This window comes from Hordeum vulgare, chromosome 5H (genome assembly GCF_904849725.1).
Source record: "Hordeum vulgare subsp. vulgare chromosome 5H, MorexV3_pseudomolecules_assembly, whole genome shotgun sequence".
NCBI lineage: Eukaryota > Viridiplantae > Streptophyta > Magnoliopsida > Poales > Poaceae > Hordeum > Hordeum vulgare.
The window spans coordinates 541,081,823-541,153,270 of record NC_058522.1 but is presented as its reverse complement, the minus strand read 5'-3'; the positions used below and the strand labels follow the sequence as shown (position 1 = coordinate 541,153,270).

General features: G+C 45.8%; 4 protein-coding genes across 6 annotated transcripts in view; 3 read left to right on the top strand and 1 right to left on the bottom strand.

Moving 5' to 3' along the window:
• Positions 1-27,195: 27,195 nt before the first annotated feature.
• On the top strand, positions 27,196-33,795 carry LOC123452562 (CCR4-NOT transcription complex subunit 9-like). Of its 3 annotated transcripts, none has more exons than XM_045129229.1 (9): positions 27,196-27,526; positions 30,908-30,979; positions 31,169-31,258; positions 31,398-31,440; positions 31,590-31,696; positions 32,032-32,127; positions 32,579-32,769; positions 32,852-32,921; positions 33,037-33,795. In XM_045129229.1, the coding sequence occupies exons 1-9, from the start codon at positions 27,326-27,328 to the stop codon at positions 33,421-33,423; spliced, it is 1,257 nt and encodes a 418-aa protein (XP_044985164.1). In that variant the 5' UTR covers positions 27,196-27,325; the 3' UTR covers positions 33,424-33,795. The 3 variants fall into 3 exon arrangements, with proteins under 3 accessions (XP_044985164.1, XP_044985165.1, XP_044985166.1); XM_045129230.1 differs by lacking the exon at positions 27,196-27,526 and adding an exon at positions 28,554-29,104; XM_045129231.1 differs by lacking the exon at positions 27,196-27,526 and adding an exon at positions 28,558-28,806.
• Positions 33,796-36,680: 2,885 nt separating this feature from the next.
• On the top strand, positions 36,681-39,800 carry LOC123452561 (ferredoxin--NADP reductase, root isozyme, chloroplastic). Its single transcript, XM_045129228.1, has 6 exons — positions 36,681-36,824; positions 36,905-36,964; positions 37,327-37,653; positions 37,920-38,139; positions 38,907-39,147; positions 39,315-39,800. The coding sequence occupies exons 1-6, from the start codon at positions 36,801-36,803 to the stop codon at positions 39,571-39,573; spliced, it is 1,131 nt and encodes a 376-aa protein (XP_044985163.1). The 5' UTR covers positions 36,681-36,800; the 3' UTR covers positions 39,574-39,800.
• A 13,070-nt stretch (positions 39,801-52,870) lies between these two features.
• Positions 52,871-56,047, bottom strand: LOC123398689 (GDSL esterase/lipase At5g45910-like). The gene is made up of 4 exons (XM_045093140.1): positions 55,662-56,047; positions 55,195-55,571; positions 54,824-55,103; positions 52,871-53,410 (listed from the first exon to the last, which is right to left on the bottom strand). The coding sequence occupies exons 1-4, from the start codon at positions 56,044-56,046 to the stop codon at positions 53,184-53,186; spliced, it is 1,269 nt and encodes a 422-aa protein (XP_044949075.1). The 5' UTR covers position 56,047; the 3' UTR covers positions 52,871-53,183.
• A 14,844-nt stretch (positions 56,048-70,891) lies between these two features.
• LOC123397200 overlaps positions 70,892-71,448 on the top strand; it is a 582-nt gene continuing 25 nt past the window's right edge. Inside the window, exon 1 of the mRNA XM_045091842.1 lies at positions 70,892-71,448. This exon is cut by the window's right edge and continues 25 nt beyond it. Coding sequence (XP_044947777.1) covers positions 70,892-71,448 — 557 coding nt within the window.

Here is a 71,448-nt window from a genome sequence, read left to right as displayed (position 1 = left end):
TTGCATGTATCCGGCCTGACCTGGCGTCACCTCGCAAGCCAGACGGCTCGAGCCATCCCGCAAGCTCATATGAGGTGAACAGGGATCAGCCGGTTACACTATGTGTTCTTTTACAATAAGGAAGGCGTCCGAGCGGCTAGCGAGGCCCCGAGCTTGTTAAAGCCAGCAAGGGGTGTGCGCTGCGTAGCCTCCAAGCTTGATAAAGCTAGCAAGAGGTGTACGCGGTGTAGCCCCCGAGCTTATTGAAGCCAGTCAGGGGGCGTACACTGAGTGAAAACTCTCAATAAAAAGAAACATGAGGCATGCTCTTTTTATTGCATTTGCTGTTGATCCCTGAAAAGGGAGAAAGATACATGTGCATGCTCTTTCCCTTGTTTGATTCTTACCTTCTAGCAATAGAACGGGCGAAGCAGCGCCGCGTTCCATGGACGTTCCGTTTCTTGGCCGGAGTCGTCCCTCTTGCGCTTCCTTGGCTTTTGGGCATCGATCAAGTAGTAAGCGTTGTTGTGCAACGCCCTACTGATGATGAAGGGTCCCTCCCATGGGGATGAGAGCTTGTTATGGCCGGCAGTGCGCTGTATTCTTTTGAGGACCAAGTCTCCCTCCCTGAAAGAGAGAGGCTTGATCTTTTTGATGTGGTAGTATCTCGGCTTCTGTTAATAGATGGCCGTCCGGCTCAAGGCCAAGTCCCTTGCTTCTTCGAGGAGATCCACACCGTCTTCTCTTGCCTCCTTCGCCTTCACTTCTGTGTATAGGGCGACCCGAGGCAAGTCGAACTCGATATCCGTGGGAATAATAGCCTCGGACCCGTATACAAGAAAGAACGGAGTGAAGCCGGTCGATCGGTTGGCCATGGTGCGGAGGCTCCATAACACAGCCGACAGTTCTTCAATCCAGCAGCCGGCTGATCTGACCAGTGGTGCCACCAGTCTTGGCTTGATGCCGGCCAGAATCATGCCATTGGCCCTCTCTGCTTGGCCATTCGACTAGGGGTGTGCCACTGATGCCAAATCAAGCCGGATGCCTACCTTCGAACAGTAGAGCGCTAGAGCGCCCTTGGCGACATTGGTGCCGTTGTCGGTGACGATGCTGTGGGGAACGCCGTATCGGACAGAGATGTTTGTGATGAACTTGACAACGGTCGGGCCGTCGAGCTTCTTGATAGGTCTGGCTTCGATCCACTTGGTGAACTTGTCGACGGCCACCAAGAGATGCGTCATCCCACCGCGAGCCGTCTTGAAGGGCCCTACCATGTCTAGTCCCCAGACGACGAATGGGCATGACAGGGGGATGGTTTTGAGGGCCGAAGGCGGCATATGGCTCTTCACGCTGAAGAATTGGCAACCTTCGCACTTGTCGACCAGATCCACGGCCTCCTCGAGAGCCGTGGGCCAGTAGAATCCGTGGCGGAATGCCTTGGCCACCAGGGTTCTGGAGGCGGTGTGATGCCCACACTCCCCCTGGCGAATGTCTCTAAGGATCTCGTGTCCCTTTTCTGATTCTACGCAGCGTTGGAACACGCCGGTCACGCTGCGCCGTACCAGTTCGCGATTGATAATGGCGTAGGCTGCAGATCTGCGCTAGATCTGCCTCGCCTCCGCCTCGTTTTGAGGATGTTCGCCGTGAAGAAGGAAGGCCAGAATAGTTTGAGCCCATGATGGAGCCGACACAAGGGTCGCCTCCGCCTCGTCCTGACTGTTGGGGGCTTCTGCAGCCCTCGAGCTTGATGGAGCCGTGGTTGTAGACTCGAGACAAGGTGTCTCTGGTGCTGCCGCGGCAGCTTGCTCACCGTCTATCTCCATGACGTCCACCCACCGGGTGTCGCAACGACAGGATTCGAGTCCAGGCAGAGCCGGGGTTGTTGTCGTAGCCGGTGCCGCCATTGGAGTCGGTGGGGCCAATAGAGCCGGCATAGGAACTGCAACTGGCGTAGTTGGTGGAGCCGATGGTGCTTGCACCATGGATTCAGCCGGTGCCGCTATTGGAGTCGGCGTAGTCAGCGCAGCCGGCGTGGGCACCGCAGCTGGCGTAGCTGATGGAGCCGACGGCGCTTGCACCGCAGAGTCAGCCGGCACAAAGATCGATGCCGACTTGGGAGACGGCTTGATAGACGGCTTATGGAGTTGCTCGAGGGAGACGCCGGCTAGAATGGCCTGTCTCGTGGAGCCGATCTTCGCCAGTGTATAGGCCGCCTCATTTTCCGCCCTGGGAATGTGGTGAAACTCACAGCCCTCGAAGGGGCCGCTGAGCTGCTGAATGAGGAAGCGGTAGCTCGCCATGTTGGCGTCCCTGGCGTCCCATTCGCCAGAGACCTGCTACACCACCAAGTCTGAATCGCCGAAGCATATGAGCTGCCGGATGCCGATCTCCTTGGCAAGCCGTAGGCCATGAGCAAGTGCTTCGTACTCGGTGACGTTGTTGGAGGCGGCAAAATGGATCTGGAGAGCATACTTGAGCTGGTCCCCTTTCGAAGACGTTAAGACGATGCCGGATCCTAGTCCTATGCATCTTCGAGACGTCGAAGTGCATCTGCCAATGTGTGGAGTCTGGAGGTGGTGGCTCAAACTGGGTCTCGGCCCAGTCGACTAAGAAATCAGCCACCACCTGAGATTTGATGGCGGTACGGGGCTCGTACCGGATATCGTGATCCGCCATAGCGATGGACCATTTGGCAATCCTGTCCGTGGCATCACGGTTGCCCATGATCTCTGAAAGTGGAGCAGTGCTTACCACGATGATGGCATGCTCTTGGAAGTATTGCTTCAACTTCTTTGCAGCAAGGTAATCACCATAACACATTTTTTGATAATGCGGATAGTTCTGCTTAGAGGCGGACAAGACCTCGCTAAGGTAATAGACAGGGCGCTGCACTGGCAATGCCTTGCCCTCCTCTTTACGCTGAACTACCAACACTACGCTAACCACGCGAGTGGTTGCCGTAATGTATATGAGTATGGGTTCCCTTTCAGACGGCGCTGGCAAGATTGGCACGCTCGAGATTACCCGCTTGAGGTCGCGGAAGGCTTCGTCCGCCTGGTTGTTCCACTCGAACTTCGTTGTCTTCTTCATGAGCTAGTAGAGTGGAAGGGCCTTCTCGCCAAGCCGGCTGACGAACCGGCTAAGGGATGCCAAGCAGCCGGCAAACTTCTCGACGTCGAGGATTTGAGCCGGCCGCACCATCCGCTCGATGGTGCCGATCTTCTCGGGGTTCGCTTCGATACCGCGGGCGGACACGAAGAAGCCCAAGAGTTTGCCGCCTGGAACCCTGATACGTCTCAAACGTATCTATAATTTTTTTATGGTTTCACGTTGTTGTCTTGTCATCTTTGGATGTTTTATGTACCTTTTATATCTTTTTTGGGACTAACTTATTAATTCAGTGCCAAGTGCCAGTTCCTGTTTTTTCTGTGTTTTTGACTCTTTTCAGATCTGATTTTGGAACGGAGTCCAAACGGAATAAAAACCCCAAAATGATTTTTGCCCGAACGGAAGAAGATCAGGGGGCCTGTGGGCCAAGCGAGGTGGGCTCCAGGGAGCCCACAAGCTCCCACTCCGCCACCAGGGGGAGGCGGCGGGGGGAGGGCTTGTGGCCTCCCTGGCCGCCCCTGACCTAGATCCTTGGCATATATATTCCCAAAAATTCAGAAAAAAATCAGGGGAGCCTTGAAAATACTTTTCCGCCGCCGCAAGCTTCCGTTTCCGCGAGATCTCATTTGGAGACCCTTCCCGATGCCCTTCCGGAGGGGACTTTGGAGTTGGAGGGCTTCTTCATCATCATCATCGCCCCTCCAATGACTCGTGAGTAGTTCACTTCAGACCTACGGGTCCGTAGTTAGTAGCTAGATGGCTTCTTCTCTCTCTTGGATCTTCAATACAAAGTTCTCCATGATCTTCATGGAGATCTATCCGATGTAATCTTCTTTGGCGGTGTGTTTGTCAAGATCCGATGAATTGTGGATTTGTGATCATATTATCTATGATATATATTTGAGTCTTTGATGATTTCTTATATGCATGATTTGATATCCTTGCAAGTCTCTCCGAGTCTTGGGTTTTGTTTGGCCAACTAGATCTATAATTATTGCAATGGGAGAAGTGCTTGGTTTTGTGTTCTACCATGTGGTGACCTTTCCCAGTGACAGTAGGGGCAGCAAGGCACACATCAAGTAGTTGGCATCAAGGGTAACAAGATGGGGTTTTCATCATTGGTTTGAGATTATCCCTCTACATCATGTCATATTGCTTAAGGCGTTACTCTGTTCTTATGGACTTAATACACCAGATGCATGATGGATAGCGGTCGACGTGTGGAATAATAGTAGTAGATGCAGAAAGTATCGGTCTACTTCTTTTGGACGTGATGCCTATAGATATAATCATTGCCATAGATATCGTCACGACTTTGCCCGGTTCTATCAATTGCTCGACAGTAATTTGTTCACCCACCGTCTACTTGCTTTCATGAGAGAAGCCACTAGTAAACACTACGGCCCCCGGGTCTATTCACAACCATCGGTTACACCTCCGCTTTTACTTTGCTTTGTTACTTTGTTACTTTCAGTTCTCACTTGGCAAACAATCTATAAGGGATTGACAACCCCTTCACAGCGTTGGGAGCAAGCTCTTTGTGTTTGTGCAGGCACTTGTGATACTCCTCCACTGGTTCGATACCTTGGTTCTCAAACTAAGGGAAGTACTTACCAGCGCTACGCTACATCACCCTTTCCGCTTCGAGGGAACACCAACGCAAGGCTCCAAGGCCACGGGGGTAATCGTTTGCATACTTTCCTAGGAAGTCCCTTAAGGCATAACCGTGGCAGAAGTATTTCCGAGGAGGATCAAATCAAGTATTCTCCCATAAACGTGCCTATTTCTGGCGCCATTGGAAGGTCTTTCGTTGCATTAGCATAGCTGACATCAAACCTCGAAGACGCACTTCTCCGGGTTGAGCCGGATCTTGTACTCGCGCAGGTTGGCGAACATCTCCCACAAGTCGTCGAGGGGGCTGAAGTGCTGCCTCGTCTTGATGACGATGTCATCCACATAGACGTGGATGTTTCTGCCGATCTGTGGCAGTAGGCACTACTGCATGCAATGTTGGAACATCGCACCTGCGTTCTTCAGACCGAACGTCATGGTGGTGTAGCAGTAGGCCCCGAAGGGTGTGATGAAGGAGGTCTTCAGGCGATCAGCTGGATCCAGCTTGATTTGATGGTAGCCCGAATAAGCATCCAGAAATGATAGCAATTCGCAGCCTGCAGTGGAGTCGATCACTTGATCTATCCTAGGCAACGCAAAAGGGTCTTTCGAACAAGCCTTATTCAGGCTAGTGTAGTCAATAAACATTCGCCAGGTGTTGTTCTTCTTCAGCACCAGGACTGGATTGGCCAGCCAGTCCAGGTGGAAAACCTCCATGATGAAGCCGGCTGCAAGGAGCCGGGTGATCTCTTCTCCGATCGTGCGTCGCTTCCCCTCGGCGAAGCGGCGCAAGGGTTGTTTCACCGGCTTTGCATCCGGTCGCACGTGAAGTTTGTGCTCGGCGTACTTCCTCGGAACACCCGGCATGTCCTTGGGGGACCATGTAAAGATGTCCCGATTCTCACGGAGGAAGTCGACGAGCTCGCCTTCCTATTTGGGGCTGAGGCCAGCCCCGATGGTGACGCACTGCTTTGGGTTGGCAGGGTCGAGTGGGACCTGCTTGGTCTCTTTAGTCGGCTTGAAAGAGCCCTCGCCGGCCGAATGGGACGGAGGAGAAGGAATCGCCGGCTGCTTAGTAGCCTGGGCCACGAGCCGGTCGATCTGCCGCTTCTCCTCAGCAATCACCAAGGCGTCGGCGAGGCGGCTGCTATCTTGGGCACACTCGAGCGACTTCTTGTAATCGCCAACAACAGTGATGATGCCCTTGGGACCCGGCATCTTCATCTTCAGGTAGGCATAATGCAGAATAGCCATAACTTGGCCAGAGCCGGTCTTCCCAGCAGCGCATGATACGGGCTGCTGAGATCCACTACCTCGAACCTTACAGACTCTCGGTGGAAGTGGGCTTTGTCGCCGAAGAGGACGTCCAGCTGGATCTTACCAATGGGCGAGCAGGACTGCCCAGGCACGATGCGATGGAAGATAGTACTGGTCGGTAGGACGTCCGTCTCCTTTTGTCCGAGCTTGAGGAGAGTGTCAAGGTAGAGGATGTTGATGCTGCTGCCGCCGTCGACCAACACCCAGGAGAATCGGCAGGTGAGCCTCTTGGAGGCAAAGGTGGGGTCGAGGACGAGTGCGTACGATCCCGGGTTGGGCATCACCGCAGGATGGTCCACCTGGCTCCATGTGCTTGGTTTGTCGGACCAATGCATGTACTAGGGAACCCGGGTGGGACCATGGCGTTCACCTCGCGCCGCCTCTGGCGCAGGCTGTGCTTGTCGTTGCCTTCACTGGTGAAGACGACGAACGCTCCGTCTTGATGAGGGTAGTCGTCTTGGTGGTGGCCGTCGTCGCGAGGCGGCGGCGGCGGGGCCGGAGCATGGATGGGAGCCGGTGCATGAGGTGCCGCCTGCGCACCTAGAGGAGCCGGCAGGCCATCCCCTTGCGACAGCCGGCGTGCAAAGCTACACTGTCGAAGGGTGTGGGAAGATGGCTGCACCCCAGAATGTATCTTGCAGGGGGCATCGAGCAGCTGCTCGAAGGACTGCTTGGGCAGCCAGTTGGTGTTGCTTCTGTCGGGACGCTTTCGCGGAGGGCCGGCTTGAGGAGCCGATGTTTCGCCCTCCACGCTGGCCACCAACTTGCTGTTGGAGCGGGAATCCGTCTGATCTGCCTTGCGCTTGTAGTTGTTCTGGCCGCCTCGGTTGTCCCCAGCCGGCTTGGGAGTAGTCGGCGTAGGTACAGCTTTGTCCAAGGCAGTAACTTTGACGCGCATCGCCAAGTCGGCCGTGGCGTATTTGTCCGCCTTTGCCATGAGCACCGCCAGGGACGTGGGCTTGGAGCACATAAGCTTGTGCTTGAGGAGGGTGCCGTCTCGGCAACCGTCGATGAAGTACTGGATGGCTTGTACTTCATGCACCCCCTCGCAGGAGTTACGGAGCTCCGTCCACCGGGTGACGTAGTCGCGAAGGGTTCGTCGAGCTTCTGGATGCACATGGCCAGCTCGCGGGGCTGGCCCGGGCGCTTGTAGGTGCCAGTGAAATTGCGGACGAACGCCTCCTCGAAGTCCACCTAGGAGTTGACACTGCGGGCCGGGAGACTGTTAAGCCAAGTCCGGGCCGAGCCGGTCAGCATGAGTGGCACGTAGCGGCCTGCTACGCGCTTGTTGCCCCTGGCAATGCCGACAGCCGTGGTGTAGTCAATCAGCCAGTCCTCTGGCTTGGCCATGCCATTGTATTTGGGCGTGTCCCGAGGCAAGGTGAAACCTCGGGGGAACGGCTCCCCTCGGATCCGGGGGCCGAAGCAGGCCAGACCGACGGGACCGTCTTCCTCTAGGAGGGGTGACTGGGCCAGGATGATGAGACGTCGACGAGCATCCCGATCATCCTGGGTGGCGTGAGCGCCAGCCCGAGTGGCGAGAGGGGAGGCGCCTCGCGAACCAGAGACGTGAGTTCTTCACGGAGGAAGAATCTCACACTCCGAATCACCCTCGTCGCCTCCGTGACGCAAGCCCGAAGTGTGCTCGCTCTGGCGATGAGAGCGCCGGTCTTGGCTTCCCTCGCCCCTTCGGCCAGAAGGGCGATGCGAGGAAGATCCTTCTGCATGATGCTAACCGCTAGGGTTGCGGCATGCTGCGGGGTTGGGTCCCGGAGACTCCGACTGATCTTGACTGGGGTCGCATCGAGCGTGTTGCTGGTTGGCGGCGTCCAGGAGGTCCTTGACCCGCTTCTCCCGGAAGCATGCTCATCGCCTTCCAGGCTCGCCATCTCCTCCATGGCTGCCTGAGCCGCTCGCATGTTGGCCGCAGGGGTCTCGTAGGTGGGCAGATCGCCACCTAGGACTTCGGCGATGAACCGGCCGCGGCTGCGGACCGATCCAAGCCGACTAGGGGCCTGGAAATCGGAGTAAGGCCGTATGCGGAGTTATACTTGCACTGCGTAGCCTCCATCCGACGTTTCTCCGAAACTACGGCAATGCCCTCCTCTAGGATATGCTTGCGAGCCTCCTCTAGCGAGGCCCGAGCGTCAGCAGGGTTTGCGGAAGCGGTGATGAGTGTCCTCAGGCCGGCGATGGCGTCCTGAAGAGTATCGGTGGTGGCAGTGGCGGGCTCACCAGCACCTGCTGAGGCCTTGTCGGGAGCCGTGCTGGTGCCGGTGCCGATAACCATCACTTCCACGGTGTTGGAGACGACAGCAACGTGGTATGGGGTAAATAACCCCATCGACGGCGGAGGGCTGTCAAAGACGAGGATGTTGCTGGGATATACGTCGTGGGGAGGCATCTCAGCGATAGAGAGCCTGCTGAAGCTGGCACAGAGCGCCTCAACGTCGAAGTCCTTGCCGAAGTAGCGCGGACCGTCGTTGATACGTAGGTCGCTGAAGAGAACGCTGAGGTTCTCCATAGCAGCGACAACGACGCTAGGGAGCGCCTCCTCATCAGAATCTTTGTCCGAATCCGCATGGCGGACGGGGACGTCGATCATCATGGGTGTTGCCTCGTCGAAAGCGGGCTCCACGGGCATGCAAACTGATCCGGACGCGATGCATCCGGTGGTGTAGGTGCGGGGGCCCGCCCAGCGCGTAAAGCCAGTCGATGCCGCGATCGGCCCCACGGTGGGCGCCAAATGTCGGTGAATACTCACAACATATGCCATAGGTAGGCTAAATTCGGTGAGAACCGAAGGGACAAAGGTGGACGATGGGAACGAGGTTGGTACACGCATGGAACGCACGATGTACCCAGGTTCAGGGCTCTCCGTAGAGATAATACCCCTAGTCCTGCCGGAGTGTTTGATGTGTATGAACAGAGTACAAAGTTGCTCCTAGAGCTGTGTTGGGAGGAGGAAGAGGGGAGCAGTCGGCTCGTCTCTGCCTCTCTCTCTGTGGTTAGTGAGTGTAGGGTGTTGTTCGACTGTGTAATGATCGCCCCCCTGCATGGAGGGCGACCGGGGGGTTTATAGACGAACCCGCCGGCCTACAATATGGATAAAGGGTACAAGTGTGGGACCCGGCTGGCAGCCTCACCGGCTGGCCAGGGGCCCACTAGAGTCTTGTCTTGTCGCTTGAGGGGCCCGCCGGCTGCATGGTCTCGATTGGCAGTGGGACCCGCCGACTGGCCAATGAAGCTCTCGCGTAAGGTTGACGCCGAGCACGCGTTGTATGTCAAGCGTCGTCCATCGAGATTCGTCATGGGCAGGAGGTACGGCCGCCTCCACTGTTCCCACACCGAGTGCAGTAATGGAGTGGGAGTGCGACGGTCCGATACTATGCTAGGTGATGGATCAGAGCCGAGGTAGGTCAGCGGCATGGCCGCCGACGCTCGTACCTGCCGGACGCCCCGATCCAGTACCTTTGCTGACGCGTAGCTACCTTTAATCGTAAGGTCTCATCCTGACCTACGACCTGATGTGACTTGTGATCTTCGGCCGGCTAGCCTGCTTGGCTAGCCGGCTTGGGTGCGGCCGCCTCACTCCTAGTCGGGTTGTCTGGACCAGGCCGGCTCAGAAGAGGTAGCCGCCTCGACTCTAGCTGGTAGGGGTTGCCTGGCCGGCCAGAGGGATGGCCGCTTCGTCCTCTAGCCGGTAGGCGCTGCCTAGCCGGCCGGAAGACTTGGGGCCTTGGGGATCTGTATATGTTCATGTCCTTTGGGTCGGAAATGAAGGAGCAAGCTTGATGAGCCTACCCCGGGGTTATCCCCCCGATAGGAGAACAATAAGATGAAATTGGTATAGGTAGTAGAACCACCTCAAAGTTATACTTTCTGGTCAATCTTTTGAGCTCTTCTTATAAGTGTCACAAACAACGCTAGAGTTCGTACTAGAATAACACCCATGATACATATCAATCAACCCTAATGCCATCTAGATACTCCAATGTCATCTCAAGTATCCATGGGTAAATTATGCGACACACATCAAACAATTTTAGATCTATAATATCAATCCAACACAAAGAACTTCAAGGAGCACCCCAAGATTTGTATAAGAGAACATAGTATGAAAACGTGCAATCAACCCCTATGCATAGATCCCCAAGGTCACTGGAATCCGCAATTTGATGTCATAACATATATCAAGTGAATCACTTGAATACCCCAATGTCACTACGAGTATCCGCATGCAAGACATACATCAAATGTTCTCAACCTGAAAAGTCAATCCAACATAACGAGATCCTAAAGTGAAAGATTCAATTCATCATAACAATAGCAAGGGGACAAACACCATATGATCCAACTATATTAATAAAGCCCATGATACATCAAGACCGTGACATCTCAAGAACACGACAAAGAGAGAGAGAGATTAAACACATAGCTACTGGTACAAAACCTCAGCCCCGAGGGTGAACTACTCCCTCCCCGTCATGGCCTCCGCCGGGATGATGAAGATGGCCATCGGAGATGATTTCCCCTCTCCGACAGGGTACTAGAACATTTCCAAATTGGGTTTTCATCGATACAGAGAGTTTCGGCGGAAGAGCGGAAGTTCTCTCTTTATTTCTGGGGTTTCTGGTATATATAGGATTTTTCAGCATTGGAATCACGCCAAACGGAGCCACATGGGCCTCACAAGCCATCACGGTGCGACCTAGGGGCGCGCCATGTTGGCTTGTGGCCCACAGGTGGCTCGGTGATTCTTCACTCCAATATTGCTTATTTCCCCCAGAAAAATTATAAAAAAATTTGGAGGTTCCGAGAACTTTCATTTTCTCCACAAAAACAACACCATGTTAATTATGCTGAAAACAGCGTCAGTCCAGGTTAGTTCTAAATAAATCATATAAAGTGCATCAAAAACATATAAAAGTATTGTAAACATAGGTGAATATGGCATGAATACTTCATAAATTATCGATACGTTGGAGATGTATCGGTATCCCCAAGCTTAATTCCTACTCGTCCTCGAGTAGGTAAATGATCAACAAAAATAATTTATGAAGTATGAATGCTAGCATGGTATATAAGTTTGATCAATGATAACTCCAATCACTTTTTCTAGCATCATAACCACCAAGTTTTTCATAAAAATCATCATGGTTGAGTAGCAGTTAATTCACATGTCATGGTTCAAACAATGCATTCTCTTGAAACTCAACATCATATGTTCTTAGTCATCAAACAATTTCAATGCATCATCAAGTCTAAGTAAGAGCTCCACATACTCAATTATCATATAGTCTTCTATGATTGTTAATACCCAAAGCATATTTTTAGAACAAATAACATCCATCTAACGCAAATAAAGATAGGGGCTTAATGTTTTGCCTCCCAACAAATTTATCATAAAGATAATTGTCAACAATAATGAATCATGATCAAATATATTTGAGTGGATACATATGTTTGGATCTTTCCCCATCACATGGTGCTTGCCAACTAATAGATTGAGGTTGCAATAGGGTGTTGACCCGACATGAAAATAAATAACATGGAAGTACATAGATTGTCCCTTCGCAGAGGGAAGCAGGGATTTGCACAGGTGCGAGAGCTCATTGTTTTAAAACAGAGATGAATATGTAACTTCGGGTGGTGTGCATTTCTTGTCAACGTCGCAACATAATTTTCAATATCATCCATATTGTTTACATTATTGGTGGTTCCCAAATAGAATTGAAATTTTACTCTCCCTCAACCATTCAAACATATTCCATGGCTAGCCATATCCATGGGTGCCCTCCAAACAACCAACTTTCTAGGGGGGGTTCTTGTTCATTTATTTTTGTATTATGCAAGAGTGGGCATCCTTTTTACCAGCCTCTCTCGTGCAACGACAAGTGAATAAACACTCATCTCGAGAATAACTCGCTTAGCATGGAAGATAATGACCACCCCGTCGCTCCATGAGCGGTACGGGCACACAAAACGAATGTTTATTTGAATGTTTAGAATTGGCACATGCAAATTTACTTGGAATGGCAGTGAAATACCATATATAGGTAGGTATGGTGGACTCTCATGGAAGAAACTTGCTTCAAGGATTTGGATGCACAAGTAATATTTCTACTTAGTACGAAGTTTTGGCTAGCAAAAGGTTCTAAACAAGCACCACATGTTGGAGGATCCATAACAATAAAACTTCTATGCAAATATACCCAATCATAACCATTACGTTGTCTTCCTTGTCCAACTTCAATTATTTGATCAAGGTTGGAAATAATTGATGGGTACTCACAATCATAAAAGATGTCCCGGGTAATATATTTGTATGTGAAAGTTCTCTTTCTTATACTAATCATTCATGAATTGCTCATATAACCAATAGAGCGATTGTCAAACTTCAATAGATTTTACTTTCTAAACCAAATGTGAAACTACTACAAGGCATAAAGCACATTGGTAATTTCAGATTTATGATATTTCATTCATTCACAATTTACTCTTAGGTTATAAGTGAAGCACAAGAGTAAACATCATACTACTCTCAAAAGATATAAGTGAAGATCAATGAGTAGTCAAACATTCAAGTAGCTATGTGAGGACTCTCTCTCTCTCTCAATAAAGATTTCCAGATCTAATATTTTATTTCAAACAGAAAACAAAACAAAAATGAACTTCCAATAATAGCACATATCATGTGGACAAATAAAAATTTAGGCTCAACATAGGCTAACCGATATATGTTGACGAAGAGAGGTGGGATGCGTAGCATCCCCAAGCTTAGATGCTTGAGACTTCTTGAAATATTTACTTGTGGTGCCTTGGGAATCCCCAAGCTTGAGCTTTTGTATCTTATTCAATCCTCTTATATCCCGATTTCACCTAAGTCTCAAAAACTTCATCCACACAAAACTTGAAAAGAACTCGTGAGATAGGTTAGTACACATAAGAATAAATCAACACTTCATGTACTGCCAAGACAAATTGCATAATAATTTTCAAACAATAGTTACTATATACCATCATTTACCAAATTTATTTCTATTAATATAAGCCATGAAAACTCTAGGATAAGTAGATAACAAAACTATGACAGTAATTTGTCCAAACAGAACAATCTATAGCAATCTATTAAAACAGTGTACATGTGTAACTTCAAAATTTCTGAAAAATTAGGAAGTGGTAAAAAATTTGCATTACAATACTGTGTAAGAATTTTAAAAACTTTCCAGGTTCGAATAAAATCTGATAATTCAAATAATACAGCAAAAGTTTCTGTTTTGTACAACACACATCACACATGCAATTCAAGCATTCTAAAGGCAATTCTTGGAACTTTTTATTGAAAAAGAATATTATAAATAACATGTGATAGAGAAAAAAAACGATGCTCCAAGCAAAACACATATCATGTGAAGAATAAAAATATAGCTCCAAGTAAGATATATCGATAATGATGGAGAGGAAAGAGGGGATTCCTTCTCGGGCATCCACAAGCTTAGATGCTTGAGTCTTCCTTGGGTTAGTACCTTGGGGGTGTCTTGGGCATATGCAATCTTAGATTCTTGCTGCTCCTTATTCACCTCATATCAGTATCTCACCCAAAACTTTAAAAGTTCAATCACACAAAACTTACGAAACTTCATGAAATGGGTTAGTGTAATAAAGATAGATAATTCACTTAGGTACTGCCATGACAAGATTCATAATTGTTCTCAAATGATAACTATTGTATTCTATCATTTCCATAATTTATATCACTCAATATAAACTATAGAAACACTTAAAACAAGCAAACTATGCATGCAAAACAGATTCTATCGAAAACAGAACAATCTTCGAAGATCTGAGTGAACAACATACTTCCGTGACTCTAAAAATTCTGAAACATTAGAAAAACAAAGAGAATTTGTATACCAAAACTGTGTCAATATTTCATATTTTTTTAACGCTCGGGTAAAATCATAGAAATCCTGCACTAGACGTAAAAGTTCATGTTCTTGCACAGAATCAAACTAGCATGTATCCACAGTATCCCAAAGGCTTTACTTGGCACTGATACGTCTCCGTCGTATCTACTATTCCGAACTCTTTTGCCCTTGTTTTGGACTCTAATTTGCATGATTTGAATGGAACTAACCCGGACTGACGCTGTTTTCAGCAGAATTGCCATGGTGTTGTTTTTGTGCAGAAATAAAAGTTCTCGGAATGTCCTGAAAATTTACGAAGATTTTTTCTGGAATAAAAGAAAAATACCTACGCAAAGATCCACCGGAGGGGGCGTGCCAGTGGGCCACAAGCCCCTGGCCCGCGGCCACCCCCCTACACTGCGCCGTGAGGGCTTGTGGGGCCCACGTGGCACCACCGCCCCCAAACTCGGCTCCATATCTTCCGTCTCGCCCGGAAAAAAATCAGAGAGAAGGTTTCATCACGTTTTATGATACGGAGGCGCCGCCACCTCCTGTTGTTCATCTGGAGGGCAGATCTGGAGTCCGTTCGGGGCTCCGGAAAGGGTAAATCGTCGCCATCGTCATCATCAACCTTCCTCCATCGACAATTCCATGATGCTCTTCATCGTTCGTGAGTAATCTCATCGTAGGCTTGCTGGACGGTGATGAGTTGGATGAGATCTATCATGTAATCGAGTTAGTTTTGACGGGGATTGATCCCTAGTATCCACTATGTTCTAGATTGATGTTGCTACTACTTGGCTATGCTTAATGCTTGTCACTAGGGCCCGAGTGCCATGATTTTAGATCTGAACCTCTTATGTTGTCGCCAATATATGTGTGTTTTAGATCCTATCTTGCAAGTTGTAGTTACCTACTATGTGTTATGACCCGGCAACCCCGGAGTGACAATAGCCGAAACCACTCCCGGAGATGACCATAGTATGAGGAGTTCATGTATTCACCAAGTGTTAATGTGTTGGTCCAGTTCTTTATTAAAAGGAGAACCTTAATATCTCGTAGTTTCCATTAGGACCCCGCTGCCACGGGAGGGATGGACAATAGATGGCATGCAAGTTCTTTTCCCTAAGCACGTATGACTACATACGGAATACATGCCTACATTAGATTGACGAACGGGAGTTAGTTACTTATCTCTCCGTGTTATAGGTGTTACATGATGAATCACATCTGTCATACTCATCCATCACCGATCCACTTCCTACGAGTCTTTTACTATTGGTCCTTGCTATGTTACTTTGTCCTCGCTTGTCCCTTGCTACGAAAGGGATTGGGCCACTTTGCTGCTACTCCTGTCACTTTGCTACTACTGTTGCTACTGCTGTTACTCTGCTGCTGCTGCTGTTGCTGCTACTGCTGTTCCTTGCTACTTCGTTGTTACTTGTTGCAACATCCTTTTTCGACACTGTTGTCGGGGAAGAATAGTTACTCGCTCACGTGCAACCTACTGGCGCCATTGATACAAGAGTTAGGAATCGTCTGCCGTCAACACATAGTTTATGACACCGTTGCTATCATACTACTTTGCTACTGATACTTTGCTTGCAGACACTAATCTTTCAGGTGTGGTTGAATCTAACAAACTCAGCTGCTAATACTTGAGAATATTCTTTCGCTTCCCCTTTGGCGAACCAACAAATTTGGGTTGAATACTCTACCCTCGAAAACTGTTGCGATCCCCTACACTTGTGGGTTATCAAGACCTTTTTCTGGCGCTGTTGTCGGGGAGGCACAACTATATTCTCTGAGTCACTTGGGATTGACGTCTCCTGGTCACTACGAGGAATCTGATAGATCCAAGAACTAAAGTCTTGCCTTCCACTACGAGGACAGGTAAGGAACTGCCATCTAGCTCTGCACTTGATTCACCTTCCGTTATGAGTAAGTTTGCGATATCGCCTCTTGCTAGAAATCTTGATATGTCGCATGTGCTTGATGATGCTACTTCTGCTGCCCATGATGCTTATGATGATGTTATGCTTGATACTATGCCTGATGATGCTATGCTTGATACTATGCGTGATGATGCTATGCTTGATACTATGCCTGATGATGCTATGCTTGATACTATGCCTGATGATGCTATGCTTGATACTATGCCTGATGATGCTATGCCTGATACTGCTTTGCCACTAGGTGCCCTTGATGCACATATTGCTAGAGTTGCTGCTAGATGTGATGATACTTCTGAAACTGATGATACTATTGAAGTAGAACCTGCTACTATGCCTGTTATGTCTGATACACACTATGTTATGGAGGGAGAGATAGTTGAGGACTTTCTTGCGTGTAAGGATAGCTATGATGTTGAGAAACTATTGCACAAGTGGAAAGAAAAATCTCTGAACGCTAGGATGAAATACGACCCGAAGTTTGCCACTTCGCCTATCTTTGTGACCGATAAGGATTATGAATTCTCTGTCGACCCTGAGTTAATCACTCTGGTCGAATCTGATCCTTTTCACGGTTATGAGTCTGAAACGGTTGTAGCCCATCTTACCAAGCTGCACGATATAGCCACCCTATTCACTAGTGAGGAAAAGATCCGCCACTACTATATGCTCAAGCTGTTTCCTTTCTCGCTAAAGGATGATGCTAAGACCTGGTTCACTTCTCTTGCTCCTGGTTGTGTGCGTAGCCCCCAGGATATGGTCTACTACTTCTCTGAAAAATATTTGCCTGCCCATAAGAAGCAAGTTGCCTTGCAGGAAATATACAACTATGCTCAAGCTGAAGAAGAGAGTCTCCCACAAGCTTGGGGGAGGCTCATCCAGCTACTGAATGCTTTGCCTGATCACCCTCTTGAGAAGAATGAAATACTTGATATCTTCTATAATGGACTTACTGGTGCTTCTAAAGACCACCTAGATAGTTGTGCCAGTTGTGTTTTTAGGGAACAAACTATAGAACAAGCTGAGATCATATTGAATAATATCTTGTGCAATGAGAATGCTTGGACTATTCCCGAACCACCTCCTAAGCCAACTCTGAAGAAAAGAGGTATTATATTCCTCAGTCCTGAAGATATGCAAGAAACCAAGAAATCTATGCGAGAGAAAGGCATTAAATCTGAAGATGTCAAAAATCTACCACCTATCAAAGAGATCCATGGTCTCGATAACCCGATACAGGTAGTAGAAGTAAATTCTCTGCGTAGGTTTGATGAGAGTGATATTCCTTTTGATAAACCTGCTAGCCTATGCATGGATGAATTTGATAACTTTGTTGCCAAACAACAGAGTTTCAATGATTATGTTAGCAGACAATTGGAACAGAATGCTCGTATGCTTAGTCATTTAAGTGCTTGTGTAGACAGAAACGTCAATGATCTTAAGCTTCTAAGTAAACATGCCTCTATGGTTACTACTCAGGTAGAACAAGTACTTAAAGCTCAAAATGACTTGCTCAATGAGTTGAATGACAATTCTGTCAGAGTCGTCACTAGAGGCGGTAGAATGACCCAGGAACCTCTGTATCCTGTCATCCGAAGAGAATTGAACAAGATTCTCGAGAAGTTAGCACTGATGCACCTAGTCATCCTAGAAAGAAGAAGAAAGATGATAGGAACGTGCACGCTAGCAACCCTGTTGCTGCTACACCTGAGAGTCCAAACGATGTCTCTGTCTCTGATGTTGAAACACAATCTGGTGATGAACATAAGCCTAATGATAATATCAATAGTGATGTTCATGAAGATGCTCAACCTAGCAACGAAAAGGATGTGGGGATTGAACCTAATCTTGATAACCCACAGCCTAAGACTAAGAGATACGATAAGAATGACTTCACTGCTAGGAAGCATGGTAAAGAAAGGGAACCATGGGTTCAGAAACCTATGCCCTTTCCTCCCAAACCATCCAAGAAAAAGGATGATGAGGATTTTGAGCGCTTCGTTGAAATGATCAGACATGTCTTTCTGCAGATGCGTTTGACGGATATGCTCAAGATATCTCCGTATGCTAAGTACATTAAAGATATTGTGCCTAATAAGAGGAGGATACCTGATCTTGAGATCTCCGCCATGCTTGCCAATTACACTTTCAAGGGTGGAACTCCTAAGAAACTAGGTGATCCCGGTGTGCCCACTATACCTTGCTCCATTAAAGGCAACTACGTTAGAACTGCGTTATGCGACCTTGGAGCCAGTGTTATGCCTCTCTCTCTTTATCATAGACTTCAATTGGATAAGTTGACACCCACTTAAATCTCTCTGCAAATGGCCGACAAATCAACTGCTTTCCCTATCGGCATTTGCGAGGATGTGCCTGTTGTGGTTGCTAACACCACTATCTTAACAGACTTTGTTATCTTGGATATTCCCGAGGACGATGCCATGGCTGTCATCCTCGGAAGACCCTTTTTAAACACTGCAGGGGCTGTTATAGATTGCAACAAAGGAAATGTCACTTCCCATGTCAACGGTAATGGGCATACGGTGCACTTTCCGAAGAAACAATATCGAGTACATTGCATCAATGTTATCGAAAAAACTTCATCGATTCTTATTGGGAGCTTTGAATGCCCTATTCCTCGTGTCAAGATGAAGTATGATTTGCTTGTTGGCGAGATACACATCCCCATTGAGGTGGCCTAGTGACTATTCAAAAATTCTCCGTCTTCTTTTGCGATTCGAAAAGGTTTGTCGAGGAGACTTGATCAACCTCATTGGCGGATTTTCTTTCGATGACCATGAGATGGATAAATCAAGGAGTCACAAACCTGTGTTCCAAGCTTTCACTTTAGGTTGCTTAGAAGAAAAATGATAGATTTAGTTTAGTTTTCCCTATTTTCTGTTTTAGTGTCCGGTAGAAAAGTACTCCAAAAATAAAAGTTCTCCGAACGTCCCGAAAATCAAGTATGATTTTTTCTGGAATTTTTGAAAAATTCTGAGACAAAGAGCTTGTCTGGGGGCTGTAGCAGTGGGCCACAAGCCCTGACGGTGCGGGCACCCCCTGGCCGTGCCACTCAGGCTTGTGGGGCACACAGGCACCCCCTCCACTCATTCTTGCTCTCATCTGGTTATCCTACCTCCAGAAAAATCGTTTCGTAGCTCAAACCCGTGTTCTTGCTCCTCTTGCTGGGATTTTCGATCTCTTTGCTCAAATCACCGTTCTCCGAACTGTTTGGGGGAAATTACTCCTTGGTAAGTGACTCCTCCATTGGTCCAATTAGTTTTTGCTCTAGTGCCTTATACTCCGCGTATTTTTCCTGCCTTGGTGACCATGTTCTTGAGCTTTGCATGCTAATTCTAGCTGGTCCCAAGTAGTTTTGATGCATAATATGGTCTCTAGGCACTTGTGGGAGTAGTTGCTACTAGTTTAGTTGAGCCTTGTTCACTTTTCCTTAGGGTCACTAAAAATTTCAGAAATTTTCAGAGATAGAAAAAGGAAAAGATGAGGAGGTTCTTAAGAGGCTCTTCAAGCCGTGACCCCAAGGATGATGGGAGTGAGAAGAAGCCCAAGTATCTGGTCCCTCGAGTCGCAGAAGTTCGAGCGTGCGAGTGGCCAAGCGACGTGTTCTTACGCGCCGCTGTAATTTATGAGGACTTTTATCACTTGGTTGATAACGCAGGCCTTACCGCCTTCATTGAAGATAAGTGTCTGTAATACCTCCTCCTCACTAATATCTTCGTACAAAGCTTTAACTTCTATCCGAGGAAGAATCCTCCTATGGTTGAGTTCAAACTTTATGATATCCCCCAGCGCATGTCACTCCATGATTTTTGCAATGTTTACAAATTACCTTTTGTTGGGGATATTCATGAACCTCGTCCACGGGACTTGGAAGCTTTCATCGATACTATTGCCGTAGGAGAGGAGAGAGGAGTGTCTTGCGCTAGAGCTGCTAGCATTCATTTTCCCGTGCTTCGGTACTTCTCATTATTTGTGGGAAAATGTTTGATTGGTCATGGGAAAGTTGGGTCACTTAGTTCCCCAGATATTGCGGTCTTGCGCGAAGCCCTTTATAACGATAAAACTTATAACTTAGGCGCTATAGTAGCTCAATGGTTGAACCTGAACTGTTCTAAAGCCATTGTCTATGGAGGTATCTATGCTACTCGTCTTGCTAGACACTTTGAGATACCTATTTGACTAGACGAGGAAGAAGAGATTCTTCTTCCCGAGAAATATCTAGATTATGATAGCATGGTTCGCCATGACTTTCTTGATAGAGATGTAAACAGAAGGATGATTTATAACCTGGTATTCAGTGAGGGTACTCGTGAGACTATTACTTTGCCTGCTCCTTTTTTGTTCAATCTTCATGCAGGCAGGTACATTATTATGCCCTCGGGCATCTACGCATATTGGGGCTTAGCCCAACCACAGGTTCCCGTGCCCGAGCCACCAGTCGAGTACCAGACGCAGGTTTATTAGTGGGAGCTAGAGGAGCTCACACAGCAGTGGCATCCTCAGTCCACTCCGGAGTACCCCGGAGCTGGTTATTTCCCTCCTTGGGAGTAGACCAACTTAGGCCAAAAGGCTAAGCTTGGGGGAGTACGTGTTCTCACCGACTTTACATTCTTGCTTATGCTTTCACTTTGTTCGTCGGTGTTCACACTTTGCCACTGTATCATCCATGCTAGTTTATTTTCTTTTTCTCGTTTTCTTTTCGTGTGTCTGTCTAGTTTGAGAAAAACCCAAAAAGATTTTCTTTTTCTTCTTTTGCTTGTTGGGAGCTTTCCTGTGTAGATAGTTTTCTTTTTCTTTGGGTCAAGGTAGAAGATATTGGTTACAATGTTTAGTGGCTCTTGCACGCATACATGTTTAGCTATCAAGAGCCATATTACTTTGTCTTCTCCTTTGTGTTTGCCTGCAGATTCCAGCTTTAGTCCAATGCACGAGCACTCTTATTATTGTTCACATTGTTCGTTTGTGCAAGTGAAAGGCAATAATGACGATATATGATGAAGTGACTGAGCCTGGAAAAGCTGGTATGAACTCGATCTATTTTGTTTTTGTAAATATGACTAGCTCACTGTTCCTAGTTCAGCTTTGTTGTGAGAGAAACATGTTTGCAATGACAACTTAGAGATCATAGTTGCTTATGCCATGCTTACTTAGCTAGGAGCTTATAATGGTTTGCCTTGGTTGCCAACATGAATGTTGAGATGACTATGATGTAGTATGATAGGATGGTATCCTCCTTTGAATGTTTCAAGTGGCTTGACTTGGCGCATGTTCACGCATGTAGTTGAAACAAAATCAACATAGCCTCTATGATGTTCATGTTCATGGTGATTTATGTCCTACTCATGCTTGCACTCAATGTTAGTTACTCTCAATGCATTTTGATGACTGTTGTCGCTCTCTAGTTGGTCGCTTCCCAGTCTTTTGCTAGCCTTCACTTGTACTAAGCGGGAATACTGCTTGTGCATCCACCTCCATAAACCCAAAGTTGTTCCATATGAGTCCACCATACCTACCTATGTGCGGTATCTACCTGCCGTTCCAAGTAAATTTGCATGTGCCACTCTCTAAATCTTCAAGAAATAATCTGTTTTGCATGCCCGAACCGCTCATGTGGTGATAGGGGGCTATTGGTATCTTCCATGCTAGGCATGTTATCCTCGATATGTGTTTATTCACTATCATTCACGAGAAAGGGGTCGGTAATTGGAATTCCCAGTTCCATGCTCAAATCGAAAAGATAATTGCAAACAAAACTCCCCCAGGATTGATGTTGGTATGGACGGTACCCGAGGATTCGGCTAGCCATGGAGTGTGATTGATTGGTGGTGGGGGAGTCACAACTTTACTTTTCTGTTTGGGAACTGCATATAGCATGTTTAGCGTGGAAGATGTTGAGAACTCTTAGTCATTGCGTTGACAATGAAATCATGCCACCCAAAATTATTATCTCTGTTTTCAAAGCTTGAGCTCTGGCACCTCTGCAAATCAATGCTTCCCTCTGCGAAGGGCCTGTTTATTTATGTTCCTGTTGAGTCATCCTCCTCTTACAAAAGCACCAATTAGAGAGCACCTCTGTCATTTTTATGCTTTGCTTTTAACTGTGTTGAGTATGACTATGACTGGATCTTCATTGCCATGAATTACAATGTTTAGTCAGCCCTTGGTCTTTTAAGGTGCTCTGCATTTATGTTTTGCGGTCTCAGAAAGAGTTAGCGAGATACCATCTATTCGTACTGCTTCATGTTGTTTTGATTGAAGTGTTGACATTTGAGACTTACTATTATTTGCTCGCTAGTTGATTATGCCATTGATATGAGTTTACCGTGAGACCTAGATGTCATTTGCTTATGTGGTTTGCTTGTGATGTTGCTGAAATTCTGGTTATGAGTTAGACATAGTTGCAACAACAAGATCAAACAGAGTTCGTCAAAGTTTTTCTTTTTGTCTCTCTCAGTTTGTCAACTGAGTTGCTTGAGGACAAGCAAGGCTTTAAGCTTGGGGAGTTGATACGTCTCCGTCGTATCTACTTTTCCGAACTCTTTTGCCCTTGTTTTGGACTCTAATTTGCATGATTTGAATGGAACTAACCCGGACTGACGTTGTTTTCAGCAGAATTGCCATGGTGTTGTTTTTGTGCAGAAATAAAAGTTCTCGAAATGTCCTAAAAATTTACGGAGATTTTTTCTGGAATAAAAGAAAAATATCTGCACAAAGATCCACCGGAGGGGGCGTGCCAGTGGGCCACAAGCCCACAGGCCACGGCCACCCCCTAGGTCGCGCCGTGCAGGCTTGTGGGGCCCACGTGGCACCACCACCCCCAATCTCAACTCTATATCTTCTGTTTCGCCTGGAAAAAATCACAGAGAAGGTTTCATCACATTTTGCGATACGGAGGCGCCGCCATATCCTGTTCTTCATCTGGAGGGCAGATCTGGAGTCCGTTTCGGGCTCCGGAGAGGGGAAATCGTCGCCATCGTCATCATCAACCTTTCTCCATCGAAAATTCCATGATGCTCTTCATCGTTCGTGAGTAATCTCATGTAGGCTTGCTGGACGGTGATGAGTTGGATGAGATATATCATGTAATCGAGTTAGTTCTTGACGGGTATTGATCCCTAGTATCCACTATGTTCTAGATTGATGTTGCTACTACTTGGTTATGCGTAATGCTTGTCACTAGGGCCCGAGTGTCATGATTTCAGATCTGAACCTATTATGTTGTCGCCAATATATGTGTGTTTTAGATCCTATCTTGCAAGTTGTAGTCACCTACTATGTGTTATGACCCGGCAACCCCGGAGTGACAATAGCCGGAACCACTCCCGGAGATGACCATAGCATGAGGAGTTCATGTATTCACCGCGTGTTAATGCATTGGTTCGATTCTTTATTAAAAGGAGAACCTTAATATCCCGTAGTTTCCATTAGGACCCCGCTGCCATGGGAGGGATGGACAATAGATGTCATGCAAGTTCTTTTCCCTAAGCACGTATGACTACATACGGAATACATGCCTACATTAGATTGATGAACGGGAACTAGTTACATATCTCTCCGTGTTATAGCTGTTACATGATGACTCACATCTGTCACACTCACCCATCACGGATCCACTGCCTACGAGTCTTTTACTACTGGTCCTCGCTACGTTACTTTGCCTAGGCTTGTCCCTTGCTACAAAAGGGATTGGGCCACTTTGCTGTTGCTGTCACTACTGTTGTTACTTGTTACTTTGCTGCTGCTGCTACTGCTGTTCCTTACTACTCCGCTGTTACTTGCTGCAAGACTTTGTTGGCACCATTGCCGGTCTAGGTAAGCGGCACTTACATCCTGTCAGCAAGGCTTTTACTGGCGCCATTGATACAACAGTTAGGAATAGTCTGCCTTGTCAACAGATCATTTCTGGCACCGTTGTTATCATACTACCTTGCTACTGATACTTTGCTTGCAGACACTAATCTTTCAGGTGTGGTTGAATCTGACACGTTCATCTGCTAATACTTGATAATATTCTTTCGCTTCCCCTCGTGCGAACCAACAAATTTGGGTTGAATACTCTACCCTCGAAAACTGTTGCGATCCCATACGCTTGTGGGACATCAATATCTTAATGGTAGAATTCGCAAGATGCAAATTAAGGGAACAATCTTTACGTATAGTTGAAACACTAGCACCAAGGTCACGCAAAGAATTACATTCATATTATTTAAGCTTAATTTTAATAGTAGGTTCACATTCATCATGCAATTTTCTAAGTATAGGAACTTCTAGTTAATGTTTCACCTCATGAGCTTTTATCATCGTTTCTATGATATGTTTGGTAAAACCTTTATTTTGTTCATAAGCATTGGGTGAGATTATTATTGATCGCAACAAGGAAATACATTCTACTAAAGAACAACTCTCATAATTAAAGTCCTTGTAATCCAAAATAGTGGGCACATCACTAGTTAAAGTTTTGACCTGTCCAAACCAACCTTTTCCATTTTTATCATCAAGATCATCACTCTCCAAACAAATGGGACACCTTCTAGCTAAATTTGACTCATCTCCAGTCCCTTTATCATGAATTTAAAGATTAGTAAATAAAGATTCAATAGGATAAACACCAATAATTTTAATATCTTCATCATGATTACGTTAAAAACCGGATGGAAGAGCTTTTACTACGAATTCTCGTTTAGCTATCAACCTAGCATTTCTCTCATTGCTTTCATTAATATAGACTTTGATACATTTAATGGACTCATTAATATCATGCTAGGGTGGATTTTTTATTTATTTTTAAGAGTTTCCACATCATGAGCAATCCTATCCATATTTCTAGCCATATCGTCAACTGTATGTAGTTTTTATTTTTAAGAGCTGCCACATCATGAGCAATCATATCCATGCTTGGGTGGAAAACCTAGCTAAGGTATACCTTTGCCTCACACATTCCACTTGAGCTTGTTGATGACGTTAATGGTTGCCTCAAGTTGGAATCCTTTTCTTAACCACAATCACTTGGTGAAGATATTTGAATTGCTTCTCATATTGCAAAATGAGAAGCTTTCTCTTAAGCACATCTTCACATGTACATAACCACGGTGTGGACCGCAAGCTTCAAAGCATATAACCTCCGGCTTCTCATCTTGCACTTAGACTCCCCAAACTCGATAACCATCACCACTTGATGTCATCCTCACATAGGCCACTCGAAATCTTTATGTGGATACAAGCCCATGAGAAACACCTAACCCACATAGGCATAGCAAACACATAGCAGGGGTTAGTGCATAAAACACAATTCACAGTTACTTACCATACAACTAGATCACTTCATCCCACGTGGTACATTGTTTGCCCTTGTGTGTTGACTATCTAGCTAGATACAATCTTTGAGCTTCATCTTGGTCAACCGACATCTTTACTTCAAGCTCTATATTGGTTTCTTAGAAGCCATAATGACCTCTTCATTTTATTTCATTTCTTCAAGACTAGATCACCAAAGACTCTTTCATGACCATATCAAATTTCACCATGAACATCATATTGGTCATCGATTCCTCTTCTAAATGCCCCATCACAAACTCTTGAGAAGCACAATAAATTCTTCACTCTAGTTGCTTACTTCAAGACATGATCAACTAAAACCCAATACATGAGCTCATCATGATCTTCTCTTGATACCATAGCTTGAATTCTTCTCTTTAGTTATACTCTCAAGAACTTAATCCCTATAAGCCCAAATGTGTCAACCTTTGAGTTCCTCCAATCAACTCCACCTTGAACATATTTATTTAGACATTGAAATCAAACTTGATGGATTCATTAGAAACATCCAAAGACCAACTACTATCCTCACTAGGCAAGATACCACGAGAGTTAAACCATAGGCCCCGTCGGCACGAGGTCAGATAAACCGTGCGCACGGGGTATCCAGAGAGTTTAACGCTCGACCTCGTGTGCACATGGGTCAAGAATCCCGTGCTCATGAGGTGTCTAGAGATATTTAACTAGACCCCGTAGGCACGACCCCTCGACCCCGTGTGCATCGGGTAAGCAGAGAGGATACCACGAGGACTTCTTTGAGAGGCTTCTAATGGAACTCTTCACACAGAAATCGAACATGCTTCATGCATCACTATGGAACATTTGTTCATATAATATACAATTCCATTGATGCTCCATAGGAATTGTCATTCAATACCAAAGCTTAAGAGCAAATCTTCATCTTTAAGGCAATCATCCTTAAGGCACCACCTATGTACTATACCTTCAAATATATCTCACTGGAAGCAATAGATCATATAGATTGTCATTACTTACCAAAGTCACACTTAGAGACTATATGCCACTACTACATATCCGTAGGGGGGAGGTGGCACGATGGTGTCCACTTAGCACTAGCGCAGGGCCATTGTTCCCATGCTACTACTACGCCTTACTTGTAGCGCATGATTTGAACCTACACTACTACTAAGTAGCGGTAGCGCTAGTCAGATAGGCAGCGCCACTACTAAGTGGTTACCTATAGGGGTTTTCCTAGTAGTGCAAGTGCTCACAACCCCAACCACTTAAGCCAAATTGTACGCCTCCATTTTATCGCGACCATCAGATCTTGATCCAACGCCCAACCTTGCGCTCGAGCTCTTTCTCTCTCCTATCTATCTATGTCAATGACAACGAGACCCGCATGTCAGCTTTGTCTTTGTCCCTGAACGCTTGCACGACACACGCGCACTCACTCGACGTGCATGACATAGATCTGCACAAAACGAAGGCATACAACGACCTCCACAAAGAAGGTACATTTCTCAGGAAATGTTAGATCAATGAAGATCGGAAAAAACAACAGGAAAAGCGTTCAGTGGGGAGATGGTGGGCGAGAAGGAATGGAAAAAGTGTCCATCGTAAAGTCCATCTGGATGGTGGGCGAGAAGGAATGGAAAAAGTGTCCATCGTAAAGTCCATCTGGATCCATGCCCTGGTTGCCGTGCCGACTTCTAGGATGCGTGTGATAGCATAACAAGGCATTATAAAGGACGACTAGAGAAATGGATCACGAGTCCAGTCGGATTCATGCCTTGGCTCCCATGACGGCTTTCTAGGATGCGTGTGATACCATTGCAAGGCATTAGAAAGGACGGCTAGTAAAATAGATCCACCGGCTAGTCCAACCGAACATGTCGTGACTGCTATGTCAGCTTTTAGGATGTGTGTGATACCATAGCAAGGCATTAAAAAGATGGTTGAAAAAATATTTCATCCATTTAAGGACAAAGTAGCAAAGTTGGGAAACAACTGTCGATCCCATGTGTCGCCCCTCCTCGTAGCATACTGTTGCTAATATAACCTGGCCCTTTAGGGGCAGAGCCGCTTCTCCTCCTCGTGACCACCTTATCGGTTTTTTCTCCCTCACACCACTACACCCTCCTCTCCTCAATGGCGAATCTGTCGCCGTCCCTCGCCACCACCCCCTCCTTTGATGCACCCTCCCCGCCCCCGTTCCTGCCTCCACCCGGGTGGTCGACCGCGGTGCCGGCCGTCGACGGGAGGGACTGGAATATGGTGTCTGCAGAGCAGCTCGCGATCGACATCTGCGACCCAGAACTGCGTGAGAAAGCCCTCTTCGAGCTCTTCAAGGTCTCTTCCCCCCCCCCCCCCCGGCCTCCTCCCTCCCACCGAATTTTTTTGCACTTCTATGCACTTCTCTCTAGCCCTCCCCGTCGAGGAATTTTTTGCATTTATAGCTCTGTGGTGGGTATTTAAGGATCGGATTTACGGTGAGGGAATCAGGGGTCTTGTATGAGTTGTGTGGTGGTTGGTAAAGATGCGATCTTGGTGATGCAATGTTGTGTTTAGGCAAAATTAGATTGGGGACCTTGGTGATCTATCTGATGCGAGCTGTTGTGCGGTTATGTAGGTAAATCTGCTCACCCGGTGATCTAGGTTTTAGGGTATAGATCAATGCATGCCCGTCTTCCCCTCCTACTCCTTGTTTCATGTTTGGTATGGAAATTGTGTTTTCTGATCCCCCCTCCCCGATGGCGATTCAATGACTAGCTGGCGGTATGTTGGGTAATTCAATGCAATTCTGTCTGCTCATATCTGGAGCATGACGAGAATGAAGTCCATGCATGCACACACATAAAAAACGTGCATCGTTTCTCTCCCTTTTTATATCGCTTCACACCTTTGCATGCCTGGTGACAGGTGGAACAATCAATCATCCTTTATCCGTCAACCCTAAATACTCAACCATCTTATACACGTCAACTCCGAATACCTTGCTTGCCATGTACTCCCTCCGTCCCAATTTAATACAAAATTGAGTTATTTTCAAGTCATTAATTTTGGAATGGGGAAGTATGTACTTGGTGAGAAGGACGTTTTGACGGGGCATATTCTTTTGCATATTGGCATTTCTTCTATCTCAAGTACTCTTTCTGTTCACTTCTGTAAGACCTTTTAGACAGGGACGTACGTTAGTTCTTGTTCGTAGTTGGATGCATATGCCCCACACATATGTAGGTTCAAGAGATACAGCTCAACACACCACAATGAACAAGGCACGCATGAACAAGCACGAATCCATCGATGCGGACAATGTTTGTTTCGTGTGAGACAATAAGCTTCACGAAGCGTGAGGTCGACGGAGCCCCGCAAAACAACAGAGATAGCGTTAGGTGGCTGAGCTGGTGCGCCGAGGAAGGAAGGAGTGGGACAAGCGCCCACCGGCGAGTCCGGCCGGATTCAGGCGTGGCCGCCATGGCGGCTTCCGGGGCGCGTGTGACGCCATGGCAGCAAGGCGCCGAGGAGGACGGCCATGGAAAATGTGTCATCCCCGTTTGAAGACAAGCAGCAAAGTTGGGAAACCGCCGCCGATTCCCTGTCCTGCCCCTCCTCGTAGCATACCGCTTCTGGTATAACCTCTGCCCCCTCTCCTCCTCCTCCTCCCGACCGCCTCCTCAGTTTTTGCTCCCTCCCTCACGCCACTGCCCCCTCCGCTCCCCGTCCTCAATGGCGAATCTGCCGCCGTCCCTCGCCGCCGGGCCCTCCTTCGGGGCGCCCTCGCCGCCCCCGCTCCCGCCCTCGTCCGGCTCGTCGGCCGCGCCGCCGCCCGCCGGGGGCAGGGACCGGAAGATGGTGTCCGCGGAGCAGCTCGTGCTCGACCTCTGCGACCCGGAGCTGCGCGAGAACGCCCTCCTCGAGCTCTCCAAGGTCGCCTCCTCCTCCCGCCCCCCACCCTCCCCGCCGCGGAGGACCCAACCCCCTCTAGCTCTCCCCGTTTAGGAAAAATTCGCGCTTGTAGCTGTCTGGTGGATGTTTAAGGGTTGGATTTGTGGTGGCGAATCGGGGGATCTGTGTGTGCCGTGTGGTGGCTGGTAAAGCTGCGACCTTGGTGATGCAATGTTGTGCCTAGGCGGAAGTAGATTGGGGACCCTGATGATCTATCTGATGTCAGCTTCAGGGCAGTTCTCCATGGGTAAATCGGCTCACGTGGTGATCTAGGTTCTAGGGTACAGATCAGTGCGCGCCCGTCTTTCCCTGTTATCGTTGGTCCATGCTTGTTATGGAAATGTTGCTCTCCTATCTCCCCAGGGCGATTCCATGACTAGCTTGTGGTGTTGGGTAATTCAGTCCAACTCTGCCTGCTCATGTCTGCAGTATGACGAGAATTGGGTGATTTTGTGCAGTCCCTTAGTTTGTTGTAGACTTGTAGATGTGTAGCGAAAGCAAGTAGGGTTTGGTACGTGATCTTTGTAGCTTTTATTATGATATACTCCCTCCGTAAACTGATATAAGAGCGTTTATAGATCACTAAAATAGTGATATAAATGCTCTTATATTAGTTTACAGAGGGAGCACTCTTTAAACATGTGATATGCTGTACTTGTTATTAGCATCCGTAGCGGGAACGGTTGCCGGTCTCTGTTGGACACACTCGGATGGCAGTTTCGCTGTGTGCATCGGATAGCTGTATTCATTTTTGTTCTGCTTGCTCTGATTAAAATGGAAAGTACTGCTGTTTTCTTATAATATGTTGTTCTGTTAGGATCGAATACGACAAGACACGTGCCCATTTCTGTTATAGTACCCCTGAATAAAATGGAAAATACTGCGGTTATTATATACAATATCCTGTGGAAACCAGGGAGCCTTTGGTTACTGGGTGTGTCCGATGGGAGATGGTAGCTCAGGTTATCTTCAACCAATATGGATGGCGGCATGCTAATAGGATTGAACCTTAGTCGTGTATATCCGAGGGATATAGTCGGTATTGGCGTTATGATCGCCGTGTAACTCCTTTTTTTGTTTTTTCATTTGGATTCTCGGACTACTTTGTATTTGGTTCAGACTATTTCTTTCTTAATAAAATGGCTGTATGCATCACTCGATGCAGAGGCCGGGGCGACGCCTCCTTTTCGAAAAAAAGGAGTGAATACCACAAGAAGAAGTGCATTTTTGTTAATAGCCCCTGCTTCCTGATGTATCTGTTTCTTGGTAAAAGTGAACTTTCAATGAATATTTTTGAGCTGGAGCAGACTGCAAGGTCTGTATTCGGCTGTGCACATTTAATTATAGTATCTGGTGGAGATACCCTGTTCAAGGACAGGGGGTTGTGTAAACTTTGCGAAATCCTGTCCTGTTGATGAGTTTGCAAACTTATCAGGGTTGTTAAGAAATCTAAACAGTTTATGAACTATATAGGAAGACATTTATATGTTAGGAACAGCATGTTCTACTTCTGCAGATTATCTAGATAAGTGATGAAGTTTAGTAGGTATTTCTTTTCTGTCACTTCTTTATCTACCAAAAGTGCGAACCCATGGTATGAGCCACTAATGCAAGCATCATCATTCTTTTCTTACTAAAACATCAACTTTCCAAAGACAATATCCCAAACTGAACAGTTGATATATTGAACTACTTCTACTTTAACATTTGAAGTATGGCTACAAATTTGGGATGCAGGAGGTGAAAATTCATTGTCTAATCTGTTTCTCAGTTTTCTTCTTTCAGAAGCGAGAGATTTTTCAAGATCTTGCTCCACTCCTGTGGCACTCCTTTGGCACCATTGCTGCACTGCTCCAGGTAGGTTACAGTTATTGCACAGTTCTAAATTCAGTCACAATGGCAAGAGTAAATATGCACTTGGTGGAATTCTTGTTATTTAAGTTAGGGTGGTTGTGCATGTTATTGATTCTTTCAATATGAAATTTATTGATGGTTCTGTGCATTTTCCTTATTCAGTCTATCTTGCTATTTTGAAAATCTATGCAGGAGATTGTGTCAATCTACCCTTCACTTTCACCTCCTACTTTATCGCCAGTTGCATCAAACCGTGTCTGCAATGCACTTGCACTTCTTCAGGTATGCTTTTATTTTTGAAAGAAAGGAAACCCTCACTCTTGGTGGGCCTTGTGGCGAATTGAGAATACTACTGCTTTCGTATCATACTTGCTTGTCATCTGCCCCTCAGTTTCATCTTACTTTTGTTTTTCAATTGCAGTGTGTTGCTTCACACCCTGAGACCAGGATCCCATTCTTGAATGGTATTGAGCGCGACTGTTTCTATGCCAAGTCTTAAATATTTTCATTGTTTATTGTTGAAAATCTTTCCTCATCTGTTCTGACTTTACCAAATAAGTAAATCTTAATTAGCAGTGGTTAACAAATGAGTCTTCTTCCTTTTCCTTTGCAGCTCACATCCCACTGTACCTGTACCCGTTCCTGAATACTACCAGCAAGACAAGACCTTTTGAGTACTTGAGGCTTACCAGCTTGGGTGTTATTGGTGCTCTTGTGAAGGTAATTTAAAACTTGATATTTGTGCAAACTAGGAATGGATGGTACATATAGATTTTTGCTTTAAATGGAGAGAGGGTTGAACCAAAGGGGAAAACAGTGATGGGCAGTGGCTGTATTTTTTTTAGACTATATCTGGTTCTTTTGGTATTCTCATTCCAGTAATCCAGTCATTTTAATCAAATGGACTGGTTGGGATTTGGACCCCAGGAATCCCAACAAGAATTGATATTTTTGAACCGAACGGGCTAATGATTTGTTAGAAATTTTTCTAGTGTTTCGTATTTTGGATATCCGATTTGCATATCAGAAGAATATTTTCATCGCTTTGTTTGCAGGTTGATGATTCTGAAGTTATTGGATTTCTGCTTCAAACTGAAATAATCCCTCTATGTCTCCGTACTATGGAGATGGGCAGTGAACTTTCCAAAACAGTATGAACTCAACCCCTTTTACAAATCTAAATCTAATGATCATCTAGTTCTGGATCTATGTTTTGTACCCTTTGGCAATGCACTGGCATGGTTAATTAATCTTATGTGAAATTTGCATGGTGCAACACTGAAATCATGCTGCAATCTAGGGTATGAATTGCTATGATTATATGTGGTAGCTGCCTTCTGTAGTTTGCATCATCCTTTATCTTATCTTACTGGAATATTTTATCTTTAACATTTTTATTAGTATTTAGTTTACCTTAGTGGTAACTAATAAATAAGGATGTGGATGTCAAGAAACTCAGGAAACTCAAACTGGTTGTTAAGCCATGATGTACTTAAAGCTTCCATAGATAGCTTTTCACTGGACTGTTAGATCTCTTTACTCTGAGATCTGTAGCAAGTGCACCAGTCTCACTAACTCCGCCGAGGTTACTGTTACTTGCAGGTGGCCACCTTTATTGTTCAAAAGATTCTGCTTGATGACATTGGGCTGCGCTACATCTGCGCGACTGCTGAGCGTTTCTTTGCTGTGGCCACTGTTTTAGCGCAGATGGTCCAGGCGCTTGCTGAGCAGCCATCTGCAAGGTTACTGAAGCACATAATCCGCTGCTACCTCAGGCTGACAGAGAACCAGAGGTTGGTGCCGCCATCTGTCGAAAAAGCACAGCTCGTAGGTAGAACTGCCAGTTCCTAAACATCTCTACGTGATGTTATGCAGGGCTTGCGCCGCGCTCAACAGCTGCCTCCCCACCGTGCTGAAGGACGGGACATTCAACAGCTTCCTTCATGTGCGTTCCCTGACTCATGTTTTTTCCCTAGCTAGCTAGACAATCTTGGAATCGATATCTGCACTGGCACAGTTGGGATCGTTTACTGACGCTTGCTTCTTTCCCATGGACATAGGATGATAACGTGACGAGGCGGTGGCTCCAGCAGCTGCTGAGCAACATGTCGATCGCCGGCATGGGCGGGGGAAGCTCTCACGCTGGCATGGGCGGAGGAGGCTCTCTCGGAGGCATGGGCGGAGGAGGCTCTCTCGGAGGCATGGGCGGGGGAGGTTCCCTTGGTGGCATGGGCGGAGGAGGCTCTCTCGGAGGCATGGGCGGCGGGGGCTCTCTTGGAGGCATGGGCGGAGGAGGCTCTCTTGGCGGCATGGGCGGGGGAGGCTCTCTCGGCGGTGGCATGGGCGGCGGGGGCTCTCTCGGCGGTGGCATGGGCGGCGGGGGCTCTCTCGGCGGCATGGGTGGAGGAGGCCCTCACGGGGGCCTCGACCACCTCATGGGGCTATGAGCAAGCGAGCGAAGCTGTGTCTGCAGGCTGTGTGAGAGCCTGAACCATGTGTCTGTCTGTCTGTTGTAGATGTAGTAGCGGAAAGAAACTCCCGTGCTGTTTGTAGTTGTTTGTGTTGTCGAAAAAGGAAGAACAGAGTCGTCTGTCTGTCGGTCCGTGTGCCCTTTGTGGGAAGAAGAAAGAAGAAGAAGAAGAAGATAGTAGTGGCCTGGTGTCTAGATGTTTTGGTGGTGCTTTGGGTTTTGCTGGACTGCATGTAAAAAGACAAATAAACCGGCGCAGAAGCTCTCCCTGCTCTGCTCTTTGGCAAGTGTTCCAAAGGATGAAGAGGGACAGCAAGTTATAAAACTGAAACATGGCAGTTTTACAGTATGAGCCTGTGCTTGTGCTTGGAGCGTAGTTTTTCTTTTGCAGGTGACGCTGAACCTGTATGGTGTGATGGTGTCATATGCCAATGCCAGGAGAGATGACTTGGGCGGATCCCTGTGCAAGCTGTGCTCCGGCTGGGAAGTAGTAGTACCCAGGTATGTTGAGTTGGTGAAAATGGATTGGCAGAGTGGGCGGATGCCCAGGACCGAAAGTGATGTTCTCGGAGCATCTTCAACAGATGATGTAAAACTGATGACCTAAGACTTCCAAGCTTTAAACACGGTCATTGCATATTTCCATATTTCAGACTATGAAATGTTCAAACTTGGAAATGAATTCAAACTTAAAAAAGATAAATTGACTGCGAACGATTCGTCCTCACTATCGAACTCAGCATCAGAGTCATCAACCTCGGAGTCGACGTTCTTCCAAACATTCCTGGAACGAGTCGTCCTCACTATCAAACTCAGCACAAAAATTTACAGACACGTCATCTGTTGGAGCATTGTTTTTAGGCAAAAGTATGCCTTAAAAGGTACTCCCTCCATTCAAAAATACTTATCGGGTAAATGGATACAAATAGATGTATTTAGAATTAAAATACATCTAGATATATTAATTCTTATGACAAGTATTTTTGGACGAAGGGAGTAGTATTTTTGGCACGATGCCCGTTATGCATAATGTGTTGGGATGGATGCTCTTATCACGAGCCCGCATGCAGCCTGATGAACAGTGAAATATGAAAAATGGCATTCCCTCATTTTCAAATAAATTGACGCATCCTTTACATTGTATGAAGGTTACGTCAATTAATTTAGATTGGAGGGAGTAAGAAGGATTTTATATTTTTCTTTGAATTGTAGGCAAAAACTTTGTGGGTGTTTTACCAGGGTGTAAATTACTTTTTTGTGATGGAATGACAGTGTTAAAGTCCTCGATAAAAAAGGAAACCAAACAGATCAGAGGCGGAGGGCAATATTTTATGAAGTCTTAAGGAAAGATTTTTTTATGCAAATCGAAAGATTCAATACACATTACAAACAAAAAACCAAATACATTGAAAATGTAGGCATGTTTCAATAGGACAACAACCTAAAACATACCGTTAATGAAGTTTTCAATGACGTCTAGAAGACCCAGGCAATGGCAATGCCCACCATCATTCTGAAATCTTCCTTAATTTTACCAAGATCAATACTTTTGAAGATCTCTTGCTCAATATAAGAAACCATCAAGTCCTTAAGCCAACCATCTGTCATCTTGTTGCGCAACTCAGTATTGATGATTTTCATTGATGAGAAGGCCCTTTCAACTGTTGTTGTCGCTACCGGTAGTAGCAATGCCAACTCAATGAGGCGATAAACAATAGGAAACACGACCTGCCTTTCAAGTTCAGCCTTCATTTTAGTTAGGCTTGCAATATCATGACAAGATGTACAATCTTCAATTCTTTTCGTATGGATAATGAATAGATCAAGATTATCTTTTATATGTTCACGTTCATAATTAGAGAAGTCATCATGATAAATCTCTATGAGCTTAGCAAGCTTATTCAGGTTGAACCTAGAAAAGGAGTTTTTTTGGGTTAAGACAATATCAAAGAAATCATTACATTATAATAATCACAGCTTTGTAAGGAGTTTCTTGGATTTGCTGGTCCCTTCCCCTTCTTTTCCATCTTAGAGCCCGAACAACCGCTGGAGCTTGATGCCGCCTTCGCTGGAGCCACCGCTCGAGCAATGTGTGACGTGCGTGCGTGTGCCAGCGGCCTTTTTGCACGTTTTCTCGCTGCACTCGACGTGCATGCATGTGCCAATGGCCTCTTTGCATGTTTTCTTGCTGCACTCGACATGCTTGCGTGTGCCAACGACCTCTTTTCATTTTTGTCTGGAATCAAGGTATGGCGGCTGCCATACCTTGCTCACCGGGGGTCGCCTCAAACGAAACAGATACTCCAATATATATATTTTTCAAGCATCAATGTTTTTTTTGTCTCGTTCTCCACGAATGTCATTCCACCATGAACTCTTACACGCAAGCGGCGATGTTCATTCAAAAATAATAATCATTTCCGGATATTGTTTACTTTTATAATACTTTTTATTGTTCAATCGATTGAATACGAACATTCTCGTGCGGTTCTGCCCCGTGACTCCCCTGTCCCCCATTCCCCTACGGACTAGTTTTTGAGGGCGGCCAAAAGTATACCTGGCATTACTCAGGCCGGACCGGGTCAAAAAAAGCCCGACGCTAAAAACCCAGGCCCAAGCCCGGGCCGGCCCGGCCGTCAAGCCTAAATTTTAGGCCCAAGCCCGACCGAATCAGAAAAAGCCCGACTAGGCCCGGTCCGACGGGGGCGTAATTTTATTTTTCATAGACCCAAGCCCGACCGGAATTAACCATCAGACTCAAACTTTCCAACCTGAACCCGACCCGATGAGACAAATAGGCCCGACCCGGTCCGGGATTTTCGGGCCGGCCCTGGTACGCAGGAGGTACGCAGGCAGTCACACGAGCACAGCTGTGCGGATTCATGCGTGCACCTGACCTGACCCGAGCGCTGAGGCAGGTTGCACGTCTGACTTTGGCAAGTGAGATAGAGGCAAGATGGCCCTTGGACGCCGCCACCAGGCCATTTCAAGCGGCGCTCCAAGTCGAAGCAGCCAGCCAAAGCCAAGTAGCCACGCAACACCCTCTGCGAGACCTGCCTAATCTAATCACACCTCCATCGATTTTATAATAATCTAAATAACAAATCAACGATCCAGAAAAAGCTAAGCGAGTTTAGCGGCCGATGATTTGATCTGAGTAGCCGTCGCCGTCACCAACCCCCAGCAGCAGCAGCGGACGTCGCCGTCCCTTCCGTCGCCTCAAGGGCTCAGGAGCTCGCTCCTCCGGCTCCGATCCAACCCCTATAAACCCGCCGCCCCACTCCCCCCACCTTCCCCCAGATCAAAACCCCTCCTCCCCCCCCTCCCCTTCCTCGAACCATCCGTCCGTCGGCCATGGCCACCGCCGCTGCGTCCCAGGTACGTCCGCGCCGCATCCATATCCCGTCAGGCTCCTGCTCGGCGGCTGCTGACTTTTTCTTTTTTACCCCTCTCTGCAGGTGGCTTTCTCCGCGCCCGTCGCCGGCTCGGACCGCGCCGTCAGGAGCTCCGGAATCAAGGTGATGGTGATTGAATCGTGTGTTACTGCGCTCTTAGATGGTACTAGTACAATTGGCAGATTGGTTCGAGCAGGGAGCAGTTTTAGGCAGATTCGATAGCGCTAGCTGCAACAGTGGCTTACTTCTTACTACTAATACTATACATCTGGATTGCAGAGATATATATGTCTTACCAACAGACGCGCATAGTAGTAGCATTACATTCAGTCATACTAGTACTTCAGGATTGCTTTGCTATCCTGTGCATCCTCAGCTCACAGCCTTGTCAGACTGTGCTCACAGCACACTATGCTAATTTCCACCTTTGGTCATGCTTCAGGGCACCAACACTATGCTAATTTCCACCTTTGGTTACGCTTCAGGGCACCAACAGTCTCAGCTTCGGCAACAAGTCATGGATCGGCACCGCATTGGCGTGCGACGGCAAGGCCGCGCTGCAACAGAGGCATGTCTGCAGGGCCGTCCAGCAGTCGAGCAAGAGCAAGGTCTCCGTCGCGCCCCTCGACCTGGAGAGCGCCAAGGAGCCGCCGCTCAACACCTACAAGCCCAAGGGCCCTTACACGGCCACCATCGTCTCGGTTGAGCGGGCGGTAGGGCCAAACGCTCCGGGGGAGACATGCCACGTCGTCATCGACCATGGTGGTAATGTGCCGTACTGGGAGGGGCAGAGCTATGGGATCATTCCTCCGGTGAGCGTCTAGTCCTTTCCAGCATTCTCTGTTTCTTCCTCCGTCTGTCTTACTGAATGCTGAACAAGGGAGTCTTGGCAAGTTATGCTGTACTTTAATTATGTCCATATTTATAGACATCGATTTGAGTATGCTGCTTGACGCTTTTTATAGGAGAATTGCTTTAGATTAACTCAAGTATCAAATATATGTTCACTACATTTGCTTTCGTCCATATTTTCACCATCCATAATCATCGCTCACTTAACCTTGTGTGTGTCTGCCAGGGAGAGAACCCAAAGAAGCCTGGAAACCCACAGAATGTCCGTCTGTATTCAATTGCATCTACTAGGTATGGGGATTCGTTTGATGGAAAGACGGCTAGTTTATGTGTTCGCCGTGCAGTTTATTATGATCCTGAAACTGGCAAGGAGGACCCCTCGAAGAATGGTGTCTGCAGTAATTTCTTATGCAACTCAAAGCCTGGGGACAAGATTCAGCTGACAGGTCAGTTAATTTCTTTTAGTTGATGGATGTAAAGGCTTTCCTGTGTGTTAGCAGTGTTATATGACTGCCTCTAACTCTAAAAGGACTAAGTTTTCTCGGTTAAATTTTCCTAAAGTTCATTTGCGTGAAACCATCTATTTCTGAATCCTTAGGCAAAAAGGGCGTTAGTACATAGGAGTAGTATATACACATCGCGTAGGATGTCAATTAAGAAGTAGCAGGGAGTAACCATTCTTCCAAAACATTAAGAAAGAGGGGAGTTTTTCACAGTGCCACTGGTTTTACAGTGTACATTCTGACTAAGATCTACTCCCTCCGTTCCTAAATATAAGTCTTTTTAGAGATTCCACTACGGACTACATACGGAGCAAAATAAGTCAATCTCCGTATGTACTCCGTAGTGGAATCTTTAAAAAGAGTTATATTTAGGAATGGACGGAGTACTTCTTATGCACTAGCCAGACAAATAACAAATTCTATGTATCCAAGAGCCTCTTACAGTATGGCTACCGCTGACACTAATATGGCTATCTTCTTTCTGTCCTGCTGCCAACTAGATCTATTCTACCAGTTTTGTTGTACTTGTTACTTTTTTGGATAAAAATCTAATTTTGCGTATAAGAAATGTCCTTTCAACAATGTTCTGCTTCCTGTACCGTGATACAAACCCAACATGTATGCACATACTATTTCCTGTAGAATTCTGTATACTCATAGTAGTTCTTCTAAAGTCTATCCATCTCACTCTCATTTCTTTCTGACCCCAGGACCCTCTGGCAAAATAATGCTTCTACCTGAGAGCGATCCAAATGCAACCCATATCATGATTGCCACTGGCACTGGTGTTGCTCCCTACCGCGGGTACCTGCGCCGCATGTTCATGGAAGATGTCCCAAATTACAGATTTGGTGGCCTGGCTTGGCTCTTCCTTGGTGTGGCTAATTCGGACAGCCTTCTCTATGACGAAGAGTTCACAAGCTACCTTAAGCAGTATCCAGACAATTTCAGGTTACTGACCTCTTCCATCTGCATACCCTGCTTCTGTTATTATCCCAAACGGCATTTTGTTATTGACCTACATGCTTCTGTCATTGTAGAATATTATTTATATTGGGCATGCCACCACTTTAATAAACTACTTAAGTAGAATATAATTGTGTCTGTTGAATCTGTAGGTTTGACAAAGCACTAAGTAGGGAGCAGAAGAACAAGAGTGGTGGCAAGATGTACGTTCAGGACAAGATTGAAGAGTACAGCGACGAGATTTTCAAGCTTTTGGATGGAGGCGCACACATCTACTTCTGTGGTTTGAAAGGAATGATGCCAGGGATTCAGGATACGCTCAAGAAGGTGGCAGAGCAGAGAGGGGAGAGCTGGGATCAGAAACTATCGCAGCTCAAGAAGAACAAGCAATGGCACGTTGAGGTTTACTAGGATGGCAATTGTTCAGCTATCTATAATTCGCTCTGCTATGAGACAATGTCAGGAAAAGGCAGAACACACACATGGGATGATTCTTGTGATGGTGTAAAATTACCAAACATTATTTTTGAGAGGATCATAAGACTTTCCATGTAATTCATAAGCTTCTGCATCTCATGATGCGTGAAATGAAGCATGTAACCTTTGTTCTTATAATTCCTTGGGGTGTTTTGTCTGAAGCCGAATTTAAGCACCTGCCCTGGCTGTTCATGGATGAAGTGCAATACTATATTGTAGATTGTTATTCATTCAGATCTTTAGAGGGCATATACATGTTCTGTGCGTACTTCATGATATTTTGTATGGAAATTCTTGCTAATTTCAAGGAAAAGGCAGCACATTCATGAACAATGTTACCAAAGGAATCCAACACTAACTCTTGAATAGAGGCTGTGAAATACTCCCTCCGTCCAATAATATATGGGACGGAGGGAGTAGCACATATTAGTACCTAATAATGAGGCTGATAAACTCTTAACGCAAGAGGGCTACAGATATAATTCAGCAAATTTTACTCATAAGGGAAGTGAGAACGGCCAAGAACCAGTTTCTAGATAAAACACAAAAAGCTTCTTGTCCTGATACATAGAATTCATAGAATGTAAGAGACACCCAACACGCGATTGCAAGAGAAAGTCGAGCCTCCGGGAGGGAAACAGACACCCTGATTATTGTAGGCTTGGCCCAACTGCACATACCACATATGCTTAACAACTTCAGGTACAAATGTCAAAAGGAGTACACCTCAACTTGTCGCTAAATATCCAGGATATACTCTCAAAGTACGACACATTGTGTAGATGCTTGAATAGTACTTGCTCCGTCACTTGTCGGAGAAATTGGTATATCTAGATGTATTTAAGTTCTAGATACATCTATTTCTATTCATTTTTACGATAAGTAATTTCAGACGAAGGAAATATAAACACTCTTATACCAGTTTACAGAGGGAGTATCTCCTTTTCAGTTTATAAGACTTGTGCATATCCCTAGATCTATATTTTGATTAATATAAGATGAGTTGTATTGTCTAAAAATTATACCATTAAAAAATACTCCATCTATAAACTAATATAGGAGTGTTTAGATCATTAAAGTAATGATCTGAACGCTCTTATATTAGTTTACGGAGGGAATATATGATTTGAAGTTTTTAATGATATTTTTTGTGTTACATAACTTGAATTACATTGGTTTATTTATTAACCTAGAGATACGTACAAGGCTTATTAAACCGAAAAGGAGGTAGCATAACATAAGCACACTTACCGCACAAATCATCACAAAGGGTGAACTCATTTCTTTTTATTTTTCTTAAAACACAGCACAAATGCAGATTCTCACATATCCTATCCTTGTGAACACGTTCGAGAGACCAAGCTAGCAAATCTTGAGATTGATAACGTCATAATAGACGCCTCATAGTCGATGGAAACATACTCTTCCACTGAAAAAACATCGTCAGAAAGTCTAGAATAAATTCAGAAAAATGCACACATCCGTGCAAGTCTTGGATTTAAACTTGGCGGGCTGGTTCCACCACAAAAACCCTAACCATTTAAGCTATGATGCGCTGTCGGGAACCTGACCTTGGACAGTGCTAGTGACTTTAGTCCCATCTCGAATATAAAAGAGGCTAGAAGCTCTTTATAAGGGAGGGTGCCACACTCCCTTCAGACCGGTCTTTTGAAATGTTGTGGGCTCTTCACTTGTAGTGAAGTGTTCGATGCACATTAAAAATGTCCGAATATATGTCGATGGACTGGGAGCTGGACCTAGGCTGCTAACAGAGAGGTCCGCCCAGTCCCTCCTGCGGGGATCAGGCGTGAAGCGCGCTCATGTGTATCAAAATTGCATCCCTCCGCTGAAGCTTCGCCTTGTGATGCCCCCTTTTGGGCCGACCCACTGTTGCTTCGCTGCTTCTTCACTCTCTGTTTCTTTTCTGTCCTTTCTTTTTTCGTTTTCGTTTTCTTTTTTTATGTTCCTATTTATTTTCTTCTATTTCCCCCTATATTATACAAAGTATTCTGTGTTATATAAATGTTCACGGTATGTTAAGTAAATGTTCACAGTATTTAACAAAATTTCTCATGCATTATAAAAATCTTCATCGTATAATAGAAATTGTTTGATGAATATCTATTCACTGTGTTTTTAAATTTGTTAAATGCATGTTACAAAAAGTTTCTATGTGTATTCGAAATTTTTCAACGCATATTACAAAATGTTCAGTGTGTATTAAAAAAATATTCAATGCATATATTCATATTTTTTTCAAAACTGTTCATCAAATATTACTAAAATGTTCAATACGTATACGAATTTGTTCAACGCGTATTAAAAAATGTTCACTGTATATTAATAAATGTTCAATACATATATTCATATTGTTTTCAAACATGTTCATCATGTATTAAAAGAATGTTCAATACATTTTAAATTTTGTTCAGTCTATATCACACAAATGTTTATTGTGTAGTTCCAAATTGTTCATCATATATCTCAAAAGTGTTCAATGTATATTTAAAATCGTTTGTCATATATATGAAATCAATACATTTTTGTTCATGTTTCAATAATTATTCACCTTTTAACAGTTTATTTGTGTTTCGAAATTTGTTCATGAAAACATTATTCAATTTTATGAATGAAGATTAAAAAGTGGTTCTGCCTTCCTGCATAGTACTAGAGGCTTGCGATGTATTTAGAGCCGGTTCGGACTCCCTCCGCTCTGCAGCTCCGGATCGGAGCGGAGCGACGTGGAGTTGTAGGGCTTGTTTGGGACTGTTCTACTCCAGAAAATTTAGCTTCGCTCTAGAAAACATAAGCCAAACGGGATATCTTTATGATATACAACTTCACAAAAAAACTAGAAATTTGGGTTCCAACTTTTTGTTTTTTATGAAGCTTTCTAGGAGGTGCTCCATAAAATTATAGAAGTTGGAGTTGGAGTGAAATTACCCACCACTGCCACCAGTAAGTGGATACCCCTTCGTTTCTCCCCCCTCATCCAATCAAATAGATCATTTCTATCAAAATTTCCATTCGTGAAGATGGAGCTGGATAAAAGCCAAACATTCTTTTTGGAAGAGCTACAACTTTCGTATAAAACTGCTTCAAAGTGAATTTGGTGGAGCGGAACTGTTTATAATGAAGCAAAGCGGTCCCAAACAGGACCGTAATTTAGGAAGTAACTAAGGCTGGTCATAGTGGGGAGTAACATATAGTAGTATCATGCATATGATACTATTGTATGATACTACTTTCATATTGCATAGTATCATAAACTAATATCATAGATGACCTTATTTATTGGCATGCATGACACATAGTAGCATAACATTTAACATGTTACGGTATCTACCTATGTTACTCTAACCCCCTCTCTCTCTTCTTTAATCGCCTGCCACATCAACATGTTTGTTATTTTCGAGTACATGATACTACCTTAGTTACTCCCACTATGGCCAGCCTAATACGGTGCTCTGTGCTCTGCTCCCTGATGGAGGAGTGCCGACACAACCTTAATATCAAGTCCAATTACTGGCGTATCCAGCGGAAGGTCGCTGGTTCGATTCCAACTAGCTTCATTTTTTTGAGGGGTGAAAACTGCTTTATTGATCACTATTATGAATTACAGGAATAATAGTAGTATCAAAGGGTCCGAGTAGCCACACATGGCGTCCCTCCCCTAAATGCAAAGCATATCTAGCTAAGTGGTGAGCTTCCATGTTGGATAATCTTCCTTCATGGGTAAACAAAATATTTTGAAAGTCACTAATGCCATCAGATATTTCCTTGATAATAGGGCCGGTTATTCCTTCAGATCCCGAGTTGATATCTTGGATAGCATTCAGACAATCAGAAGCCACTGCAACCTTCTGCAATAATAAGTTGTCGGGGAACGTCGCATGGGAAACAAAAATTTTCCTACGCGCACGAAGACCTATCATGGTGATGTCCATCTACGAGAGGGGATGAGTGATCTACGTACCCTTGTAGATCGTACAGCAGAAGCGTTAGAGAACGCGGTTGATGTAGTGGAACGTCCTCACGTCCCTCGATCCGCCCCGCGAACAATCCCGCGATCAGTCCCACGATCTAGTACCGAACAGACGGCACCTCCGCGTTCAGCACACGTACAGCTCGACGATGATCTCGGCCTTCTTGATCCAGCAAGAGAGACGGAGAGGTAGAAGAGTTCTCCGGCAGCGTGACGGCGCTCCGGAGGTTGGTGATGATCTTGTCTCAGCAGGGCTCCGCCCGAGCTCCGCAGAAACGCGATCTAGAGGAAAAACTATGGAGGTATGTGGTCGGGCAGCCGTGAGAAAAGTCGTCTCAAATCAGCCCTAAAACCTCCGTATATATAGGTGGGAGGGGGAGGGAAGAGGCAGCCTCAAACCCTCAAGGTTTGGCCGAAATTGGAGGTGGAGGAGTCCTACTCCAATCCTACTTGGAGTAGGATTCCACCTTCCCACTTGGAAACTCTTTCCACCTTGTGTTTTTTCCTTCTCAAACCTTATGGGCCTTAGTGGGAACTTATTCCAGCCCACTAGGGGCTGGTTTATCTCTTCCCATAGCCCATGAGACCCCTTGGGGCGTGACACCCCTCCCGATGGTCCCCGGCACCCCTCCCGGCACTCCCGGTACACTACCGATGAGCCCGAAACTTTTCCGGTAATGCACGAAAACCTTCCGGTAACCAAATGAGGTCATCCTATATATCAATCTTCGTTTCCGGACTATTCCGGAAACCCTCGTGACGTCCGTGATCTCATCCGGGACTCCGAACAACATTCGGTAACCAACCATATAACTCAAATACGCATAAAACAACGTCGAACCTTAAGTGTGCAGACCCTGCGGGTTCGAGAACTATGTAGACATGACCCGAGAGACTCCTCGGTCAATATCCAACAGCGGGACCTGGATGCCCATATTGGATCCTACATATTCTACGAAGATCTTTATCGTTTGAACCTCAGTGCCAAGGATTCGTATAATCCCGTATGTCATTCCCTTTGTCCTTCGGTATGTTACTTGCCCGAGATTCGATCGTCAGTATCCGCATACCTATTTCAATCTCGTTTACCGGCAAGTCTCTTTACTCGTTCCGTAATACAAGATCCCGTAACTTACACTAAGTTACATTGCTTGCAAGGCTTGTGTGTGATGTTGTATTACCGAGTGGGCCCCGAGATACCTCTCCGTCACACGGAGTGACAAATCCCAGTCTTGATCCATACTAACTCAACTAACACCTTCGGAGATACCTGTAGAGCATCTTTATAGTCACCCAGTTACGTTGCGACGTTTGATACACACAAAGCATTCCTCCGGTGTTAGTGAGTTATATGATCTCATGGTCATAGGAATAAATACTTGACACGCAGAAAACAGTAGCAACAAAATGACACGATCAACATGCTACGTCTATTAGTTTGGGTCTAGTCCATCACATGATTCTCCTAATGATGTGATCCCGTTATCAAGTGACAACACTTGCCTATGGCCAGGAAACCTTGACCATCTTTGATCAACGAGCTAGTCAACTAGAGGCTTACTAGGGACAGTGTTTTGTCTATGTATCCACACAAGTATTGTGTTTCCAATCAATACAATTATAGCATGGATAATAAACGATTATCATGAACAAAGAAATATAATAATAACTAATTTATTATTGCCTCTAGGGCATGTTTCCAACATAAGTCTCGTCCCAAAGCTTGAGCTTCGCGGCATGCAAGGGTTTCCAGAATTAGAGGACCAGTTAAACCATGGAAGACAACGGCTGATGAGCCCAGATAAGCTCCCTGCTCGTTCCTGCATACTGCACTAATCGCTCCTATGGGAGGAGCTTTGCAAACTGCACCGTCGACATTGATCTTTGTCCAACCCGCAGGGGGCTTGATCCATCGCCGAGTATTGGAGTGAACTGGTGTAAGGGTTGATCTTGATGCTGGCTTGTTCAGTTCCAACTCTGTTATATAGCGGTTGACGAAGGCTAGTGTAGCTCCTGGGCTTTGATGCTCTCCTTCATGAATTAGCTTGCGTCGGGCGAACCAGATCGCCCAGAGTGTTACCGTGATCTTGGTCATCTCGGTCTCAGAAACTGATGAACGCATGGAGAATAGCCAAGACTTCGCGTCTGGTTCCGCAGTCGCCAACATGTGCTCCACTAGCTCTGGATTATGTAGTACCCAGACACAGCGAGCCATGGTGCATGTGAGCAGGGAGTGGATCCAAGAATCCTCTGCCCCGCATACCGCGCATGCCCGGGTAGGTGCCATATTGCGGTGGTGTCGAACATCTGTTGTCGGTAGAGAAGTCTGGGCCAATCTCCATAAGAAGATCTTGATTTTGGAAGGGACCTGGATCCGCCACAACTCATCCCAGCATTTCCTCTCTCTGGTGACATCCGCCGGGCCGCCATTGCCTTCGAGCCAGGCTTCCCTTCGGAGCTTAGTAGTAATGAGCATGCGATAACAAGACTTGACAGAAAACAATCCTTTCTTCTCCTGTGACCATGACCAGTAATCTTCATAGTGTCGGGTGCTTAGAGGGATGTTGAGAATCACGTCCGCATCAATCGGTAGAAAAGTTGAGGTGATCAACTCCCGGTTCCACCTGGCTGATGTGTGATCAATAAGCTCGGCAACCATGGTGGGATGTTGGGCCGTGAGACATGCAATAGGTCGCATGGAAGCAACTTTAGGGAGCCAGTTGTGGTTCCATATCTCTGTGGTTGAGCCATCTCCGATCCGTTTGATCAGTCCTAATCTGAGAATGTCCTTCCCCTCGATGATTGCTCGCCATATTTGTGATGGGTTAGTCCCAAGCTGAGAATCCAAGAAGCAAGTAGAGGGGTAGTATCGTGCCTTTAGGATCCTGCCACTTAAGGATTCCAGAGCCTTGAGCAGGCGCCAAGCTTGTCGAGCAAGTAAGGCGAGGTTAAATAGTTCAATGTCTTTAAAACCCAATCCACCTTCATACTTAGGCCGTGTCATCACCTCCCACGATACCCAGCTGGTCTTCCTTTCACCGTTCTTACTACCCCACCAGAACTTCCTTATGAGGGAGTTGATGTGGAGGCACAAACCGCGGGGCAGTTTAAAGCACGCCATAGAGAAGACCGGGACTGCTTGCGCAATGGACTTTATAAGAACTTCCTTCCCTCCTAAGGATAATATATTTTCCATCCATCCTTTCACTTTATCCCAAACCCTATCTTTCAGATATTTAAACGCCCCATTTTTGCTGCTACCAACATCTGTGGGCATGCCCAAATATTTGTCATTCATACTCTCATTGTGCACATTGAGAATGTTCTTGATACTCTCCTTCTCTACATCTGAACACCCTTTATTGAAGAAAATGGAGGACTTAGATTGGTTAATTCTCTGTCCCGAAGCGTTGCAATAGGTTTCCAACAAAGAAGATACCATAGTAGCTCCCTGACAACTCGACTTGAAAAACAGCAGGCTATCATCAGCAAACAGTAAGTGACTTACCGGCGGAGCCGTTGGTGCCACTTTAATTCCGTGAATAGGTGATGACTCATTGTGGTTTTTGAGGAGGCACTAAAGGCCCTCTGCTGCCAACAAAAAGAGATAGGGTGATAGTGGATCTCCCTGTCGAATCCCTCTCGTAGGAGTGAATTGTTCCAGTTTCTTCCCGTTAAATAAGACCGAGAACGTAACTGAGCTAACCATCCGCATGATAAGATCAACCCAGGCTGGTGCAAAACCTAGTTTGGTCATCATAGCGCTCAGATATGTCCATTCCAACCGGTCATATGCTTTCATCATGTCTAGTTTCAAGGCACATAATCCATTCCTCTTCGATTTGCTTCGTTTCATAAAGTGCAGACATTCATAAGCAGATATTATGTTGTCTGTAATAATTCTTCCTCCAACAAAAGTTGATTGTTCTTCGGATATGACCTCAGGGAGGATGGATTTCAATCTATTTGCTATGACCTTGGATGCTATTTTATAAAGAACATTACAAAGACTGATAGGACGAAATTGTGTGAGGAGTGTGGGGCTTGTTACCTTTGGTATCAACACCAGAATAGTATCGTTCAAGATGGCCACATCATCTTCTCCCTTCAGAATTTTTAAGGTGACTGCAGTCATTTCAGTGCCACATACATCCCAGTGGCGTTGGAAAAAATGGGCTGGAAATCCATCAGACCCTGGCGCTTTGGTGGGTGCCATTTGAAATAAAGCTTCCTTCACCTCTTCTTGAGTAAACTCCGATGTAAGAAGGTTATTCATCTCAGTAGTAACTTTACGTGGAACCCTGTTAAGTACTTCCTCCATTGGATGTACCTTCGGATGTGTAGAGATGTTTGTAGAAATCGGTGACCATATGTTCTAGCTCAACAGCATTATCAACTGTAGTACCATCCTCACGTACCAGAGACTGGATTCTGTTTTTGCGTCGACGCTTGCATGCCCGTAGATGAAAGAACTTTGTATTTCTGTCGCCCTCTTTGAACCATGTTACCCGGGACCTTTGACGCCACATCACCTCCTCTCTGAAATAGAGCTCAGACAGTCTATCCCTGATTTTTATTTCAACCCTAGAAGGTTGGGTACGTGTTTGATCTGCCCGTAGGTTTGCTAGATCTCCGTTCAGCTGTTTGATCTCCTTCCGCACGTTACCGAAGGTATTTTTATCCCAGCGCCCGAGCCCTTTTGCCAGAGCATCTATCTTCCCTTTCAAATCTGCTACTGTATCCACTCCAGGGCCCTGCCAATTTTGTTGCACCTCCTCTTGGAAACCATCATGCGATTCCCACATCATCTCATACTTAAACGGTTGTTTCATGAGGCTGCCCAGTTGGCCTTCAGTTTCAAGAAAGATGGGGCTATGATCAGATGTGGCAGCCACTTTGTGCACTAATCTTGCATTTGGGAATATAGACAGGCACTCCGCAGTAGCTAATGCTCTGTCTAATCGGACGCGGGTATAGGTTCCTCCTGCGACCCTTCTTTCGAAGGTCCATCTCGGTCCAGTGAATCCTAGATCAGAGAAGCCGCACACATCAACGGCATCACGAAAACCATTGACCTATGTCAAGCTGCGGTGGCTTGATCCCTCGTACTCGTACAAACGCAAGACCTCGTTGAAGTCCCCCCAACACAACCAAGGACGATCCGTTGCCGAAGCTAATGATCGAAGTAGATCCCAGGTTATACCTCTTTCCTCCACCCTTGCTTCCCCATAAACCACCGTCATTCTCCATTGTACCATCCCCGGAATGGTGATGAGTGCATCAATGTGATATTCCGAGTAACCAAAAATATCAAGATTTATTGAATCATTCCAAAAGATCCCTAAACCTCCACTCCTACCAGAACTACTAACAACAAATGAAAGATCGAACCCTAATGAACTTGCCAAGCTTTCTACTCTTCCTCCAGGGAGTTGAGTTTCCACAATGCATGCCACCATTGGAGTATATTGCCTCACAAGATTGCGAAGATCACGAACTGTCTCGGGTCTACCAGCCCCTCGACAGTTCCAGCAAAGAAGACTCATTGAGCCCGGCGGCGCTCCTCGCAGGAGCCCGCCAAATCGCTCATCATATTTGTTATTGTATGTGGTGGAGAACCTGCCTTATACTTCTTTCGATCCCTTGGTGCAACATACGCCTGCGGAGGTGGTGGAGTATTCTCCGGGAGTTCAGGTGCCTCCCTCATACTGGTCGTGGACTGGTGATCACCCTTTTGATCCTTCGGCCCGGCTGTAGTAGCATTAGACATGTCCAACCTCTTTTTTGCAGAAGATTCTGTCTGGGGTGGTTCCCTCTCGTCCTGCTCCATCTGCATTGGTTTCATTGGGCTCTCAGCCGTGTCCTTAACGTTCTCGTCCTCGCTCATCCCTGCCTCCTGCGAAGAGCGTTTCTTTGCTGCATTCTCTGTTCGACTATTGGAAGTAGCCTGCCCGTACGGTCCTCCACCCCTACCGCGACGGCCCCGGGTACGTGGGGGGTTTGAGCTACGCTGGGGGTATAGATTTGCCGCTACTGGCCGTCTGGTAGCTACCATCCATTGGCCATAATGTATCTCATCGGGGCCGTGGACGCCATCGCCACACTCCTCCAGAACATGTCCCATGACACCACAAACCTCGCAGAAAAATCCAACTTTCTCATATTCACCGGTAGTAGGAGGGCTTCCTCTCCTCTGATCTTCAGCGGAGTAAAACGAACAAGGGGTTCGTCTATTTTGATTTTGACTCGAACCCTTACAAAATTCCCTTCAAAGAATCTGTTAGGGTTCATCTTCACACTCTTCACCTGCCCAATGCGCCGAGTAAGTTGGTCTAATATCCCTTTCCTCCGATACAATTCAGGAGTGTCATGTATTTGTGCCCAAACTTGCACCCGATTCAGAGCAACCGTATGCGGTTTGCCCTTGCCATCGTATTCCTCTATCACCACCATTAAACCCCTGAAGATCCAGGGTTCTTGGTGCATCACCCTGTTCCAATCCCCAACACAGAGCATTTGAATAATGAAGAGATTATCGTCCGCTTCTCGTATCCCCGGATCATATGCCAAACGCCACACGAACTTCATCGTGGTTTTGAAAGACTCGGCGCTGAAAGGTTTGGTAGTATGCACTTTTGCCACAGCGAGCCATCGTGTTTCCTCCGAACATTTTTTCTTACGTCCTCACGGCCTGGCAATGGGCCGACCCGTTTGCGCGAGCCCTGCATGGAAGCTCTCTTGTTTGACGCTAACGAGCGGCAAATAGGAGCTCTCGCGAACGATCGCCGCCGCAGCCTCGCGGGAGCCACATGAAATTGCATTTATTTATGAATTTGTAAACATTTTTTTAATCTTCAACACTGTTTGAATTATCGAAGATGCTTTACACATTGTGCACATTTTTCAAATGCGCGAACAACGTTTTTAATTGAATATCTTTTAAATTCATTAACATGGGTTTTTAAAAATTATGAACATTGTTTTTGAATCGATGAACTTCCTTTTACCTTAGAAAACAATCTTTTGAAATTCATGTATATTTCTTTTGAAATGCGTGATTTTTTTTCCTGGATGATGGTGGCTGCTGCGGTGTTGGCCGCCGCCTCGTTGATCTCCGTGAAGTCGGCTTCTTTCTTCGCCGGCAGGGCGCGGTTTTGCTTACATTTACAATGGATGGCGCGATCACACATGTGGGAGGTGCGGGTCTCGTCCAGGGCATCAACTCGCCAGTCCTTCATGAGCCAACTTGGATCGACGAGTTGCTGCTGGACACGTCGGAATGATGATGTGTGAGTAGTTCATCACAGACCTACGAGTCCATAGCCAGTACCTAGATGATGTGTGAGTAGTTCATTCGTCTCATGATGATGTGTGAGTAGTTCACCACAGACCTACGAATCTATATCCAGTACCTAGATGGCAATCTCTCTCTTTGATCTTCAATACAATGATAATCGCATCTTCGCTTTGATTCATATGATGTACCTCTTTTGTACGGAGCATTTATTGGGATCCAGTAAATTTTGGGTTTATGGTCAGATTATTCATGATAATATTTGAGTCTCCACTAATATATAATATGATTCTTATGCGCATGATTATGATATCTTCGTAATTCTATCTGATCTATTGAAATAGTTTGTCCAACTAGATTGATATTTCTTCAGTGAGAGAGGTGTGTTCTAGTAGGTTCAACCCGACGAGTTTCTATATCCGAGTGGCAGAAGGGGACAAGTTGCGTCTTTGTGTTGCTGCAACTAAGGGTAAAACGATGTGGTTTATTCATATTGGTTGAGTTTACTTTGTCTACATCATGTCATCTTACTCCTAACATTACTTCGTTCGTCATGAACTTAATATGTAGAGAGGCAAGCATAGAAGTGCTCTTGAAGTGAAGTAATAGTAATAGGTGCACGCATGAGTCGGTCTATTTGTTTATGGACGTGATGCCTGTATTTACATGATCATTACCGTGAAAATCGCATAACTATCCGCTCTTCTATCAATTGCCCAATAGTAATTTGTTTATCCACCATGTGCTATTTTTATGAGAGATGTCATTAGGAAAAACTATGGCCTGGGGTCTATTCACAACATATTGATAAAACCTCCAATATCTTGCTGCCATTTATTTATTTTTATTTTATTTTGTATTTTACAATTATCTACTCCCTTGGTTTCTAAATATAAGTCTTTTTAAGAGATTTCACTAGAGGACTACATACGAAGCAAAATGAGTGAATCTATACTCTAAAGTATGTCTATATACATCCGTATGTAGTCCCTCCTAGTGGAACCTCTTAAAAGACTTATATTTAGGAACAGATGGAGTACACACCACATTCGTTTGCAAATAACGAGACCAAGGGGATTGACAGCCCTCTTGCCCACGTTAGGTGCAAGCTGTTTGTTCTTTTGTATGTAGACGTTGAAGACGGTTGTGGTTGATATTTCTATTTGTTCGATAAACCTTGACTTCATAATTGTGGCAAATACTTAGCCACTTTGTGCTACGATAACTCATTCCTCTTCACGAAAAAACCCAAGGCAGATCGCGAGTATCAAAGAGTCATGAAAATATTTAGCCTAAGGGACTAGGTACAACTGAGAAGAGGGGGATTTAGCAGTTCTCCAAATAGTTGCAAGAACAATACTTTCATCAATTGCCCTTAGATTCCTAATACCCAAGCCACATTCTTCTTTAGAATTGCAGATATCTTTCCATCCTCTAAGACAAAGACTACTGGTAGAATCATTCTCCCTCACACGTGCCCACCAAAAATCCTAATGAAATGAGTGTGCTTAGAAGAAACTTCTTAGTGAACAAAATGTTAGCCATACAGTAAACATAGATAGTCAAGAAACAAAGCAAATCGATTCCAACCTGGCAGCATGAGAAAGCATATTGGCTTTATAAACTTGTCAACCACAAACCTATAAGCAACAGTTCTATTCTTGGCAGGAAGAATAAGCAGATGACCAAGATGAGTGAAATTGCTATCCAAGGTAGAAACTGGAAAAACTTGCTTGATCTCTTGAATAGTATCTTGACTAACATGAGCACTACAAAGAATGGCAGAGACTTGGCTCGCTTTGAAGTTTTACCAGAGATATAACAAAAATGATGGATGAGTTGAGCCATAGAGTCAGCTTCCTGTATAGTGGCCTGACGACAAACTAAGCGGTCATCTACAAACAACAGACACACACACATTGACCTCCCTATACGATCTGAAATGCTCATAATTTAGATGAAACATAAAATATTGAATAAAATTGACTTAATCATACGCAAGTGAGGGTAAAACAAATCAACACATGGACACTTAACGATTTCTTGGATCAAAAGGCATCATAGAAAAAAAAACCCTGAACTACAATAATAGTGCTATGAAAGCCGTACGAAATTCCTGCAGCCCCCCACAAAAGAGAGGCAAATTGCGGTGCTAGCTCAAAAACGCAAACTACCTAATTTGCTCATCTGAAAATATGAAAATGCTAAAATACATTGACCATTTTGAAGCTGCACACTAGTAGTACAAGCTACGATACCGTGTATCTATTGCGGCAAGCTGAGAATGGCGGGATGGGCGTAGAGTCCGGTGAGCCAGCCGTGGGCGATGTACTTGTTGGCAGCCTCGGTGTAGTGGATGCCGTCCCAGAAGAGGTGGGTGGATGGGTCGCTGCAGGTGGTTGCACCGGGTAAGCCGCACGCTGATCCCTCCGTGTTGTAGTTGTACCGCCCACCCCCGCCGCAACACGCTCTCAGGGGCTCCGCTGTGAACCCTGCAGTGTACATCATGCATGGCTATTTACCTTTTTTTTTTTGTAAAGGATGAATCTTATTAACTTATAAAGTAGCATTAAGGGGATACAAACACGATAAGCACACACTCTACCTATACATAATTAAGATGAAGATGCATACAGACAACATCAACAAACACAAACAAACATATCAACAATGAGCAAAGTCATCAAAGACCGAACCTATGCCCAGGCGGGGAAAAACCCTGAAATGTTCAACACAACAACCGGCGAACCATAAAGACGTCCGTCCGCACCAATCATTCTTCATATCACAAGGACACAAGTGCCATCATCGCTGCACCTAATTAACCATCGGAGACCGGATCATAGGTTCTCACCCCTACAGACAAGTCGGAGCAAACTCCAAGCCACACCTCCAAAAAGATAACGACGTCAAAACATCGTCATTGTCAGGTATAACCAACTAGGATCAGATCTAAGGTTTTCACCCCAGAGCTCGATACCAGATGCTCAATAAGCACCAGAAATGACAAATTTCACAAATGGCCTCCAGTGGTAAATGCATGGTTATTTACTATACTACTGTCAGTGAGGGGTCAATTAAGGCCCTGTTTCTTTAAAAAGTCCTAGGACTTTTTTTAGTCCCAACTAAAAAGTCTCTAGTCCCTACCTGTTTCTTTCCAAGGACTAAACATAGACTAGAAGTCATTAAATGACATGTAAAAAGACCATGCTACCCCTAGTAATATACTACAAGTTATTAAATAACATGCTAAAAGTAGGGGCATTGTTGGGAAAAGAGCCAAAAAAGTCCCAAAAAGTCCCTCCCATAGGGACTTCTTCCTTTAGTCCCAACTACCCCACTTTAGTCCCTAAAAGTCCCTCCTATTTCTTTCACATGGGACTAAAAGGAACTTTTTGTAGTCCCTACATCAAAAAGTCCCTGGAAAGAAACACCCCCTAACCTATGTTTACAGAGTTGGCCTATGTATCTTGGAAATCCATTTTTCACATGGCACCCCACATACACCCAACCCAACAAAATTTAAGTGATGCGCGCTCTGCCATGGTTGTAGCTTCTCGATCGAGATGCCAAACGAATCTCTTGTTGGACCGAGTATCGTTTAATTAGTACCGCCAGCTTTCATTACCACCCCCACATTCATGCATGCCCGGGTTAACGCAGCAGTTGATCCTAGCTATACATTTGATTTTGATCTGATCAACAAGTTTGACTTTGTTGTTAATTAAAGGCCACTGCTGGTACTATAGTACTAGTACTACCTACTCGATGGTACATGTACAGCTAGCGGCTATCCTGATCTCGATTGATCTACACTACATTCGATAAATGAAACTAGAATTGTTTCTAACAAATGAATTAGTAAGGCCGAAAGAATGGAGGAGTCCAAGAGAAAACTCAGTTACCGAGCTTTCCCGGGCGCCGGATGAGCCGCGCCACGGGCTTGTGGTAGTCGGCATACACCAGCGTCGTCCCGGGGTACTTCACACGCATGCGCCTCACGCTCTCCTGCAGCATCCAGTTGTGGTACTGCGAGAGGCCGTTGAGCCGCCGCAGGCATCCCGTCCGGCGGTCGTACTCCGTCGCGTTCGCCGCCACCGCGTATTTCGTCAGCGCCATCGGCGTGCACCCCATCAGCGGCGTCCCTGACACCACCACGTACCTCGCTCCCTCCTCCACCAGCCTCTGCATTCATGCATGCATGCATAATTAAGAAGGAATGGGTGAAGTACTGAAGTGACGAGTAATTTTTGGCACGGAGTGAAGCGTCCGTCACCTCGACGCCCCTGATGATGGCTTGCACAACGTCCGGCACGAAGGACTTGGCCTCCTGCAGGCTCTTCCCGCCGGAGAGGATGTAGCTGTAGTCGGTCAGGCCCAGCTCGCCCACCACGAACAGAGATCTCGCGAGGCGCTCCCTGCATTGCGCGGTGGTGTTGCAGCCGAGCGACTGCTTCGCCACCTTCCGGAACCACGCTATCTGCGCGCGCAGGGAGCTCCGGAACGGCGGCACGCTCCCTGAGTTGTGCCGCAGGAAGAACCCGACGTCGAGCGCCGTGCCGCCGACGATGGCGAAGTTGGCTCCTTGGGTGAAGTTCTGCGCCTTGGACTTGGACAGGAAGGGCGGCACCAACGGGAGCTCCAGCGCCTCCGCTGCATGCGCATGTCATGTGCAAACAATAGATCAACACGAAGGCATCATTGCATGTATTCAGCGACATTCTACTTTGAGCATATATGTACCGATGAAGTCGATGATGAGGCGGCCGTCGGAAGGCCGGCCGGTGGGGCGACGGAAGAAGGTTTCCCCGTAGGGGGAGTTGTTGAAGGGGCTGAAGGGGAAGCCGGCGGACAGGAGGACGAAGTTGCCCGTGTCCGAGTAGGAGCTGCCGAAGCTGAAGATGGAATGGAACCGTGGTGCGTGGAGCTCGGCCTCGGGGACGCCGGAGGCGCCCGTGTCATACATGAGGAACGAGATGAGGACGACGACGAGTGACAACACCGGCGGCTTCATGAGCGGGTCGCGTGGAGGCGAGGTACTCCTGTGTGGAGCAAAAGGGTCCTCGCGGCCGCGGCGTGGCGTAAGGTCTAGGACGAGTTGGTCGATCCAAGGTGTGCACGGTGCCATAGTACAGTAGCACCTCGGAACTTGGAACTGTTCATTGACTTTATGTACTAGTTGTATGAACACTTGGCTCCATCTCTGAAGCTGACCGTAATGGGACTATCAGGCTGACCGTAGTATCATAGATAGTATCATGCATGTCAACTAAGCACTTTTGATGAGGTGACATAAAATTAAATGAAGAAAGAAATGATTGGGTATCATATTATGATATCGTATCATATTAAATGTTGTGTTATTATGTGTCTTGTATGATAATAAATGAACTACACTATGATACTAACATATGATACTCCCTCCATCACGGTCTACTGGACGCGTTTCCAAGTCCATGCAGTTTCAGATGCGAGATGATTTAGGCGCCGAACGATTTAATGTCCGATTGATTAGGGCTGGTGAGCGCCGGGTCTAATCCCCGATTAATTATGGCTGCATGCAAGTGTGTTGGAAAGAAGAAAGGAAGGAGTGCGCTTCGTCCGCTGCATAGGCGTACTACTCGGAGTACTACTGCCTTATTAAATGTCCGCTGCATGGGCTACCAAACGTTCATTGGACGTGGGGTTAACTAAGAGTTAATCTCTCCGATAATTAGGCGCAGGGAGTAACAAGAGATCCTATTTTTCTGCCCAATCCGCGAGTACCTTGGTCGCAGAGAAATCTCAACCGCGCCGAGTAAACCGTGATGGAGGGAGTACTATGCATTACGGATGTGATATCATACACTAGTATCATATGCATGATACTAGTATATGATACTATCCATTACAACCAGCATCATAGGTAGTATCGTGTATGCCAACTAGGCAATTTTGATGATGTGACATAGAATTAAATGTTGAGTATCATATTAAATGATGTGCTACTATGTGTCTTGCATGACAATAAATGAACTATCCTATGATACTAACATATGATACTATGCATTACAAATGTGGTATCATAGACTAGTATCATACAACCAGCCGATGGATAAGGCTGCTCATAGTGGAGAGTAACATATAGTAATATCATGCATATGCTATTATTGTATGATACTACCTTCATAATGCATAGTATCATAAACTAGTATCATATGTGATCTCATTTATTAACATGCATGACACATAGTAGTATATTATTTAACATGATACACTATCTACCTATGTTACTCTAACCGTGTTTCTCTTCTTTAATTACTTGCCACATCAGCATGTTTTCTCATTCCAAAACTATGATACCAGCTATGATACCCCCACTATGGCCAGCCTAACTGAACCCTCCAAGAGCATCTCTAACAAACTCGTTAAAATCCAGTACTGTAAAAATCGTTTTAGGCTCCCTCGAAAACGATTCTGCGAGATCGTGAAGGCCCCGCCGAAGCATATCCCGTAAGTCTCATACTACATATTTAAAAACATTTTGGTGCTCCCCCTCACTCCATTGACCTAGTTTGAGAGACTACTACGCCGGTCGGTTTTGACATCAACATTTGACCCAGGGTGGCCCTCATCATTCTCTAGAAACTATGGAACTCTAGAAATGCTCATTTATTTTGTAACGAACGACACTCGCCCTTTGATACTCTTCTCAACATTATCTTGGAATTTACGCTTTGGTCTTAACCCCGTAAGTAAGAAGGTTGCCATGTCATGTCGCATGTACCTTTTCTTTCGATGTAACCCTTGATGTAACTTGTCCTTTGGGCCTTTGAGTAATATAATATATACATGTGGGGAAACTCTCCTCCCCTCCCCCCAATGATTGTTCAAAATGGTGAGTAATATACACAGGTGTGCGCGGCAACATGGTGGCTGGGTGGGGGCACGTCGGTGGGGACGCGACAGAGGAAGCAGCGAGGAAGCGACAGAGTGCGCGTGGCAGTACTGAGGGCGATGGACAACTGTGTGGCGAGCGCCGCAATTTATAGACACCCCGGAAGCGGTGCGCCAAATCTAGCACGCGGCCGCCCGCTTTTTCCCCGCGCGCAATCATTTGCAGTGCGCTAATTTTCCCCGTCCGCTCGAGCGCACGTTTCCGCCCCGCGCGCTAAAAACCCAGCTTATCCCGCGCGCGTTTTGTAGCGTCGTTGTTGGAAATGCTCTGATAGAGAATCAGGTGTGACAATGAAGGAGCCCCACACCAATATTGTTGGAATTATGCCCTAGAGGCAATAATAAATGTATAGTTATTATTATAATTCCTGTATCAAGATAATAGTTTATTATCCATAGACAATACACCGTCCCTAGCATGCCTCTAGTTGGCTAGCCAGTTGATCGATGATAGTCAGTGTCTTCTGATTATGAACAAGGTGTTGTTACTTGATAGCTGGATCACGTCATTGGGAGAATCACGTGATGGACTAGACCCAAACTAATAGACGTAGCATGTTGATCGTGTCATTTTGTTGCTACTGTTTTCTGCGTGTCAAGTATTTATTCCTATGACCATGAGATCATATAACTCACTGACACCGGAGGAATGCTTTTTGTGTATCAAACGTCGCAACGTAACTGGGTGACTATAAATATGCTCTACAGGTATCTCCGAAGGTGTTAGTTGAGTTAGTATGGATCAAGACTGGGATTTGTCACTCCGTGTGACGGAGAGGTATCTCGGGGCCCACTCGGTAATACAACATCACACACAAGCCTTGCAAGCAATGTAACTTAGTGTAAGTTGCGGGATCTTGTATTACGGAACGAGTAAAGAGACTTGCCGGTAAACGAGATTGAAATAGGTATGCGGATACTGACGATCGAATCTCGGGCAAGTAACATACGAAGGACAAAGGGAATGACATACGGGATTATACGAATCCTTGGCACTGAGGTTCAAACGATAAGATCTTCGTTGAATATGTAGGATCCAATATGGGCATCCAGGTCCCGCTATTGGATATTGACCGAGGAGTCTCTCGGGTCATGTCTACATAGTTCTCGAACCCGCAGGGTCTGCACACTTAAGGTTCGACGTTGTTTTATGCGTATTTGAGTTATATGGTTGGTTACCGAATGTTGTTCGGAGTCCCGGATGAGATCACGGACGTCACGAGGGTTTCCGGAATGGTCCGTAAACGAAGATTGATATATAGGATGACCTCATTTGATTACCGGAAGGTTTTCGGAGTTACCGGGAATGTACCGGGAATGACGAATGGGTTCCGGGAGTTCACCGGGGGGGGGGGGGGCAACCCACCCCGGGGAAGCCCATAGGCTTTGGGGAGACACACCAGCCCTTAGTGGGCTGGTGGGACAGCCCCAAGGGGGCCTATGCGCCAAGAAAAAGAAATCAAAGGAAAAGAAAAAAATAGAGGGAGGAAGTGGGAAGGGAGGGGGACTCCTCCCACCAAACCAAGTCCAACTCGGTTTGGGGGGGGAGTCCTCCCCCCTTGGCTCGGCCGACTCCTTGGGGGTCCTTGGACCCCAAGGCAAGGCCCCCCCTCCCTCCTCCTATATATATGGAGCAATTAGGGCTGATTTGAGACGACTTTCTCACGGCTGCCCGACCACATACCTCCATAGTTTTTCCTCTAGATCGCGTTTCTGCGGAGCTCGGGCGGAGCCCTGCTGAGACAAGGTCATCACCAACCTCCGGAGCGTCGTCACGCTGCCGGAGAACTCTTCTACCTCTCTGTCTCTCTTGCTGGATCAAGAAGGCCGAGATCATCGTCGAGCTGTACGTGTGCTGAACGCGGAGGTGCCGTCCGTTCGGTACTAGATCGTGGGAGTGATCGCGGGATTGTTCGCGGGGCGGATCGAGGGACGTGAGGACGTTCCACTACATCAACCGTGTTCACTAACGCTTCTGCTGTACAATCTACAAGGGTACGTAGATCACTCATCCCCTCTCGTAGATGGACATCACCATGATAGGTCTTCGTGCGCGTAGGAAAATTTTTGTTTCCCATGCGACGTTCCCCAACAAATATATCATCCAAAGGGTCGTGGATATAGTTTCGAGGCTTCAACATGGTCACCGGTGGGAGCTCTATGAGGTGGCACGTGATCGGGTTCAGCAGTCGAATGTGGATGCGCTCATGTGTCAGGATGAGGTGGCCGTCAGTGGTGGATGTGAGCATCACGTGGCCGCCGAGCTCCGGGAGATCCAACTGTACGATCTCGCCGGTGGAGAGGTTAAGAAAGCGACGATGGTGGACGAGAGTGAGTTTCTCCCGGAGCATGATCTAGTGACGGGGATGGAGACGGTTGTCGAGGCCGCCGAGCCCCTGCGGATCGGCACAGCACCACCGCCAAGCGTGGCACACGGCATGGAAGCGGATGTAGTCGACCACGTCATGCACGCGATGACATGTTTGGCGATCGATTAACCCAGTCTGACCGTTGGAGAGAGTTACCCAGTCTCTCCTGCGCCTGCGGCACCGGAGTTGAGAACGAAGATCAGAATCGAAAAGCATGTATGGATTATGTTTCAGTGGAAATCGATATCGGGCGAACTGATGCGTGTACCATTCGGGTGTGGCCGTGCGTGCGCGCTTGCCCTCCCCCCCACCCCTGAGAAGGCTTTAGCGCATGGGGGGTGGTGCTGGTTGGGGCCGGAGAGCAGAAGGAGCAGTGGGGCGTTAGGGTTCTCGACCGCCGCCGGGCGCGGCTGTGGGAGTGGGACTCTTTCTCCGACATCCCGACTTGCCGATCTCGCACAGCAAACCGGCACTACTAGGAAAACTGTTTTTAACGACGGTGTATGTGGTCGTTAAAAGTCAGATTGTGGTCGTTAAAGGTCATTAACGACCACAATCTGCTGGTCGTAGAAGGCTCCGTCGTTAAAAGTATAACGACCGCATACCTTTTGTGGTCGTTATTCTTCTAACGACGACACACCGTGCCGTCGTTGATCCCAAGGCAATAACGACCACAATTGTAGTATTAACGACCACTTTTGTCATTGTTAATAATGTTATCATGCTAGCGAAAGTATCATTAACGACCACTCTCTTCACAGTTTATGTCCTTCCAAACGAGTTATATTTAGTATAACATTACATTGAACAATCACTTTATGCAGCAACCAACATTCCAATATTAGCATCCACATTAATACAGAAACAAAATATTCTAAATCAAAAGGACCATATCATCTTTTATTAATATAAATACCAATATTCTGACATTAAAATCTCATGTAGAAAATTGAGTCGAAAGCACTCCGTATTGTATCACCAATGTATTTGATCATATATATCTAAGAAAAAGACAACTAGGAAAGATAATATTTATTAATCTTCAATCGTAGGACACCACCGTTCTTTGAATGGATATCATCGAGATTGCAATGCCACATTATGCTTCTATATATTACGATGAACCATCATTCCTACAAAATGTGAGTAGTTTATGAAAGTCAATCCAAGTAAATAAGTGGTCTCGAAGTTTAATGACATGTAAATTCGATGTATGAAAACAGCTTACTTGATCATCTTTGCGTTCAGGACCAGAACCATCACTTGGAGATCTACCAGCCAAAAGACGCTTAATTTCTGATACTTCTTGCACCATGCCATTGACCTTTTCTTCGAGTACTTGTTTCTCTTGCTGTGAAGCTTGAAGTTGATAAACCAATTCTGCCTTACTCAATGCTGGTCCTCGCAAATCTCTTGCTCTAATTCCACCTCCAAATCCAACTACGCGATCACGCCGCTTAGATGTATCACATTTCTGCATAACTTCATCATTTGAAAGACCAGGATTCAACTGAACTATGGTCTTAATTTGTGCCTGAAGTGCCAACGATAAGTTATTTGCATCAACTTATATATCTAAGTAGGAATTTTACACTTGTTGTTCATAATGTAAGTTATTATGGTTAAATTAAGTCTTACATGTTTGGTGGATGTTGTAGAATCAGCAAAGGATGTACCCTTCTTGTGTGTCTCCGAAAAAAGTTTATCCATACTCGGTGGCTTGTTTTCCTTGCCTCCCTGTTCCAACATATGCAAGTGACCATATTAGTTGAAATAAAAAAAAGGCAAGACAAGTCAGACTAATCTTATATTATTGGGAATGAAAAACAAGAAAAGTTAAAGTATGTACCATGTCCCAAATTATTTGTCAAAAGGGTTTACTGCCAGATCGATGAAGCATTTTGAGGTTAGCTCTATTTTGGGTATTTCTCTTGCTCTTCTTCTGTAGTTAAACAAGATTATATTGTCAACTCCACAAACAGTTCAAAATTAAGAGGCAACATGAGAACTTACCAAAAACTCCTTGCTGAAGAAATGCTCCTTGACAAGCCATTCCCAATCATCCTTTGGAATATCTTTAGGTACGTTTTTCACAGCCTCCTGCATAGTATTGTTGGGTTTCACAAAATGGCGGTGCAAGTCTCCACGCCAGTTGATCCAAAGTTTCTTGACATGGTCTAATATCTCATCTTTGTACACATCAATTGCAATGTTCTCGTCAATGTTTTCAAACTTGTCCTAGATAGTTGTTCATAAAACAGAGTAACATAAATACAACAGTGTAGAAATTCAGGTTATATTGCTAGAACTTTGAACCAAACATACCTTAATTGCCTCAAATATATGTTTCCGAGCCGCGTCAGTAATATTGGACCATTCCTTTACCCTCATCGGGGTAATTCTAGGATTACGGACGATTCTACCCAAGTGGCGTGCAAAACTTTTGGAAAGAGCACGGTTATTGTAAAACTGAACTTTAATTTTTTGGGACTCCATGAGATCAGCTACTTCCTTGCATTTATTCTTCCCACGGACCCTGCGCTTTTCACCTTTTTGAGGTCCTGCACCACTCAAAAGATATGTGTTAATCAAGTATGGAAAAAGGAAAAAACATTTGAGCTAAAATTTGAATTGTAGCAGTCGAAATGAAGCAACAAGTAATTGATTTCCATTGTTGAGCTTACTAGTCTTGGATGTAGTTGGTTCGTCATTGTTACCCTGCACTTCGTCAGTTTCCATATTTTCATCAACTAATCCAGTTGCATTGTTATGCTTACTAGTCTTTGAGGTAGCTACAAAGACATGGCTACCCTGGAATCCTTCACTTTCCAGATTTTCATTACCCATTAATTCATCTACACCATTTGCAGTGTCTGAAAATATACAACCAATCGGTCAGCATAGTGGATGAAGGAAAAATGAAAAGTTGACGTTTATCATACCATAAAAGTCATCCATATCATTTCCCATATCACCATAATTACTGGCATCAGCTTCATCACTCATACCTGCAATATATTTTGAGTTACTAAAGTATAGAAAAAAATTCCTGGTACAACATATGATACTTAGAAACTCACTTTGAGAATCACGAGCATCCCAACTTGTAGGAAACAAGATTGGTGTATTTGTTGGTGCATCATTTCCCTCTATGAAAAACAAGCAACCACATTATATCATTCAGTACAAGATAGTTTGAATAATATTTTATGTTTGCGTACTACCTTTTGTAGCTAACTCATACTTTTTCCACAGTTCCTCATCTTGCAAATGAGGACTGTGAGTAACCCTTTTTCTACTGAAATCTGCTATTTGACTTGATTTCTGTGGCAAGGTCCGCCTACTAATACCTTGGTGTACCAGTCCAGACTTATTCAGCTGTGAGTGGCATCTTTCCCGAGCTAATGGTGTCAAGTTTCCATACCTGTGATGACTCATTATGATGCCCTATACATATAGGGTTAGTTGGCAGTGTGCACAAAGGTTATACAAAGTACTATTGAATTAAATAAGTGAATGTTGATGTACTAAAAATGAATTACTAAATGCTAAATAAAGTAAGTACATGACTACTTGTCTCACTGTTTATTAACAAGGCAAAAACTAATATATGAAGCAAATCAATTACTACAGATTAAGAGTTGCATAAACTAGTGCCATCATGTTGTTCTCTTTCGACGTGATGTTGTCAAATTTTGAAGCAATTCATCTTCCTCGCCATTGTCAGGTTCAGCTTCAGACGCTTCATCATCAGACTGTCCATATGGTACACTATAAGCATGACGTGATGGGTTTTTCACAACTGTGTGCCATCCTTTTATAAGATTGTCCTTAACAAAAAACACTTGCGCAACTTGGCTAGCAAGAACGAAAGGCTCATCTGCCCGGAGCAAACGCTGCAGGTTAAGACTAACAATTCCATGCTTGTTGTCTTTCTTCATCCCATGCTCTTTGTCAAATACATCAATCCACTTGCAACGGAATAATGTCACACGCCTTCCACCTAAATATTGCAGTTCGACTATCTCTGTCAATATGCCATAATATTCTACTGTATTAGCATTATCATCTTGTTCTGAAAGTACAACCACCCCACTGTTTTGTGTACAGAGGTGTCTATCTCGACTTTCGACACGATATCTGAATCCATTCATATCATAGCCAGTAAAACATGTTACATTTTCCAATGGACCACGTGATAGTGCCAAAAGGTCTTCAATGAGCTCACTCTTATCATGTCCGTGCAAGCTAGCTACCTATGGAGTGACAAATAGGTATGTTAAACTCTTCACATAAAGATAATACAAATGTACGTGCATATGTACGTACATATAGACTTTATTCTGGATTCTTTTGTCTTACCTTTTCTTTGAACCATTGATTGAAATTCTGGTTCCACCTACTGGTAAATGGTTGTAGTGCACATCCCTCTTGACTACTGGAGTACTCACTACAATAATACAAAGTTTAATTGATATGGGCACGCAAAAATTAGTTCACTAAGAAGTTAAGAAGCTAACCGATTAATCAATACCTGATATATGGTTGAACTTCATCACAGTTTCTCAAAACGTAAATATGGACTTGCTCTGCTTCATGGAGACTAATATCTCGAGTTTTATGACCACCTGATGGCCTTCCATCATGATTAAATATTGACAGATAATAGTTGTCATCCCCTGGTGCATCATTGATTCTGCCTGGTCGATTATGCTTTGTCTGGACATCATCCAAATACCTAGAGCACAATGTAATGAACTCTTCCGCAATGTATCCCTCTGCAATCGAAGCCTCAGGACGTGCCATATTTCGCACTAGCGATTTCAGACACTTTATTTGTCTCTCAAAGAGATACATCCACCGATATATTGTAGGTCCACCAACAAGAGCCTCATTAGCCAAATGAATAGGCAGATGCATCATGACATCAAAAAAGGATGGTGGGAATTCCTTTTCAAGCTTACATAGTGTCACAGGTATTTGGGCCTGCATTTCATTAAGGTCTTCTACTGAAAGTGATTTGGAGTTTAATTTGCAAAAGAACTGGGAAAGCTCAACCAGAGGGTCATAAATATTCTGGGAAACAAGTCCTCGCAGTGCAAGAGGAAGTAAATAATTTAGGATAACATGGCAGTCGTGGCTCTTCAGTCCAGAATTTTTTTTGTCTTTCATGTTAGTGCAACGGCCAAGGTTTGAACAAAATCCATCTGGAAGTTCGAGGTCCTTAAAAAACCGAAGGAACAAAATCTTATTGGGCTGAAGCAAAGTGAAAGGTGCAGATGGAAAAGTGGATGTTTCTACTTCCTCGTCCGGATGCATAGTTGGCCTTATTTTCATTAATTGCAAACCGCGGGGGCAGCGTTCGTTCCTTTTTCCTACGATATATGTCGTTCCTTTCGGGCGGATACCGACCCAGTAGTATTAGGCGTCATGGTGGCGTCGATGACGGAGACACCTGCCAAGACTCACACCTCAATCTGCTCTGCAGAAATCGGTGGAAGATGTTGACGGCGATACATGTGAGTGCGTCAGACCGGTATGTGCCCTGGATATGATATGTGGCTCGGTCGGGGCCTCCGGCTTTAGATGTTAGGCTTAGGTGAGAGGTCTGGGTATTTGGTCCAGCTTACACCCCTTCATCATATGGATAGGAGTAGCGACAGATGTTGTCAAGATGACGGATTTAAACATATTGTTGTACTACTTTGTAAGGTCTTCGGGAAGCATCTTCCAGATGCAGAGACTAGGGACCATCCTCCTTTTCTAAAAGAAAATCCGATCGAACGATTGATCTACGTGCGTGTTCTGCAAGCTCCATTTGTTTGGCTTCTTCGGCTATGGATATTACAATTAATTTTTTGAACATAATACAAACGCATGTGCTCATATATACGTGCATACACTTATCCATATGAACGCACGCATATATACCCTACCCTTATGAGCACCTCCGAAAGACTAAGCCGGCATATCATTGTCCCCTAACCATCCAACCACATGTTGGTTTGCGGCTATGGATATTTAACAGAACGAAGATGATTTTTTTTAAAAAATTACATGGTTGTGTATATTAGTATTGAAAAATAGTTGTAAAGTTCACATCATAAACTTGTTCAACACTAGTGGTTGTAAAGCTCAATTTAGGTTAACAAAAATACAACATTCTTTTGTAGTTTCAGATATACATTTTGATGATCAACAACACTACTGTGATACTTAACAAAGGAGACAGATGTATGTTACTCCACTTCCGTAATGAAATCGTGGCTCTGTGGCTCCTTCGGTCCACATAAAATGTTCCGTTAATTTTGTGAATGTTGGTTTTTCACCCCGGCATGTCCAAATCGTAGCTCCGCCCCAGCCTATACGACCGGTTTAGGGAGTTGTCCCAAACGTTATACTTCCTCCGTCCCATAATAATATAGAAAATACTTTTATACTCCCTCACAGTTTATACAACATGCACTTGTATCTAGATCGTTAATTTAACTTAAATAAAATATATTATTTATCATAAAAATTATATTATTAAAAAATAGAACATTTAAAGTTTCTAATGATCTCATTAAGTTGATTAAATTGACGACCTAAGTATACGTGCATGCCTTATAAAGTGTGACAGAGGGAGTATAAAATTGTGTTTGGCACTTTCGTGTGGCACATAATAGGAGTTAACTTTCCCATTGATTTTTTCATTCAAATCGAAGCTCGAGTAGATAGTGCTATCCTTTATGAAGGGAAAATCCTTGGTGGAGATCGAAAAAGGGAAACGCTTGCCTAGAAATATTGTCCGGTCGTTGAATCCCTTGATCAGAAATAAAAGCCTTCCTCTTCATATCCATAAGATACGCGTACGTCATCTTTTCCTCCTAATAATAAAGCAGGTACTGCTTTTGTCGTCCGTCACTACAGTTTTGCATAAAAATTCCTGAGGTTTTAAATGTTCAACCCGTAGTCCCTGTTTAAGTGGCACTTAAAAAACGTTTCGTTCTTACGTAAAAACTGCAATTAGAAATTATGCCCGCAACCCTTATCCCCAGCCCCGGCCCTGCCTCGGACACCCGCGCGCCCCGCCGCCGCCAGCGCCGACCGAACCGCAACAACAGCCCCGCCCCGCCCCCACACGTGAGGGTCCGCTAACGCTTCCGCGCCGCGGCGGCAAGAGAGGCCCGGCTAACCCGTCCGCGCCACAGCGGCAGGAGACGGTGAACGCCCCCGCGCCGCAGGACGCGGCGGCGGGGGGCAGGTCGGTGCCGCAGCTGGTGCAGGAGATCCAGGACAAGCTGGCGCGGGGGGCGGTGGAGTGCATGATCTGCTACGACATGGTGCACCGCTCCGCCCCCGTGTGGTCCTGCGGCAGCTGCATCTCCATCTTCCACCTCCCCTGCATCCGCAAGTGGGCGCGCTCCCCGGCCTCCGTCTCCGACGCCTCCGCCCCGGCCTCCGACGCCTGGCGCTGCCCCGGCTGCCAGTCCGTGCAGGACGTCCGCGCCCGCGACGTCGCATACACCTGCTTCTGCCGCCGCCGACGCGACCCGCCCAGCGACCTCTTCCTCACCCCACACTCCTGCCGAGAGCCCTGCTCCAAGCCCCTCCATTTTGTTGGGGCGACTCTAAGCCGGAGGTAGAAGAAAAGAGAACTAACACACTGTAGTTTTTCGACGACTAACGCCTGGCCGCACACACAGCCACTTCTTTCTTCCAGAGCTCAAACTCTACATCGGATACATGATTAGTTATAGCCTAGCTAGCAGCCCATGCAACACACTTAGCGAAACCAACACGCACGCACATGCGCTCGTTGAGTCCACAATCCTCATGACTAGCCTGCACCCCACGACGCACGCGGACGCGTACGTCTCGGCTGACAACCAACCGATCACTACATGCACTAACTAGCTAGCTATATCCACGCACACGACTACGACATGAACTCAAGCACGGACGCAGCAACACACCGACATCCGGTCTAGACCTACACACATACGTATACACACGGCCGTGACCTAGCCCGCTGACCCGACATGACGCACTGACGCCGGTCGCATCGCCACTGCCCCGACCTGGCACACTGACGGCAGTCGCACCGTGCTCCGCCACGACTTACTTCCAACACATTTCAACATTTTGTTATGATCAGTTACCCATTCAAACATTTGGGGTGCTTAGTTGCTTAACCATCTAAGTTATTTTAATCTCTTCCTGTCTGTCTGATGAGCAAACTCGGACGATAATAGAAAAGTGATTCCAGTATAGCCCCCGCTCGATCCGGTCAAGCAGGTCTGCGTAGCGCTGCGGGGAACAAGCTGGACGCACAGAATAACGGCGGCGGACAAATCAACTCGAGCGACGGTGGGGCCTTGCGAGACGATGTGCTGCTGGTTGCTCTGGTGAAGTCAAAATGGGCACGACGCTCCTATCCTTGTAAAACAATAAACAAGTGTGAAGATTCTTTCAAGATTTATTTGTTTAACTTCTTAGATGATTTAATTTTTTTTGTTCCGATACTGTTAAAGAATTCACAAATTTTGAAAAATATATTCAGCAAATATAAAACATTCATGATTTTGAAAATGATCATGTATTCAAAACATGTATATGAATTCAAAGAAAATGTCTACAAAATTCTAAAAAATCTTCACACAAATTCAAAAAAAATGTGAATTTCAAAATTTGTACTCCATTTCAAAAAAGATCATTGATTTAAAAAATGTTTGCTGAGTAAAAAACTGTCCATGTATTTCACGAAAAAGATAAATGGGCATCAATCACCAAAATTTGATATGTCAGGTATTCGGCCATATTTATTTGGTTGTGACATAATATTTTTATCTCTCGTTGCAACGCACGGACATTTTTGCTAGTATCTCATAAAGTCAAATTCACGGTGCACCAACATCAACTTGCCACCGTTATCCACCAGGTGCACCGTTCGACATACCGGGGGAACTGGGTGACGCAGCTCAACAACCAGCTCTAGCCGTGGATCTATGCTTGTTTCGAGTACCATGAGGTTGTCATCGATGACACAATAGAAGCGGCCCATGAACATTAAAGGAGTTGTATATGTCGAGCTCTTGTACTGTATTATCTTTCAACACGTATCACCGGCATTGGCATTCCCTAGGAGCTCATGAACGTGAAGCACGTATGATGATACAGAATCTGTGTCAATGAAGGAACCCCATATTAATAACTGGTCATTCAACAAAAGGAGACGGTGGTGGTTCGAATGCAGCAATGTGATCGCCGGTGCGAGCTCTATGAGATGGTGTGAGAGCGGGTTTAGTAGCCGGATGTGGAAGCGCTCGTGGAGTAGCATGACCCTCTAAACATGGACATCGGAAAGGACAAAGGACGCAGTCTATCAAGTCGTTTACCTCGATTGATAGAGCATCTATAATCGGACATTGCAAATATGATCCTCTAAACATCTGCAGACGTGTCTATTTGTCTTTCGGCGAAGGTATATTTTTTTTCCTCATATGTTCGATCACTTGCACATGATTGATGGAGAGGAAGAAAATAATGAATAAAGAAAAGAAAAAGATGGTCTGAGTCGGCCTGCGTTCTATGTGTCGGACTGACCGGACGCGTCCACGAGCCATCATATCCTCTCCATATTTGAGATGAGTATTATGGTTCGCGGACAGCTCGGACGTATAAGGATGATATGATGGTTCTGTTGAATTTCTTCTTCTTCTTCTTTTATGTTTGGTCATTGATTGGATACGTCCGTGGACCTATATTTGAAGAATCTGACTGTAGATGCTGAAGACACCATATGCTATGGTGCGGCCATATCCTCTCCATGCTCTTCGACTGCATGAGGAGCGGTGCGACAGGGTACTGGACCGAGCGCACGGCAACCCTACATCTACGTAAATGTTTACGTACGTTTACGTGATAGTCTGACTTGACAATAACTGATTGGATTAAGAGAAGGATGAGGCCCACCCACCCCTGAAAATCAGGGGGGCATGTTCAGATTAGTTGGAAGGTTTAGTAAACTTATGTAGGTTTTAGTAGGTCTAGCATTTTCGCCGAGCGCATGGCGCGTCCGTGGGTCTCTTTCCCCGGAGCAATGCTACATCTACGTAAATGTTTGCGTACGTTTACGTGATAGTCTGACTTGACAATAACTGATTGGATTAAGAGAAGGATGAGGCCCACCCATCCCTGAAAATCAGGGAGGGGGCATGTTCAGATTAGTTGGAAGGTTTAGTAAATTTATGTAGGCTTTCGTGGTCTAGCATTTTCGCTTTCCCCGCTATCCGAGCAGGTACGCACGTAAACCGAGGGTAGAGTAAGTTCCCTCTATGGTATGTGATATTGGCGTTCATATGTCCGATATATGTACGTATCTTACACGTAGATCCAGTTCTGAACCTGAAAAAATAAGGAGTAGGTTTTGAGTCCGATATATGTACGTATCTTACATGTATGCTCGATATATGTACGTATCTTACATGTAGGCCAGTTTCGCGATCGGTATCCTGGACTAGGCCGAGTAGGTTTTGAGTCCGTGTCCTTCTGGTGCTGCACCCACCCACCTTCGTGTGTGTGTGTATATATATATGCACATGCAGCACGTCGCGATTCTCGTACCAGGCCGTGAGATCGTCGGAAGAAAGAAAGCCAACACCGCCAGGCGCGTCGTACGTATCCATGTCGTCGTCGACAGCGCCGCCGCTGCTCCCCATCGCGCCGCTGGACGGGGAGAGCGGTTACCTCCGCTGGAAGGAGTCGGTGCTGCTCCGCCTCCACACCCTCGGCGTGGCGGAAGCGCTGACCGAGGAGCGCCCCGCCGACGACGAGAAGCCGTTCGCCGGCAAGCGGTGGGCGCGCGCGGACGCCATTTGCCGCGGCCACATCCTGGCCGCGCTCTCGGACCGGCTGCTCCCGGTGTACGCGCCCCACGCCACGGCGGCGGCCGTGTGGCGCGCCGTGGCGCGCACCTACGACCTGGACCTGACGGCGGAGGTTCAGGGCGAGAAGGCCAAGGCGTTCCGGTACGCGGAGGGCGAGCCCGTGACGGAACAGCTCGCGCTCCTCGAGGGCTTGGCCGCCAACGCGGAGCTGGATAGCCACACCTTGCGTCGGATCGTGAAGAAGCAGTTCAAGAAACTGGTAATCCCGTACGGCGTGGGCTTGGACGAGATGTGGGAGATCGCTCGGCAGGAGGAGGTGGATGACAGGCTAGGACGCTCCGAGAAGGACAGACG

What these genes read in the sequence shown, in the direction of transcription:
- LOC123452562 (XM_045129229.1), top strand. Translation starts at nt 27,326, where the DNA reads ATGGCGAATCTGTCGCCGTCCCTCGCCACCACCCCCTCCTTTGATGCA. An exon ending in CCCTCTTCGAGCTCTTCAAG is followed by an intron (nt 27,527 to 30,907) that starts GTCTCTTCCCCC and finishes TTCTTCTTTCAG; the next exon opens with AAGCGAGAGATTTTTCAAGA. An exon ending in GCAGTGAACTTTCCAAAACA is followed by an intron (nt 32,128 to 32,578) that starts GTATGAACTCAA and finishes TGTTACTTGCAG; the next exon opens with GTGGCCACCTTTATTGTTCA.
- LOC123452561 (XM_045129228.1), top strand. Translation starts at nt 36,801, where the DNA reads ATGGCCACCGCCGCTGCGTCCCAG. An exon ending in CCACCGCCGCTGCGTCCCAG is followed by an intron (nt 36,825 to 36,904) that starts GTACGTCCGCGC and finishes CCCTCTCTGCAG; the next exon opens with GTGGCTTTCTCCGCGCCCGT. An exon ending in TCAGGAGCTCCGGAATCAAG is followed by an intron (nt 36,965 to 37,326) that starts GTGATGGTGATT and finishes GTTACGCTTCAG; the next exon opens with GGCACCAACAGTCTCAGCTT.
- LOC123398689 (XM_045093140.1), bottom strand. Translation starts at nt 56,046, where the DNA reads ATGGCACCGTGCACACCTTGGATCGACCAACTCGTCCTAGACCTTACG. An exon ending in CCTCATCATCGACTTCATCG is followed by an intron (nt 55,572 to 55,661) that starts GTACATATATGC and finishes ATGCGCATGCAG; the next exon opens with CGGAGGCGCTGGAGCTCCCG. An exon ending in CCGGCGCCCGGGAAAGCTCG is followed by an intron (nt 53,411 to 54,823) that starts GTAACTGAGTTT and finishes TGTACACTGCAG; the next exon opens with GGTTCACAGCGGAGCCCCTG.